A 72,089-nucleotide genomic window follows, 5' to 3' on the forward strand; every position below is an offset into this window, starting at 1 on the left:
TATTCTATTTTATCATTATACTCTATTTCTTTGATTATTATTTTAGAGTTAGATTGGCTTTTAAGACTTGGCTGAAGATCCCTCATGCATGTCATGTCATTGGAACTAGCTAAAAACAACTGTACAAAGAAAGAAAAGAAAATGACACTATCAGGAGTAATGGGAAAAAGGAATTTGCATTTCATTGAAAATAAAGGATAGAAGGGTTTGTACATCAAAACAAACGGAAAATAAAAATCTGAATTACAACCCTGGAATAATCTAGATAAACTGAAAGGAAAACAAAGCAAACCACTAAAACTCCTTCCGGGTAGGGAGATGAGTGGCATCCTAATTGTTAAGCTTCACTTTTGGCCCAATAAACTGCACATCCGATTTGCTGGAACCTTCCCTAGTTTCTACCATGTTCACCTCATCAAGTAGACTCTAGAACTTTTTAACCAATTCTTCATCAAAATCAACCACAGGCTTTGGAACTGTTATACTGGACGCTTCACGACCCCTGCCTTGATGAAAGACCTGGAGAGACGTGGGACTAGCTTAGGGAGCGACCATGCCTTCTTTTTCAGCTTTCTAGACTTCTTCACATCATCCCCTATAGGTTTGAACCCTAGACCAAATGTACCAAAATTTTCACGCAAAGACACTAGCTGCACAATGCCTTACAGAGATGCACCCAGACCCTTGCCCGACATAAAACCATTCTTCAACATTTCAATTGCTACCATAACGGTTGCAGAAGCTAGCTTTGGACCTAGAATGTATTCCCCTTCTGGAACCTTTTCAACCGACACTGTTTCGGAAACTTGATAGACCCACGACCCCGTATCTTCTTCAGCCTCAATAAACGGGACGTAGGTATCATTGAAAGCACATAAGTTCTCATCACTATGCAAGACGATTTTTTGTCTATCCCACTCAAACTTCACCATCTAGTGTAGAGAAGACGGAACCACTTTGGTAACTTGTATCCAAGGCCTACCCAACAACAAATTGTAAGAAACAGCCACATCCAGTACTTGGAACTCCATGGTATGGTCTGATTGTCAATTCGAGCATGATGTTGCCAATAGAGTCTTTTCCCCCTTCGTCAAAACCTCGGACACATATATTGTTCTTGTGGATCCTCTCATCATCAAATTTTAACTTGTTTAGAGTAGAGAGAGGGCAAATGTTTGCACTGGAACCATTTTCAACTAACACCCTTGTGACCATAGAATTTTCGCATTTCACTGGGAGATAGAGGGCTCGATTGTGGTCCGTACCTTCTAAAGGCAACTCATCCTCTGAGAATGTGATCCTGTTAGACTCAAATATTTTCTTAGCAATTTTCTCCAAATGGTTCACTATGATTATGTCGGGGACATGAGCTTCATTCAGAATCTTCATCAGGGCCTGGCGGTGCTCATCTATATGGATCAACAATGATATCAGGGAAATCTGAGAAGGAGTCTTTCTCAACTGTTCCACGATGGAGTAATCTTGCACCTTCATTTTTCTCAAAAACTCCTCCGCCTCTTCTTCAGTGACCAGTTTCATCACTAGAACTGGATTGTCTCTGAGTGTTTTAGCTTTCCTTAACTCTTCTGGGGCAAAGCATCACCCTGAACGAGTTAATCCATGAGCCTCGTTAACTTCCTCTTTCACTTCCTTCCTTATAGGTCACTATCACCTGCTCATAGTTCCATGGGACAGTCTTGGTGTTAGCTACCGGCAGCTGGGTCATAGATTTGATAATGAGAGGGTCCGTGCAGGCACACTCCACAATTATGACATTCTTACTTGCTACTCTCGGCATGATCACCTTTGGCTTTTCTTGCTTTGCTACAACATCACTTGGGGACCTCTTTTCAACTACCACAACTAACTTATCATTTGGCATGCTCAACTTGTATGCCGATCCTTCAACTATCGAAGAGGTTGCTTTTGTGACAATCAGGTCCTTGACTGACTTACTTTCACTAGACCGGATCATCATGACGGATTGTGAAGGTTTCTTGGGCACCCCATACTTGTGCACTATCTCAATAATGTGTATTTCAGCATGGGCTGGCAATGGGTTCTGATTGATATTGGGTGCTTCTGGGCTCTCGACAACAATTTGGTTCGTATCAATAAGCTCTTGGATGGCATTCTTCAAGTGACAACACTTTTCTGTGTCGTGCCCCCAAGCATCAGAGCAACACGCACATCTGAGAGAATAATTCAGGTTCTTTGGAGGGGGGTTTGGTATTTTTGATTCAATTGTCCACAGAACATCCAACTGCCTCAACCTTTGAAATAAGCTGCTATAATATTCCCCAAGCGGGGTGAAAGTTTTCTTCCGCTGCAACCTTTAATTTTTAAATTCTAGCTTGCCCCGAAAGTTTGGACCAGTGGGGTTTCGATATGTTTGTGGAGGTGGGTAAGGGTTTCGTGGAGCTGGGGCATGCCATCGCAGGTGAGGAGGGGGTTGAGCATATGACTGTGCGTGATGGACATGATATTGGGGTGGCCTGATAGAATACTGAGGCTCTGGTGGTGGGAAGTAGTGTTGGGGTGGATTATATGGAGTTGGGGTATAAGTTTGAAGCTGGAGTCGAGGTTGGGTGTAGTGGGTAGGAGAACCCCCTGGGCCATGCCACGATCCTAAGACGACCATAGCGATATCCTCTTTCTTTTTTTTCCCTAGCATGCCTCCAGTGCCATTCTGGATTGCTTGCATAGTTGCTTTGATGACAGAGTAGCTCATGATCTTTCTTAATTTGAGCCCTTCCTCTACCATTCTTCCCATTTTTACTACTTCATTGAAAGACTTACCTATGGCCGAGATCAGATGGCCAAAGTAAGTAGGCTCCAAGGCCAGAAGAAAGTATTCCACCATTTCGTCCTCCTCCATTGGAGGGTTGACCCGTGGTACCTGTTCTCTCTAGTGGAAACCATATTCCATGAAACTTTCACGAGGGTTCTTCTATATCTTAGTCAAAGACAAACGATCTTGAACAATTTCTATGTTTTATTGGAAATGTCGAGCGAATGCTTGGGCCAAATCATCCCAGGTATACCATCTGTTGTGATCCTGACGAGTGTACCACTCCAATGCCGCGCCACTCAGACTCTGGCTAAAGTGTGCCATTAACAACTCATCTTTCCCACCGGCTCCTCTCATTTTGCTGCAAAATCCCCTTAAGTGGGAACGATATCTCCGTGCCCGTCATACAAGTCAAATTTGGGCATTTTGAACCTAACAGGTAGTTGTACGTCCGGAAACAAACACAAGTCTTTGTAGGCTACACTCACTTGTCCTCCCAACCCCTGCATATTTATGAGCGACTGTTCCAGGCTTCTCACATTCCTAAACATCTCCTCCTGTTCCGGGTTTTTGGGTGGTTTCTCAGTCTTAACAGGGAGGTCGAAATTAGGAGTGTAGGAGTAATGATCTGGGACTTTGAAGGTGGGCTCTAGGGATAGTACTGATTATCTTGGGTCTGTAATAACAGCTCACTGGAAGATCGATGGACTGTAGCTGGTGGAGGTGCTACGAAAATAGGGGTAGCTGGTAGATAGGGGTATGGGGTTGTTTTGGCTGGTAGAGCTTCGATTGTTTGGGAAGTGGTTCCATGATAGTGGTGGTAAGGGGTGAAGTTTGGTGCCTGTTGTGGAGATGAATCAACAGCGGGAGGCTCTTGAGATTGAGCTAGTGGTGGGAATAAAGCAGGGTTGGTGGGGTATGATGGTGGGGGATGTCCCTTCATCCATGCCTGGTACATTTTGTCCATTTGTTGCTTCAATTTATGTAACTCCTCTTTTAGACCAGGCTCAGACTCCTCCACCTCTCTCGGTGGATCGATAATACTTGTGTCCAGTTCTTGGCCAGCCATGATCAACTTGTGTTTAGACTTGGTGTTGTACGGGTGGATTGCCAGAATGCCAAATAAACTAACCACCTTCCTGTTCTCAATGACAACAACAAATTTGTTAGTGTTTAAGATTTAACAGATAGGCAACCGCACATTTGGGATGCAATGCACCTGAACAGTTAAAATTTTCTACTGTGTATTTGAACGGTTGCATGTTTCATCCCGGCTTTTAACTAACACTCCTAATTTTGGGCTTTCTCTTCTGTCTTTTCCTTTCTTTCCACTCCAATATATCTTTGACCTTTCCCACTTGGTTCTCGTCACTTCCCGTTTATTTTGCCCTTTTTTTTGCTCTCTCATTTTGCCATTATTTTTTCTTCCACTCAATTTTTCTCTTTTTATTTTCTCTCCCTTTTCTTTTCCGTTCTTCCTTTTTTTTCTTCACTTTTATTTGTTTTAGGGCTATGATCGAATCCTATGGGGATTGCCTATGTATCATGACGCTGCATAAATTAGATCATTACATAGTTTAGGGGATAAATGCGAAATAAAAGAATGACACATTTTTTAATTTTTTCAATTTTTATAAAATAAAAACATTCCGGGTTTTTCCTACTACAACCACTCCACCCTACAGACTTAAATATTTTCAAAAACTAAAACAAGAGTCAAAATGGACTAACAGACTCTAGAAGAAACTGCAATACAGACTCGAAAAAAAATAAAATCAAGAATACATAAGTGCTTCCATTGTTGCTCCGGTTGGTCTCGCTACGGGCCTATGAGCCATATCTTCTTGGAGGCGAAACAGGTCGTCCATGATCTGCCGGACAAAAATCATAACTGAAGCGAAGAAAATGGACCTAGTTATGTCTTCGCATTCATTGCACTTCATCACAATATAGTCCCCAATCCTCCTAACCCTCTCCCTGATGATGCCCTTCTTGTTTACCGTGAAAATGGTAACAACAATTAAATTTATAAATGGGACTCTAAAAATACATGATCTATTTTTATGCTAGTTGTTAAAGCAGTTGATGTTAGGTATGAAGTTTAACGATGAGATACAAGCTAAAATGGGATAGTAATCAAACCGAGGGGCTTGTTGCTCGGGCTTCAGGCTGGTCGATGAAGGACCTCGGGGTCGATATCCGGCTCGAGTTATCGGGGGTAATTAGGAATGGGATTACAGTTAAGATATAATTAAAGAAGGCTCTTTATGGCTAATACCGAGAAATAAATAAAGAACAAGTATGAAAACAATAAATGAAAAGAGTGGCCTCGAGCTAATAAGAACGAGCAAGTTAGAGAGAAGAAAGAGAGAGAGAGAGAGATATTATTGATTTTGTGTAGAATAATTGGAGCAACAGTAGCCCCTTACAAAGTGGTGTGAACTCCCTTTATATAGGAGGGGAACCCGGTTATAGTACAACATACATTAATTGTAAAAAGCATGGAGATGGGACGGCTAGATGTGACGCCTCGACACAGGCTCTAGGTAGGCCAGCTCTGCCAGACTTACCCGCATGCCTTGGGAACTCCCCCTTTTGTTCCAGCCTCGATCTTCATCTTATTTGAGTTGGTCCTTGACGAGGCCCAAGGGAGGGGACTCGGTCGCAACTACGCATCCTCGGGGTCTCAAGATATCCTTCTGAAGTGGCTTGATAGCAAGAAATTAAGCCCTCTGATTTTGCCGCATACAGATAGTCTCCGGTTTCCCAGAATGAAGCGATGGGAAATGATTCTGACACCTGACTCTACGAGCTTCTCGCGGTGTCGTCATACCAATGATGCAACCTGTGGTGCGAGCTTTTGTGACAACCGGGATGTCCCATGGACTTTTGTATTTGACATCATTCAATGCACTGTCGATTCCTGTTTCCAAGGTGAAAGTACCACCATCGATTCGGTTCTTCAAAAATGTTGTAGTTGCGTCCGCCGGTCAGTATTCCAAAGCCTCGATGACCGTATCATTACCCCTTATAAATGGGGGTGCTCTGGCATTGTTTTTCTATCCAAGTACCTTCATCTACTCATTCGCCCATTTCTCTTTATCATCTTCCTCTATTGTTGATCACCATGTTCGGAGTCTACAGCCTCAAGGTCGTTTGGCATCATTTCGATAGGCCGTGGTGTGGCCCTTTGCCGGAGCTCGACTATGTCGTTCCATTTCCATTGTGGGTTGTTGTTGCGTATGTTGCCGCTGTCCCCATTGACCCGAAACGACGATAGACGGGGAATTGATTCTCCCCTTTTGTAGACAGTCACTCAGACTATGCACCATTGCTCACTCTCCCACCTAGGCCTGGTATGGCACTTCATTCCTTGGGTTTTTCCTTTCCCAAGGGATAAAATGGCACTACCAGTCATTGAGGCTGGGGCCCGCCGAATCTTCAACCTTTGGCTTCGGCGGGCTATATCTTTTTTCTATGCCTCCTCTACATCCCCTCCTTTTCCTCTTCTCATCTTTTCCCAGGTGGGGACCTTCTGCGGGATTGAGCTGGGAACCTCGAGGAGACGGCGGTCGAAGGAATTACCTTCGAGGATGTGGGCTCGAGGGGGCGGTGCTCGAGGATGTTGATACCGGAGATGGACCCTCGAAGACGAACTAAGCTCTTAGGTTTTAAATATGGGTGGATTCCCTTTTTGTTTCTGCGTAAGGACCCATTGTGGGCTTTTGTAATTCCATGTAAGGACCCTTTGGGGGTCGTTGTATCTGATATTTACCAAATATGAAGATGTTTTCTTTACTTTTGCTTTTGATTTTTGTCGTGTCCTTGTATACTTTTGCGCGCTCGCGGAGATTTTGAATGTATGCTTCTGTTAACGATCACTAATATTTTTTTTGGCCTTTGGTCGACAGAAATGGCTCCTTTCCGAGCTCATCGTTGTTCTCGGAATCAAGCTAGAAGTGGTCCGATAAACCTGGATCATCGGGGCCCTTGAGCCTTATGGAGATGGAGCACCAAAGCGAAAGTCGACTTCGGGTGCTCGGAGCTTTTACCTTGACCATGGCATAGATAACCTTTTAAGGTGTTGTAGGCAGGCTTCTGAGGAAGGGGCTATTCGTATTTAGGTGATTTTCTGACGTCGAGCCCTCGTGGGCGGAGCTTTAAGTGCTTATTTTTCTTTTTAGAAAGTAGAACCACGAGATCGGGTACCGCCTCGAGCTCTATGATAGCGTTGAAGGCTTTCCGAAACCTGACTTCTTTTTGGTGGAGGTCCTCGAGGTCGGACACCACCTCGGGACTGGAGATGATACAGTTGGCTCCTTGAATCCTAACTTCTTGTCAATAGAGGTCTCTATGGTCGGGTACCACCCCGGGTTCTATACCGAGGCCGTTGGCCTCCCATGGCTACCCTGGATAGGCGAATCGTTGTTGTTTCCCACATATATGTGGGGTGGCTCTTGATTATTTGGAAGATACCATCATTTTAGATAGTTATCCTTCCGCTTTGGCATCGGGTCCTTCATTATCTTAAGCGCGAAAGTGTTGGTGTAGGCCCCTACTTCAGTCTGTCGATTCTACCATAGCCATGGCAGCTACTTCAGGGCCGACATGGCAGGGAGGGGATAGTTCCACTCCTAGTGCTCAAGATCCGCGGGAGTTTACTGTTAAGACTATGTCTTTGATAGGAGAGGAACATTTGGAGATAGTGAGGAGATACTGCGGATGGGCCGAGGGGATAGCATTGTAGGCGCTTTCCTCGGATTAGAGTATTACGGAGTCCGCTGACGGATTCGTGAATGTATATTTATACCCTTTTGCACTAAGCCCCCTTGATAGGGTCGTGCTTGATTTCTGCCTGAATTATCGGGTTACTTTGGTGTAGATACATCCGTCGTTTTGGCGAGTGGTGCTGATGATGAGATTATTTGCGGAGGAGGTTGGGCTTGAATTCACTCTTAGTCACCTCGTTAGGCTGTACCAGCTCTTTCACCATCAACGCCTACTAACCCTGCGGTGTCGTTCGCCCACGCCCTTTGTTGTTGATGATGAGGGAGATGAGGATCAAGAGTGGGTCAGTCGATTCGTCCAGGTTCGAACGACTGACATTATCCCCGTGGAGCTCATGCCATTCCCTGAGGGATGGAATTACGCACGTGAGTGGAGTGTCTCGTACTTTATTAGACTCGCTTATAGTGAACACCAGTTGAGTAATTTTGTTTTCTCCTTTTCTGCAGCAACTTCATGGACGCCGGGCGAAATTCCCGATTTGCCCGGTTGGGTTTGGAGGTTGGCGACTCATTCGACTTACGACGAGCGTAGGTTGCAAGATGTGTCCTGGGGAAGATGGGAAATGAAACACCAAGGTATGCGCATATGCTTTTACCTTGGTCTTCGTATGTTTGAGATGACATTTTCCACTTTCTTTCATACTAGATTTGCCGCTACAGGTATCGGGTAGTTCCTTGGGACGAGGCTGTGTTCCTCCGGAGAGGGGGAGGAGTCATCGGCCTCCGAGCTAAGGGACGACGATGATAAACGGGATTTGCACTCGCAGTGCGATGGACCTTTTAGCGGGGCTATACGGGCCCGTGTCTTTGAGGAGAGAACATCGCCCGAGCCTGTTGTTCATGAAGTCTTTGGTTTCGGAGCGGTGGTTCCTCTGAAATATTATGCCTCGACCGAGGTTGGTTTCCAGAGGGGCTGGACCAATAGGAGTGTGCTTGGCCTTCGAGGAAGTCCGCCGGCTTCACTTCGCGGTGAGTTTCGGCATAGTCCTTCTACATTTCGTGTCTTCCTTTCCTTATCGAGTTTTTCTTATGCAGGCCTTTGATACGCTTAGGTCTGAGCTTCTCCGTCATGGGGCTAGGCTTCGGAAACCTCTGGATGAGGGTGAGTCCCTTAGGCTCTTCAGCGAGGAGAAGGAGGTTGAGTTGATGCTCTGGCGATATGAGGCGTACCGGAGCTCGAATTGCGAAAGCTATTAGCAGGTAACCTCTTGTAGTATGCATTTCGCCTTTTTGACCCTTAAGGTTAATCCTTATGCCTATCTTAGTTGCAGAAAAAGACGGAGGCTCTAGAGTACCTTAGGGGCGAAGCCGACCGAGTTAGGAATGCTTGTGGTGAACTGAGGGCTCAGGTGCAGGCTCAAGCTTTTGAGGAGAAGGGTGCCTTGGCTAAAGTTCCCGCCTTCAAGGCCCAACTACGCTTGGCTCATGATAATGCTTCAGTTCAAGCGGATATGATCGCGAAGCTTGAGTCCGATATCTCGAAGGTCAGGGCTGAGATAATCGATGCTCGGGCTGGAACAGCATTGAGTCGGACTAAGGCTGATTAGGATATGGCTATTCATTTGAAGGACGCTACTGATGCCTAAGCCGAGTTGAAGCAGGCCCTCGATCGTGAAAAGAGGATCGAGGAATATGTTTGTTGCAGATCCCGAAGAAAGATACTCGAGGAGATTGGTGCCAGGCATTTCTTTCTCTCGGAAGAGTTGGCTCGAGCGAGGGCGGGCGAGTGCGATGCTCGGTCACTTCTTGCCAACGCCACAGAGAGTGAAGATGGGGATGATAGGCCGTATCCTTCTGGAGCGGGGCGTAGATTTTGCTATTTTGCTATTTTGTATTTGATATTTGCAGAGCATGCTTATAGATAGAGAACACACCTTTTGCGTATGTAAATAAAAGAAAACTTGGAGCTTTATCTCTTTTGTATCTCTTTCTACATTGCTTTCAACCAGGTGGGCTGGTTTCAACATTTGGCGGGAGCCCTATGGATCTGGAGCTCATTAGATAGGCCCGGAGGCTCTTTCATGCTCGGTCAAGTGCGATATTTAACACAAGTATGCGTTAGAGCTTTTGTGCTTTGCTCATCTGTTTTGGGTTTAGTCTCCGAGTCAGTGTTGACTCGAGCTTACCTGACCTTCAGTCTCCTGTGTCTGACCTTCAATCTCCCGTGCCTGCATTGGTGGATGACAAATGTATTAACTACTTGTGACCAAATTTAAGTGCAATAAGTTTCAATTTATCTCTATATAAATAGTGTAAATTAGAGTGGATGAAAAAGGACCGATGTAAAATGGAAGTGTGATATGCCAAAGCCACTAAGTCCACACAGCTAACTACAAAAGAATACCTTCTCCAAGTACTCTGGCTTCAAATGTCCCCATGATTTCCATACACTGCCATAGCTAGGGAGATTCAGAGTGACAATAGGCCGAACACTTGAAGGAACATGGACTTGCTCCCACTTTGAGTTGTTGACCTTTTGAAGAAAAGTGATGAAATTAACATTTAGAAGTGATATTTTACCGTTCATTTTCTTTATTTCCAGCTCCTTTTGTTAATTTTCATCTCCGTCATGATACATGGTGAATACATTCTAGATAATATTTGAGGTTAGAGCAGGCCGATGAAGACGAAAAATGTAAAAGCCAAGTGAAAGTGTGAAAAACTCAATTGAAATGTCAAAATCTTTATTGCTGAATTTGCTATGTATACAAAGGAGCGTGCACCAAAAGGAACAAAATGACATTCGAACGAGCTACTGATCAGAACTTCGAAGCGGTGATAGAACCTCAACTTATGGAGTGACTAACGGCTGTTTTGAAGTTACTTTGGGGTTGTACTGGTCTGGTTTTTATGGGCAAAAGGGGGCTGGTTTCAAGTTTATTTGTAGTGATTATGGGACTGTTTTCTCGGCGAAGACGATAGCGATTTGAGCTTTTGTTTTCGATCATTTCGGACTATTTTGTGGGTGTTGTAGGGATGGATTTTTGTGTTTTGGTGGAAGAACGAGATTGGTTTCAATGGAGGAAAGGTGGAGGAGCAGGGAATGGCTGTGTTTGTGTGTGTTATATTTTAAGAGGAAGCCATGGAAAATGTCTACTTCACCCTCAAGAAGAAGATGAAGATCGACAGGGGGGGTTGCTCAAAGAGGCGGATTTTTTCGCTTAGGGATCTTGGGTCTCCTTTAATTTTAGGAGTTAGGGATTATTTTATAGGGGTAGGAATTAGGTTAGGTCAAATGGAGAATGGGTATGGGCTCAATGTTTTGGGCTTGGGTAAACTAGGATTTTTGGGCTTCAAGTTAAGCTGGCCCAAACGAAATTGAAAGATCAAATCTACTTCTTTTCTTTATTTTCTTTTGATTTCAAAAATCTAATTGAATTAATTAAATAAGTTAAATAAAATTCTAAATTAGGCTCTAGCTTAAATTAATTTGTAAAGTTAATCTTACTTATTTTTACTAATTTAACACTAATTAATTAAAACTAAAAGCTAAAATGTGGACATGACTATTGTAGTAATTTTTTTTGTGATTTTTGTTTAATGAATGCAATTAAATTATGGAATTAAATTCCTAAATGCAAATTGGACCTAAAATGACATGAAATTAAAACGTGACATTTTTTATCATTTTAAAAATATTAAAAATGCATGAAATGCAACTAAATAAAGAAACACTTCTAAAATTCATTAAAAATTATTTTTATTTAATTTTAGGAGTTATTTTCATGTAGGGCAAAAATTAGGTGCTCACAACTGTCCCTATTTGCTCGAAAATATGAAGAGTTTTTGGGTAAAGATAAAGTGAGCAATTACGAGCAATTTTTGCCTGTTTGAAACTCCATTTGGAAACATTTTGAAAAAGTTTGATCGAACCTTGCTTCGAAGGTTGCCTACATATCCTTGGCTATAAAGGAATCAGGTCGGTGTAGTTCTAGAAGGATGATGGAGTGATGAGTTCGAGAGTCAAGTGAGGTTCCGTCGAGGCTCCAGTCTGCGGTCCTATTATTACATCAAAATCAAAAATGAAAAAGACTAACTAAACCTGTCAGCTACGAGTTACAAGATTCCTATCTATAAATCTTCTGAAAGCTTGATCTTGAGTCTTGGCTGGTTCTTCCTGCATACTCTGATCTGAATCTTGATGCTCGTTAGCTGCGAATGCTGGTTCATTTTTCTTCAACTCTTCGGATCAAGGCGGGACATGCAAAGCTTGTGACTTCAATCATGTCTTGGACAGTCCACCTCTTTTCTCTACTTCTGCACATAGAGTTCAACTTCTCTTCTTGTTCTTCCTTTCTTTTATTAGGGAAGAGACTTCTTCTTTTGGCCATCTCAAACCCTGTGGCTCACGGTGAAAACCTGTTCAGGCACAAAAGCAACAAACGAACGAAATTTTCTGCCCTAGTTTTCACTAGGAAAATTTCATGAGTTATTTGTAATAAAAATCTAAACTATTTCTTTATTGAAAGCAATAAAATCAGGATTGTGTATCCTTGGGGAAACAAATTAGGGAGTAGAGCTTTATATTTATAATAAAATCAACTAGGGAGTGGAGAACCTATGTTGGAAACGAGACAAGGGAGTGGAGACCCTATATCTAAACTAAAATCAACTAGGGAGTGGAGACCCTATGTTGGAAAAGTGACTAAGTAGTGGAGACCCTATGTTGGAAAAGTGACTAGGGAGTGGATACCCTATGTCTAAACTAACTTCAACTAGGGAATGTTGACCCTGTGTTGGAAAAGCATACTAGGGAGTGGAGACCCTATTTCTAAAATAAAATCAACTAGGGAGTGGAGACCCTATGTTGGAAAAGCAGACTAGGGAGTGGATACCCTTATGCCTAAAATAAAATCAACTAGGGAGTGGAGACACTATGTTGGAAAAGTGACTAGGGAGTGGAGACCCTATGTCTAAAATAAAATCAACTAGGGAGTGGAGACCCTATGTTGGAAAAGTGACTGAGGAGTGGAGGCCCTATGATGGAAAAGTGACTAGGGAGTGGAGACCCTATGTTGGAAAAGTAGACTAGGGAGTGGAGACCCTATGTCTAAAATAAAATCAATTAGGTAGTGGAGACCCTATGTTGGAAAAGCAGACTAGGGAGTGGAGACCCTATGTTGGAAAATCAACTAGGGAATGGTGACCCTATGCCTAAAATAAAATCAACTAGGGAATGGAGACCCTATGTTGGAAAAGTAGACTAGGGAGTGGAGACCCTATGTTGGAAAATCAACTAGGAAATGGTGACCCTATGCCTAAAATAAAATCAATTAGGGAGTGAAGACTCTATGTTGGAAAAGCAGACTAGGGAGTGGAGACCCTATGTTGGAAAATCAACTAGGGAATGGTGACCCTATGCCTAAAATAAAATCAACTAGGGAATGGAGACCCTATGTTGGAAAAGCGACTAGGGAGTGGAGACCCTATGTCTAAAATAAAATCAACTAGGGAGTGGAGACCCTATGTTGGAAAAGTAAACTAGGGAGTGGAGACCCTATGTCTAAAATAAAATCAACTAGGGAGTGGAGATCTTATGTTGAAAAAAACGTAACTAGAGATTGGGGACTCTAGGCTACCATATTTTTGAATTTTATTCTCTTTTTTATTTTATTTTATTTTATTTTATTTTATTTATAAAATGAGTAAAAATGCAGGAAAGAATTTGGAGGAGACTTCCCTTTTGGATTGATTGTTGTTGCAAAGCTATTTCTAGCCCTTGTGCAGTTTCTCTTTGGTTGCACCTGCTTCTTGCAAGGTTACTTTGGACTGAACATGTTTTATGTTTTCAAACAAAGAACAATTGTTAGTTTGAAACGATGGTTGGTTTTGTGTCCTTGATTGTTTCAATCACTTGATCTCGTCCCGGCTTCTTTGATGAAGATCTCAATTGCAACTACTCGTTTTCTGGGGACCGATTTCATTTAAGGCCCTGAGAACCTCTGGTTTTCCAGATTTTGCCATGACGGTTGTCAGTGGAACTCAACCTTTTCGACTTTATTTTGCCTTCATAGGTCTTTCACTTTTGACTTGAGGTTTTTCTTTTTCTTTTTCTTTTTTTTTCTCTCTTTTTTTCTTCTTCTTTTTTTTTCTTTTTTTTTAGAAAAAAAACTTTGGAGCATAGGGGGACTTTTGGCTCCTCAAACTTTGTCGTAACATCTAGTTGTGTGGGACTTAACCTTTTCCAACTTTATTTCTCCATCGTAGGCCTTTCATTTCTGGTTTCTCTCTTCGAACTTTAATTTCAGATCATTTGGGTACCTTGGCTTTTCAAACTTTTGTCGAGATGGTTGGCCATGTGGGACTCAACCTTTTCAACTTTATTTGCCTTTATAGGCACTTCAATTTGATTTTCTCCTTCTAAGAGTTTTGATTTCGAAGTATCGGCCGCCATGGCCATGCTGGGTGCCTTTTTGCATATTAGCTTGTATCAAATGAGAACCCTGTAAATCAGTCTTGCTATCTCTTCTTTGCATAAATTTTGGAATAGATTTAGACCGAAAGGGATTCAAAGAAAGCAAACAAGGGAATGGAGAATTAGTTTAAACAAGATGTGTCCCTTTCGGGGAAAGGAAAGAAGGACTTATTTAGAGTACATACGGACTTCAATGAATATTACATGCCTTTTGGACAGGATGCTTGATCTGTATAAACCGTCCGACTCTCATAAATTCATCACAACTTCTGCCTCAAAATTGAGAAACCTTTCCAAGACTCTGTTGATGCTGATGGCTGTGAGGATTTTCTTTTCGATCATGGGAGCCCTTTGCGGGTTTTCATGAGCTAACCTTTCTTAATTCTCTTCTCACCATCGCCTAATAGTGCTCTTTGTGAGTTTTCACTAACATGACTCTCTCATTTCTAGTTTCTCTGCATACTGTCGCCTTACGGTGCCCGTGTGAGTTTTCACCAATAAGACTCTCTCATTTTGTTGTATCAGATCCAAGTAACTGTATCCTCCAATTTTGAACATCTTTTACCAATTGATCGAAAGGACTTGAACAGTATTTGGGGTAAAAGGAATTTGGATTGAATTACAAATTTGGAACCTTTCAGGCGAAACCATCGCCGAACAATTATAACATCTGTCCCAGTTTCACTTTTGGGGGAATTTGGAGTTTTATTTTGGTGTGACTGAACCCCAGAGAGAGGCTGCCTACGTATCCTTTCGGAATCAAGTCGAACATAGTTCAGGGAACTTTGTATTTGATTTTCTTTTGTTTTTCTATTTTGTTTTTGTTCTCTTTCTTTTTCCTTTCCTTTTTCCTCTCTTTTTTTCATTTTTTTTCATTTCATTTTCTTTGTCTTTTCTTCCTCTTTTTTTTTGTTTTTTTTTCATTTCATTTTTCAATAACACTTTCAGGTTCCAAAGAGGGTAATCAAAGAATGGGAGCCGGCTCAAAGGGTTTTCAAAAGGTTGATAGTGTTTGGGTAACAAGAATAAAAGTCTTCTTCATCCCAACCGGAGAACATTAATGCTATATAAAGGATCCAACATAATACGTTTTGACTGCATTTGCATTGGCAATTGTTTCAGGGACATTTCCTTCGATGTGTCCCAAGTACAATGCACTCTTTTGGCAGTACTCTTGTTGTAATGTATGGACCTTTCCAATTTTAGTTCCACCTCATAAGTTCTTGCACATTCTCACTCAGCGGTTAATAGATTTATTTTTTAATTTGTACTATTTCATAACTGTCGATATCTTTGTATTTTATCTTCAGCATGCTGCATTTCTGGCCCTGCTTCCTCTTGTGAGGCAACGAATAATTGATGGGTTCAATGAAAAGGCTCGTGATATGTTTCAAAGGGAGTTCGATTTCTTTGACAAGGTTACATCTATATCTGGCGCACTCTATCCACTTCCCAAGGAGGAGAGAAGAGCTGGCATTCGGAGGTAAAGTAGAATGTGCACCAAGATTTAATATTGTTGATTTGTGTACAATATGTTGTATATATAGGTGCTGTGTGCCTTCTGATATTTGTCTATCTTGAACAAACCTCATATTTTCATTTACTAGGGAGCTGGAGAAAATTGAGATGCAAGGAGATGATCTCTATCTACCTACAGCTCCTAATAAAATCGTGAAAGGGATTCAGTTTGATAGGGGAATTCCCTTGCAATCAGCTGCCAAGGTTCCTATTATGATCACATTTAACGTTGCAGATCGAGATGGCGATCAAAATGACATAAAACCCCAAGCTTGTATATTCAAGGTAAGATTAGGGGATACAAGTGTATTTTATTGATCTAGATCTTAGATATTTTATTTCAGATGAAAGAAAATCTGCCTAAGGTCTTGCCTTCCTGCCACAACTTTTTCCCACCACATCGTTATGCTTAGCAGCTAATATATATAAATTTAAAGGGATTTCTTCTCCGTAAAAGTCTTCTTTCAGTTAATTCCAGTGGATGGTTGACTGGCTTGCTTCAGAAGTATTGAAAGAAGTGAATGAAAATCATTAAAATTTATGAGTCTCTTTTTCATACTTAACGATTAGTAGGTAATTACTCTATTTTGAGTTTAATGGTTAAGTTTGACATTTTACTGTTGTTGCATAGAACTCGGACTGGTCTGTCACACCCCAACCTTGTGAGGTGTGGCTGGCACCCGATGCCCGAAGGCCCGAGCGAACCAACCATGAGATATGATCCGAAATATAATAACCTGCAGGTAGAAGAGCCCAACACGACATATATATATATATATATATAAACTAGGCCAACAAGGCTGTAACAACAGTATAACAGCTATCCAGAAGGCCGATAGGGTGATACGAAAAATATATATATACAATGACCGCTAGTCTGCAAGCCTCTAAGAGTGTAAGACAATCTCAACAGGGCGGGACAAAACCCCCGACATGCCCAAAACCACACATATACATCTGTAATAGTACCTATGGACTCAAAGTCAGCAACTCCGAAGAAGTGGAGTGCGAAACCCAACGCTGATCCTGGGGGTCCTACTGAGGAGGCACACCACTCTGTCTATTCGAACCTGTGGGCATGAACACAGCGCATAAAAATGCGTCAGTACGAAATATGTACTGAATATGTAGGGCGACAAGTGTAACATGAAAAATGTAATTAACAAGAGAAGAGACATAGAGATAATTTAAATTCTGAAACTAGCCTCGGTAGGAAACTAAAATTCAACATGGATATAAATGTATGCTCGTGACACCGTCGTTCACTATCGCTACTTATAATATATCACATTATATAATAATAAATCCCTCTGTGGGGCTATAATATCCATAACATACCCGGCCATAATAAAGGCTCGGTAGAATCGTACCCGGCCACGTGAAGCTCGGTAATCCCAACTGATCAGTGGTTACACAATATGTGTCATACCCGGCCGTCTATAATGCGGCTCGGTAATGAAAGTAAATACATACATATACTAGATCATAAATTATATAGGTGCAATGTGAAACCAACCTTAAAAGACGTATTCTAAGAAGAGTCGAAGTGGCCTATCATCATTCTTCCCCGACTATCATGGTTGTGGCTAAAAATATTTAATTTTCAACTACGAGCCAACAAGTACTAAGAACATGAGAGTTGTGTATTATGAGTACCTTTGAAGTAAATGTTACTTATTCATGATTTATATGAACGTCGAAAGGAGAACGAGTAAAAGGCTCTAGTTCTTTTTAAGCAAGGAACAAGGAAATCCGAGAATTCATAGATATCCTCTAGAGTAAGCAATCTATGAGAAAAGATCAGGTCTAAGCATCTTTATAAGTTGAAGGTGAAATAACTCGAATCCGACGAGACAATTCGATAAACGTTTATTCGAATTCTAGTCATGCCGAAAAGTATAGCGAAAGCCCTACATACCTTGTCGATGGAGTTATATACTGTTTCCAAGACCTCAAAAGCCTTAGGAATGATTTCCTACATAATACAAACCATTCAAAATCAAATTCAAGCTCATAGCTTAAATAATTCTTCATTTAGACATTTACGCGAACAACTTGTGGCCATGAATTTGTAGACTCTTTTGTAGATTAATTTCCCCCCAACACACCACCAAATTTTACTTTACTACATCTCCTCATCAACAGAATTCCATCCATGTCTTCACAGATCCAAACAACACAATAAAATCATATAGAACAGCCCCAACAATCAAGCCATATTAAGAGAGGTTTCTAAAAAAAATCAAGAATATTTCTATAGAGGTTTCAACTATTTCTTAAGAATTCTTACGGTAGAAGTTTACAAAGATCAAAGAGGAAGTTAAATCATACCTTATGTGACCAGAATTACTCAAAATTCGAAATTACAAGACGGAGTCTTGCTATGAAAAGTGAAACACCGAAGAATTCACGATTCCGAAGCTACCATGGTGTTCTCCATCTTGAGGATGACTAAATTGTTGTTATGCTTGGCTAGATGGATGGGAGAAGTTTGAGAGGAAATCCCTAGGTTTTTGGTTCTGTTTTGGAGAGGATAAAACGCAGGGGTTCTGTTTTAAAAATTGACTTAAATAAAGAAATTTTGACTAAACCCGACTAGGCACACTGTTCCCGTAACAGTGTGCACCCCTGTACGGAAATGTTAATATCTCTCTACTCTAAAGTCGTATGAACGAACGGTTTGTTGAGTTGGAAACTAGACTCATAGACCTTCGATTAGGTAGGTAGAACACACCATAACTCCCAGTATATTGAGAGAAAAGGTCATCAACATTTTATCCAAATTCCAGTGAAATTTAAACCCGTAACTTGCGCGCGATCTTTGTCGAATTTTTAATCACAACTCAAATGACTTCCAATCTTAACGTATAACTATCGCATCATTTAAATATCTCATCGAAATTATCTTCCTACTGAATTATCCCATTTACAGCATGATAACGCCGAATACACAAGGTGTAACATTCTCCCCTCCTTAAGAACATTCGTCCTCGAATGTTAACGGTTAACCTAACTTCTGAATTTTTTTTTAAAAAAAATTCGCCAGAGTTTCCCCTATAAATATGAATATCCAAAACCTGCCATCAGCCCAAACATACATATCTAAGGCCACACAGGGCTACACATCATAATAATAACATCAACTTGGCCTCACCCGACCATTTGCTTATACAATAATGATAATAAGAAGGTTAGCCATAACTTAATTACCTTAACTGTCACTGGTTGATATATGTGCAACACCTGCCATGTTTGTCTCAGGCATATCACCTGAAGACTCAAATAAATGAGGGTATCTGGACTTCATGTCCTCCTCGGCCTCCCATGTCATTTCCTCTACATTATTGCTCCTCCAAAGTACTTTTACTGAGGCTACCTCTTTAGTCCGTAGCTTACGGATTTGACGGTCAAGAATGGCAATAGGTATTTCTTCATATGACAAGTTCTCGGAAACTTCAATATCCTCGATAGGGCTGATGCAAGAAGGATCACCTAAGAATTTCCGAAGCATGGAAATGTGAAATACCGGATGGATTGCTTCTAATTCTGGTGGCAGGTCAAGTTTGTAGGCTACTCGCCCAATTCTCTGAACAATCTGATATGGCCCAACATATCTAGGGCTGAGTTTTCCTTTCTTACCAAATCTCATTACACCCTTTATAGGCGACACTTTCAAGAATACCCAGTCTCCCACAGCAAATTCCAAGGCTCGGTGTCGGTTATCTGAATATGATTTCTGTCGACTTTGAGCTGTACGCAACCTTTCCTGGATCAACTTTACCTTTTCTACAGCTTGTTGTACCAATTCAGGTCCTAGCAACTTTGTCTCACCAACATCAAACCAGCCAATAGGAGATCTGCATTTCCTCCCATATAGTGCCTCATAAGGTGCCATCTGAATACCGGCATGATAACTGTTATTGTAGGCAAACTCAATAAGCGGTAAATGATATTCCCAACTTCCCTTGAAGTCTAAGACACAAGCTCGCAACATATCTTCAAGTGTCTGAATAGTGCGTTCGGCTTGTCCGTCGGTCTGCGGATGAAATGCTGTACTAAGGTTAACAAGAGTACCCAAACCTTCTTGAAAAGACCTCCAGAAATTAGCTGTAAATTGGGCACCTCTGTCAGATATAATAGAAAACGGAACTCCATGTAGCCGAACTATTTCCTTGATATACAGGCTCGCATAGTCTTCAGCTGAATAGGTGGTCCTAACTGGGAGAAAGTGAGCTGATTTCGTCAGCCTATCCACAATGACCCAAATAGAATTGAACTTACGGCGAGAATTGGGCAATCCTGTAATGAAATCCATATTAATCGATTCCCATTTCCAAGCTGGAATCTCAATATTTTGAAGTAGCCCTCCAGGTTTCTGGTGTTCAGCTTTAACCTGCTGGCAGTTGGGACACTGAGCCACAAATGTGGCTATATCTTTCTTCATGCCGTTCCACCAGTATAGCTGACGAAGATCATGATACATTTTGGTTGAACCAGGATGAACTGAGTACCGAGACTGGTGCATCTCTGTCATAATTTGCTTACGAAGCTCCCCAACATTAGGTACACACCATCGGCCTTTATATTTTAGAATTCCATCATCAGATTGCTCGAACAACTGCTTCTTCTGAAAAGGGATACTCTCTTTAATTTTGACTAACTCCGGATCCTCAAATTGACGCATTTCTACCTCAGCTACCAGTGATGACCCCGCAATATTTTGGACTACTACACCCTGGTCACCTGTATCATGTAGCCGTACACTCAGGTTAGACAATTGATATATCTCTTTAGTCATTTCTAATTTCCCAGCTTCTACATACTTCAAGCTGCCCATGGATTTACGACTCAATGCATCAGCTACCACATTCGCTTTGCCCGGATGGTACAAAATATCCACATCATAGTCCTTCAGCAATTCAAGCCATCTTCTTTGTCTCAAGTTCAAGTCTTTCTGCTTAAATATATATTGTAAACTTTTGTGATCTGTATAGATATCCACATGAACACCATAAAGATAATGACGCCATATTTTTAAGGAAAATATAACGGCTGCTAACTCAATATCGTGAGTCGGATAATTGTATTCGTGCTTCCGCAACTGCCTCGAAGCATATGCAATAACTTTTCCATGCTGCATTAGAACACATCCCAATCCAACCCTGGATGCATCACAATATACCACATAACCTTCAGATCCTTCCGGAAGTGCTAGAACAGGTGCTGATGTTAAGCGTTTCTTCAACTCATGAAAGCTCCTTTCACATGCATCAGACCATTGGAACTTAACGGCTTTGTGTGTCAATTTTGTCATGGGAGCAGCAATAGAAGAGAAGTTCTCAACAAATCTCCGATAATAACCAGCTAAGCCCAAGAAACTACGAACTTCCGTAGGAGTTGTAGGTCTAGGCCAGTTTTGTACTGCTTCAATTTTCTGACCATCTACCTTAATACCTTTATCGGAAACGATATGCCCAAGGAAAGCCACTGAATTCAACCAAAATTCACATTTGGAGAATTTAGCATATAATTTCTGATTTTTCAAAGTCTGCAACACCACACGCAAATGATCCTCATGTTCTGCTTCTGATTGAGAATATACCAGAATATCATCAATGAAAACAATTACAAATATATCTAGAAATGGCTTGAAAACCCGATTCATTAAATCCATAAAAGCTGCTGGCGCATTAGTAAGACCGAAAGACATCACAAGAAATTCATAATGGCCATATCTAGTCCGGAAAGCCGTTTTCGGAATATCTCTCTCCTTAACTCGCAATTGGTGATAGCCGGATCGAAGGTCAATCTTTGAGAAATATTTGGCACCTTGCAACTGATCAAACAAATCATCAATTCTGGGTAAAGGGTACTTGTTCTTGATAGTCACTTTGTTGAGCTGGCGATAGTCAATACACATTCTTAACGAACCATCCTTCTTACGAACAAACAACACTGGTGCACCCCAGGGAGATGTGCTGGGCCTGATAAAGCCCTTATTCAAAAGATCCTTCAACTGGGCTTTCAATTCTTTTAACTCAGCAGGAGCCATTCTGTATGGAGGAATAGATATTGGTTGAGTATCTGGAAGCATATCAATAGCAAAGTCGATTTCTCTTTCTGGAGGAAGACCAGGAAGTTCATCAGGAAATACATCAGGAAATCGATTGAAGGGTTGGAGATTTCACCTCCATATCATGCACTCGTACCAAATGATAGATGTACCCTTTCAAAATCATCCTTCGAGCTTTAAGGTAAGAAATAAACTTTCCCTTAGGCGCTGCAGCATCACCTTTCCATTCAATAATAGGCTCACTTGGAAAATTAAAACGAACAATCTTTATCCAGCAATCTACATTGGCATAACAAGAAGCCAACCAATCCATACCCATAATGATATCAAAATCGACCATTTCTAGCTCATGCAAATCTGCTAACGTATGGCGGTCATGAATCTTCACGTCACAACTTCGATATACCCGTCTAACTACAACAGACTCACCCATTGGCGTAGATACCTCAAAGGACTGTTGCAACAATTCAGGCTCTCTATCCCATTTACTAGCAACGAAGGGGGAGATATACGACAATGTAGAACCAGGATCTATCAAGGCATACATATCGATAGAAAAGACGGATAGTATACCTGTAACCACGTCCGGAGATGACTCTAAATCCTGACGACTCGATAAAGCATATATGCGATTTTGCTGACCTCCTGAACCAGAAGCTCCAAATCTTCCCCTACCCCTGCCAGCTGATGTCTGCATACTCTGTCTAAGGACGTACCGAAGAAGAAGAAGCCCCTGCAGATGCCGTCGGTTGAGCCATACCCCCTCCACCTGTCATCGGATAATGTCTCATAATATGACCTGGCTGTCCACATGTATAACATGCATCAGAACCCTGGCGACATGGTCCAAAATGATTTCGGCCACATCGATCACATCTAGGAAACTGAGGCCTCATCTGACTGAACTCGCCTCTAAACTGTGGATCTGGGGTCCATGAACTCTGACGTGGACCAGAATAAGTGGTCCGATCCTGGCGCTGTCCCTGAAACTGTGGCGGTGCACTGGCTGCCGGATAAGACTGACGCCGGGGAAACTGTGGCCTAAATCCACCTCGAAACTCCCCTATGTTACCTGCGAACCGCGCCCTCTTCTGCTTCCCTCTATCATGCTCTCGATTGGCTCGTTGTTGCCTCTTGCGATCCTCTAGACCCTGTGCATATGCTTGAATACGGGAAATATCCATTCCTTGGTTTAGAGAAGCTGTAGTGCACTCATTTATCAAGTGTGCCCCCAAACCACAAACAAACTAGTGTACCCGATCACTCATATCAGCAACAATCGTAGGAGCATACCTAGCCAAAGAGTTGAACTGCATGCTATATTCCCGAACGCTCATATTACCCTGTTCTAAGTGTAAGAACCTATCTCGTCGGGCTCTTCGAAGCTCGATTGGCAAATATTGCTGTAAAAATGCCTCAGAGAACTCCTTCCATGTCACTGGTGGCACATTAGGCCCCCGAGTTTGCTTCCAAGTCTCATACCATGTCACAGCAACATCACGTAGTCTATAAGAAGTAAACTCCACTGACTCAACATCCGTGGCATGTATAATTTGTAAGGTCCGTTGCATAAGATCCAGAAAATCCTGTGGGTCAGCATTAGGATCAACCCCTGTAAATACTGGAGGATCCAAGTTGATAAAGTCTCGAACTCTCGCACTCACGGACCTATCAGCAATACCGAAGGTCTGGTGTTGGGCCTGGGAGGCCACTATTCGAGTCAGCAATTGTACAGCACTTCGCATGTCTAGGTCCTGATCAGGAACAACTGGGAGAGGGACTGGAGGTATGTTAGCTCCTCTACGCCCTTCCGGGGGTGGTGGGGGGTACTGCCCTGGAAGCCTGAGAATCAGCCTCATTCTGTGGCTCATGTTGATCTACATTAGCAGGTGGCACCTGACTTGTGCCCTCTCCCGCCTCCTCGTCCAACCTCTGAATAAATTTCATAGCCACTTGTCTTCTCCTAGTGTTAGGCATCACTGAGAAGGTAAACAAAAAAGAGAATTAGGAATGAACACTTATGATTAGGCTCTATTGCACGATCTAGATCAAGAAGAAAGTAATAATCCTAAATGCCCAATAGCCTCATGTTTATAAGTGTGGTGCACAACACACCATAAACAAGACTCTACTAGACACGGCTTGTAGACTCCCTAGGACTGACCTGCTCTGATACCAAGTTTGTCACACCCCAACCTTGTGAGGTGTGGCTGGCACCCGATGCCCGAAGGCCCGAGCGAACCAACCATGAGATATGATCCGAAATATAATAACCTGCAGGTAGAAGAGCCCAACACGACATATATATATATATAAACTAGGCCAACAAGGCTGTAACAATAGTATAACAGCTATCCACAAGGCCGATAGGGTGATACGAAAAATATATATATACAATGACCGCTAGTCTGCAAGCCTCTAAGAGTGTAAGACAATCTCAACAGGGCGGGACAAAGCCCCCGACATGCCCAAAACCACACATATACATCTGTAATAGTACCTATGGACTCAAAGTCAGCAACTCCGAAGAAGTGGAGTGCGAAACCCAACGCTGATCCTGGGGGTCCTACTGAGGAGGCACACCACTCTGTCTATTCGAACCTGTGGGCATGAACACAGCGCATAAAAATGCGTCAGTACGAAATATGTACTGAATATGTAGGGCGACAAGTGTAACATGAAAAATGTAATTAACAAGAGAAGAGACATAGAGATAATTTAAATTCTGAAACTAGCCTCGGTAGGAAACTAAAATTCAACATGGATATAAATGTATGCTCGTGACACCGTCGTTCACTATCGCTACTTATAATATATCACATTATATAATAATAAATCCCTCTGTGGGGCTATAATATCCATAACATACCCGGCCATAATAAAGGCTCGGTAGAATCGTACCCGGCCACGTGAAGCTCGGTAATCCCAACTGATCAGTGGTTACACAATATGTGTCATACCCGGCCGTCTATAATGCGGCTCGGTAATGAAAGTAAATACATACATATACTAGATCATAAATTATATAGGTGCAATGCGAAACCAACCTTAAAAGACGTATTCTAAGAAGAGTCGAAGTGGCCTATCATCATTCTTCCCCGACTATCATGGTTGTGGCTAAAAATATTTAATTTTCAACTACGAGCCAACAAGTACTAAGAACATGAGAGTTGTGTATTATGAGTACCTTTGAAGTAAATGTTACTTATTCATGATTTATATGAACGTCGAAAGGAGAACGAGTAAAAGGCTCTAGTTCTTTTTAAGCAAGGAACAAGGAAATCCGAGAATTCATAGATATCCTCTAGAGTAAGCAATCTATGAGAAAAGATCAGGTCTAAGCATCTTTATAAGTTGAAGGTGAAATAACTCGAATCCGACGAGACAATTCGATAAACGTTTATTCGAATTCTAGTCATGCCGAAAAGTATAGCGAAAGCCCTACATACCTTGTCGATGGAGTTATATACTGTTTCCAAGACCTCAAAAGCCTTAGGAATGATTTCCTACATAATACAAACCATTCAAAATCAAATTCAAGCTCATAGCTTAAATAATTCTTCATTTAGACATTTACGCGAACAACTTGTGGCCATGAATTTGTAGACTCTTTTGTAGATTAATTTCCCCCCAACACACCACCAAATTTTACTTTACTACATCTCCTCATCAACAGAATTCCATCCATGTCTTCACAGATCCAAACAACACAATAAAATCATATAGAACATCCCCAACAATCAAGCCATATTAAGAGTGTTTCTAAAAAAAATCAAGAATATTTCTATAGAGGTTTCAACTATTTCTTAAGAATTCTTACGGTAGAAGTTTACAAAGATCAAAGAGGAAGTTAAATCATACCTTATGTGACCAGAATTACTCAAAATTCGAAATTACAAGACGGAGTCTTGCTATGAAAAGTGAAACACCGAAGAATTCACGATTCCGAAGCTACCATGGTGTTCTCCATCTTGAGGATGACTAAATTGTTGTTATGCTTGGCTAGATGGATGGGAGAAGTTTGAGAGGAAATCCCTAGGTTTTTGGTTCTGTTTTGGAGAGGATAAAACGCAGGGGTTCTGTTTTAAAAATTGACTTAAATAAAGAAATTTTGACTAAACCCGACTAGGCACACTGTTCCCGTAACAGTGTGCACGCCTGTACAAAAATGTTAATATCTCTCTACTCCGAAGTCGTATTAACGAACGGTTTGTTGAGTTGGAAACTAGACTCATAGACCTTCGATTCGGTAGGTAGAACACACCATAACTCCCAGTATATTGAGAGAAAAGGTCATCAACATTTTATCCAAATTCCAGTAAAATTTAAACCCGTAACTTGCGCGCGATCTTTGTCGAATTTTTAATCACAACTCAAATGACTTCCAATCTTAACGTATTACTATCGCATCATTTAAATATCTCATAGAAATTATCTTCCTACCGAATTACCCCATTTACAGCATGATAACGCCGAATACACAATGTGTAACATGGTCAATGCTTATAATATCAGAGGGTGAAATATATATTGTCTTCATCTCATTTGCAATGCCATGCTGAGGTAACGTTGAAGCTTTGCCGATGATATGTTGAGTTGTAAATCTTTACATCTCTGTTCTTGCATCACGACCGTTTGAAACTTGACTTCCTACAACAACAATAATATACCCATTATAATTCCACAAGCGGGGTCTGGGGAGGGTAGTGTGTACGCAGACCTTATCCCTACCTGGCGAGGTAGAGAGGCTGTTTCTGATAGACCCTCGACTCAATTGATTTAATGAGAGTCCCACTTGATTTTAAATTCTCGTTAATTATATTCCAAGCCTTAAATTTGACTTCTTAAATTTAAAAAAAAAATACCAATTGGGGTTAAAGGGGTAGAAAGTTGTTAGGTTAATTGGTATTAGAATGGGTGATGGCTTAGGCACGTTGGAGGATTAGAAAGATGAAATGGAGGCTATTTTCAGGCTTGGAATATAATTAACGAGAATTTAAAATCAAGCGGGACTCTCATTAAATCAATGAAAATATCAAGTTTTGACAGATTTGAAAGGTGTCTTTTGGGCCTTGATTTTGTGGTGTTTTTAAATGAGAATTTGGAAATATCATTGGTTCAAAAAAAAAAAAATTGGAAAAGGATAAGGATGTGTGGTTGTCTTTAGGACACAAAGCTAAGACAAGAATAACCAGAATTTAAAACGGTAAGTTTAGGAAGGAAGGGGAAAAAGAAAGAGAAATAGGTAACTACTAGGAGCACTCCTAGATTTATATGCGTCCGCGCATTATTAGGAACTCCACAGAGAATTCTATCGAAGCACAATCAGATGAATTGAAGCATATATGATACTTGTAAACTCCAAAAAGCCGGTCTTATCAAGAAGGATCCTATAATGCAATCAAAAATTTAATTCTACTAGTTGTTCTAACGTACTCAGACAAACTATAAAATATCTTCTTCTAGAAAATTTTAAGGTGCTGCGTACTACACTGCCAACATCAACAAAATCTGCTGTAACAGAATCCAGAAATAAAACTGCAAATATGAAAGATGAAAAAGTAAGCATGGAAATAGTAAATTAGGTCAAACCGTCAAAGTCACACAGTTGGAAGTAACTAGAGAGAAGCATTCTCCGTTTTTTTGGAGATATTCAGCATCATCTAGGGGATCTTTTTTACACCAAAAATAAAATAAAAACAGGCAGTTCATCTTGACTTCCTGTACGGAGTTGCGGGTTCCTTCATCTGTGTTTCTCTCCTTCCACGCAATCCACCATACACAAGCAGGTATCATTTGCCACCATTGTTTTATGTCCAGCAGTACCTCCAGTATTAATCCAGCATGCCAACAGCTCTGTTGTATTCTTTGGCGTAGCCCACTTTATTCCTTTCATGTTGAAAAAAGCTGCCAAATCTCGCCAGTAACTTCACAGGCTAGGAAGAGATGATTTATGCTCTTAGAATCTTTTTCACACAAAAAACATTTAGAATACAGCTGCAACCCTTTTCACATTAATTTTTCTTGGGTCAAGCATGCTTCCTTAGCTAGATTCCAAGAAAAACATGCCGCCTTATAAGGTATCTTCACTTTCCATATTTCCTTCCAAGGCCATTTGAATCTCTGTTGCCCACTGTGATCGAGTGTTATATATGCTATTTTACAGTGTACACAGCTTTGCAATGCCTCCGCCATATTCAACTGTCTTCAGCTGCTGTAGTTCCTGGAAAATATCCCAAACTTCTAAGAAGTTCAGCTACTCTATCCACTTCCCAGGCGTTCAAAAACCTTCTAAAATTATATTTCACCCCGATTTATCCCTAACTTCAGCAACAGATGCCTCTCTACCCCGGGTAGGGGTAAGGTCCGCGTACACTCTACCCTCCCCTGACCCCATTTGTGAGATTTTTTACTGGGTTGTTGTTGTTGTTGTTCAGCAACAGATGCATCAGGTTGTTGGCTCAAACAGAAAGATCAATCTTTTAATGGTCCATGTTGGCTTCAATTGTCATTCCAGAAAGAAGTTTTCATCCCATTACCAAGTTTTATATATATTGACATAATTGGCAAAAGCAGGCCAATAGTTTCTGATGGACTTCCATACACTAACATCATAAGGGGAAGTCACTTTAAGACCCACTTACCTTCTTGTCCGTGTTTTTCACTGATAACCTTTCTCCACAAAGCTTGCTCTTCCAAACTAAACCTGCGTATCATTCATAAGTAAACTTTTATTCTGCATTCTCAAATTTTTATACCTAACCCCCCTTCCATCTTGCTAACAGTGAGAGTTCTTCATTTTACTAAGTAGAAACATTTCTTGCCTTGTTACCTTCCCAAATGAAGTTTCTCCTCAAAGAAGCAATCTCTTTTCAATTTTTGCAGGCAAAGGAAATAAAGACATCATATATAGGTAGGTAGTGAGTAAAGAGCAATGTTTACCAAAATCACCCTGCGTCCAAGGATAAGTGTTGTCTCTTCCATCTAGAGAATCTTTTTTCACACCTTTCAAGAACTCCATCCCCGATATCTTGTGACTTATTTCTTGACCCCAAATCCATCCCTAAGTAACTTGTAAGAAGAGATCAATTTCACATCCTCGAGTTGCTGCTAATACTTGAATCTCTGACACTTCATTTACCGGGAACAATAGACTCTTCCTCCAATTAATTTCTAGCCCAGACACAACTTAAGCATTTTACAAACTTTTAACATTCTTAAATTTGTATTCCATTAGAGGGTTTTGTGGATTGCATGAATTTTCTATTGGATATGTGTATAAAGCTAAAGGCAAACGTCTGATTTATTTAAACCTATCTAAAGAGAAGTTTCTACTTTCAAATCATATAATAGTTGGTTCAATTATTCCGGTGTTATGAATTCAAAAGAGTTCGGTAGCTTGAGAAAAAATCTCTATTTGAGAAAAGTGGATAAATTTTGAACGACTAAAGGCAAAGTAGAATTAGAATAGTGGTATTTGTAATTTACGATCATCAAATTCCAGATGTTTGATTTTGAAAGTCTTATCAAATTCAGAAGTATTGTGGTAAGTAATTGAACTTTTGCATAAATTGTAATCAAAGGTAAAATGAGTAAGATATTCCATTTTAGGGGCACTAAATCTTTTTAAACCAATTTCATATAGGAACAATGTCATTTCATTTATTATAGAGGAGTTGGAAAATTAGTTACTTTTCTTATCTTACTGATACATCAGTTTTAGGAATATGATCTAGAAGTTATGGATTTTGAGCAGTAAGTAGATGAACTTGACATGGGCTCAACGATCCTGAATACTTTGTGCAATTAAAAAGCTTTCCCAAGCTTATTCAGATCCTACAGAAATAGTATTGTGATCAATGCCTAACTTTAGTTCTAAAAAGGATAAGCGGTCACTGCAAATATATCCGGCTAAAGAGCCTGAGTCGAATCTCACTGAGAACTAACGCATAGCTATAATTATCAATATCACTAAAAAAATAGGTTCAAACAATTTTCGAGTTATAAAAATTGTGATTTTGTTTTAAACTAATTAAATAACAAATACTAAAGTAATTAAAAAAAAGTAACTAAAGAGATAAGTTGTGTTCGATGAGTAAAAAGCTAGGATAGTGATTTCTGGAATTATCAGGATGAGTGTCTAACATGTTTCCTATAATTTTGCCGAATTATTCTCCGATGATCGTGAGTTCTCTTGTTAGTTTTCAGTATGCTAACCAACTCAATCTTGTTTATGCTATTTTACAATTGGCCAAATTTTGTTTTTCTTTGGCATAGGTTGGAGATGATTGTCGACAAGATGTTCTTGCTTTACAAGTTATTTCACTTTTAAAAGATATCTTTGAAGCTGTTGGGCTTAATCTTTATTTATTTCCATATGGAGTTCTCCCAACGGGCCCAGAAAGAGGAATAATTGAGGTGAATCTTTACATGACATCTGCCTATGGTTTCATGGATGCGTATGCTTTCATAATGAAATTTTCATATGTGAAATGTCTGGAAACTGCTGATTTATCTGAAAAAAGAAGAAAGTGGAAATAGATATGAATATAGAGGAGAAAAAAGACATATGAAGATGAAACTAGCCATAACTGACCTATTAAGTTTTACCCAAATCAGTTCTGTTAGCTATATGCCCTTATTTTCGTAGGATTTGCTATTTTAGCGGAATCAGATTGTGAAATAGTCCCTTGAGGGATTCATCATGGAATGTCCTGATGACAGAGTTTGCAGAAAATGTAGGGACAAACTCGGAGACTCTAGGAAAACTAAGAATAGATTGAAATAGGAGAACAAGACAATTAATCAAGCTCTTCCATTCTGTTTGTTGCTGTTGCGACCAAAAACACCCACGCAAGTGTACGTGATCGTCAAGTAATAGAGTAGTGAATAGAGTATCGTTCCCACGAAGACTTATGATTAACTGTTGACTGATTCAAACCCAATTTCTTTATCTACCCAAGAGATTGTTCACAAAAGAGAGATGTAATTATTTTACTACTTAACTATAAATAATTAATCTAACTAAAACAAGTAACCAAACAAATAGCAATTACGAGTAACAAACAATAGGAGAAGATATTCCAGGGTCACGGGCATAGTTACAATCGTGTTGTGTTCTTGGCTCAAAATGACTAATCAATTTGTCTGGGTTATTGATTGACATGGTTGATATTACTCATAAGAATCTGTCGAGTTCTTACTCGCCTATTCAAGTCAACTCAATGCCTATATGTCTATGGAATTAAGATTAACAAGAACGCATTTACAATTCTTGTATTTCAACCAAACAAGGCAATTGGGTATATGTCTATCCCAATTGCAAATCCGTTCCCCGAGGCCCGGGATCAAGAACTTGCTCTATTTAATTCTATATGCAATCTAAAGTTCCCACTTTCGAGTTCAACTAAAGATTCGTAGATAGTATTTCACTGTTAGCTACTCAGTAGAATAATTAAGAACATAATTAAATAAATAACCCAATATGATAAACCAATTTTGTCAAATTAAAATTCAAACAACAACATTCATGTTTTACCCACGACCCTAGAACAATGAGTCTTACCTGCTCATACTAGTGTTCATCATAAATAAGTTCAATTTCATGACAAAACAACAAAAACAAGAGAAGAAAAGAAGAACTTGATGGTCAAAAACTCCTCCTTGCCTCTTGTCTCTCTATCTCTTCCACTAAACTATGAAAAACTTCCTCTTTTAACCTTGGACGAGCTTGACTTTATATAGGTTAAGTGGGTTTCTCCCCAAATTTCCAATTTTACCCCTAAATAACTTTTTTCGGATCGGACAGGCGCGAGCTCGCGCACAACTTCGCGCATGATTCTGCCTCAGCTCTTCTTACGCGCGACTTCGTGCGTTTCTTCGCACGTCTGACACTTGATTTCGTCCATTTTTCGTCTCGTCCTTGCGCACACTCGACTCCGAGGGGTTGTTCTTGCTCATAAATCATTCCAATATCCTCTTGAAAGCAGCATATAGGCTCCTCATCCTGCAATGTATACATATCACAATTAGAGCCTATTTTTCATTAATTAACCATAATATGTCATTGGAATATAATCAAGCGGAAGCATAAACAATAGCTAAATCACCTAGATTTCTCCTATTATCAACACCCCACACTTAATTCATTGCTAGTCCTCGAGCAATCAACTATACTTTCTAGAGAATCCTTCACTCAACCATTTTCCTTAACGCATTACACCTAGAACAATGTACATGTATTACGCCTAGCAGTAAACAATCCTAGCCCCAAAATCGACTCTCAAGTGCCACGCAATATTCACACTTCCTCAAAGTACTCTACATAGAAGTCAAGACTTGCTTTTCCGTCACGAATCATATGCCCTCACAATTACATCAACAGAAACTGAGTTCAATCCACCACATTCAATTCATATATTCACATATATCAAGGAAATCACTCACTCTCACAAAAGAGGTCACATGCATGCAATTGGTACCATAAGCTTGCCCTTAATGTAAATCTCTACTAATGCAGGTTAGCTCGATCCCAAATCAATTAGGACTTTTTCATGGTTGTAATGTGGGCTAAGGGACGGGTAGGATGTATTTAGGAATAGTAACTCAACCTCTAAGCACTTTAACACATCACATAAACAATTTTGTTTGCGCAAATTCTTCAACCCACTTCTCATTCACACACAATATCATCCCACAAATACTCCCTTCTTCTTTAAGCATTCTATTAATTCATTCCCACTAGCTGGAACAAGACACAATGTAATCATCTTCCCCTTTTTTTTAATTAGTTTATTCTTCTTGTCACTCAATTTCTGCTAGTGGTGTATTCGTTTACAACATAATTGCACCTTTTATCCTTTTATTGGTTCCACTCAAAAGCCACCCCACACTTATTTCCTTCTTACTTCTTTTAGCGCTCCTCTCACAATCAAAGTGCTTTAAGAGGTAAAAGGATCAAAACAATGTCAATTAAGAACAAAAGGGTATAGGCTTGTAATGCGGGTGCCAAACAAAAGTCTAAAGGCTCAAAAAGGGTTAACTAGGGACAAATTTTATTTGTGATAAGCAATTAAGCTCAAAAAAGTCAAAGAAAGCCTAACATCATTTTTCAAACCAAGCGTTACCTCAAATTTCGCTTCAACTCATATATCAGGCAAGTTCTAGACACAAGTATCATACATGGACTACACAAATACTCACCACACATGGCATATGACTCATTCAGATCAGCTAATCAAGATGCTCCATTACGAGCATTCAATTCAGTACAAATATACAAATTAAGGTGCTTTCAGTGAGATTCAACAATTAGGACTAAGCGTTACACTCTAGGGTCTATTGTGTTCAGGTGTGTCAACGCTATGGGTTCTCTTTTAATTTTTATAGCTCGTAGCCCATTTTCCTAATCTACAAATCAAAAAGAAAACAAAATAAAAACTACTTATGCCCGGTTCAAGCTAAACCCTTGGAAAAGAACCGCGGCTTAAAGAAAAACCAAGGGGGAATTGCTACACTACCTAAGAAAAAATAAATTTTTTTTTGTTATTTTCTTTAGACTCACTTCCCTCAAGAAAATCGTCTAAAAGATCCATCATCAGGAAGAGCTTACAGATTTTTTTTTCTCGACTCAGTCCCTCAAAAACCCCGTCGAAAGGGATCCGTCTTCGGGCCGAGCCATTTCTCTAAATAAAAAAAACTACTCCTGCTTAACAAAAACTATCAAGTCAACATGAAACACACAAGACAACCCGGAAATTAGTACAACTATATACAACATACAATGAAGGAATCCCTATTAAAAAGAAGACATGTCCCCATGGCTTAAAATTTAAAAGAACAGTGAGGTGAAGAGACTTCCCTGAAGCTTCACTCTTGATCGGAAACAGTTTCGGGGTTCACGTTACACGCACGCCCCAAAGCTCGCAGCCAACCCATGAACTTCTTTTCCGACTTGACCTGTCGGTCAGCTATCGCATCCACACGAGTGCCCAAATCATTTAAGGAGGTGCGTAGACCAGCCACCTCCTGCTCCAATGTGGTGTGCCGGGACACTCAGGCAGTTCCTGAAGAGGACGCCGCTCGTGACAGTGCTGCAGTTGTTGCGCGGGGCGCTTGGGCCTGTGCTTCGCCCTCCATATCCATTGGCTCTTCCTCCTCCGATGCATCAGAACCACTTTCATCCTTACCAGCCCATCCACACGAATATTTTCAGGCACCTGCACATTCCTGCAAAGCTTAGTCACCAAAGTTGGGAAAAAAAGCCATACTGGCGTTGGGGGCATCGGATAAACATCTCGTCGTGGATCACTTTGGCCATGTCAAAGGGAAGACCCTTAATCAAACACCAAATCAACGCAGCCCGGGGTCCATTCACCTCCGTAGTATTTGTGGAGGGAATAAGGCGACTGTTGATCACATACAGCCAGCTCTTCGCCTCTGGAGTTAAGACGGATGAATGGAACTTCTCTCCATGTTCTAGCCACTCTACCATTTGTCCTGGTGCGCAACTTTCATCAAAGAAGCGCTCTCACTTGGCATTGGTTGGATTTCGCCCATATTTATAAAAGTCAGTGTTCTCAGGTAGAGGGTCAGGCAGTTGATAAGATGTGCGTATCGCCTCAATGGAGGCATCCACCGCCTTACGGCGCACTATGACCACATGGTTGACATGCTCTGGTAGATTAGCATAGAATTCGCGTACAACCATTACATTAGCCTCCCCTGGCTCGTCAATGAAGGCTTGGAAACCCCGCTCCATCAACTCATTGTACATGTGGGGGCATCGTTCCTTGACTTTTTTTATGTTGATGCCCTTCTCTGGAATTGCCTTCCCTGTAAAACGGGTCTGAGCCTCAATGGAGACAAATTTGTTGCTGTCATAGGAATGTGCCGGAGCTTCTCTTTGGCAGCTTGAGGATAGACCCGTGGCTTGGCGCTTTTTCGATGGTGCCATAATACCTGCAAAACATGGACACATTAGCTCAGCCCAACAAAAATAGTGTCACTTGATGCGGTTACTCAGACTTCACACGCAAAATTGGTCACAACTACAGAATCATGCTCATTGAGGCCTTTCCACAAACACCTTGTGGGCATTAGGCTCTCACAGCTTTTTTCTAAGGGTCTTGCACAAGGGCTTCCCACAAGAGCTCATCCATAACCCAAATCAAGTACTACCCACCCCACACTTACAACAAACTAACCCCATAATATATTTCACCAAGTTTGAACACCAAATCACAAAACACATCTACATTAAAGGCATAAGATACAACATGAAACTAAAATCTGAAAATAGAAAGAGAAAAAGAAAGAAAACTAAAACTAGGGTTCATACCTTGTTAACAATCGTGAGAGAGGGAGATGCTGCTAATCTCGTGAGATAGGGGGATGGGTGTTGGAAGTTGGGATAGTTTGGGAGAGGGGGTTTTGGGTTTTGTTTAATAGAAGGGGGAGGGGGAGTTGTTCTAAAACAAATAGTCAATTTAAACTACAAGAATAAAAAGAAAAACTAAAACTAAAGAGAAAAACAAAATGCCTGAAAAGTTCCAGGCTGAAAGGGTCGCCCAGGCGCGCGAACATACGCGCGAAGTTTGTAGCGCGCGCGTTTGTTCGCGCGTTTCCATTAAGTTCAGGCAGAAAGGTTCGCGAACTTGTGCGTAAAGTTTGGAGCTCGCGCGGTTCCGTTAAGTTCCAGGCAGAAAGGATCTCCCAGGCGCGCGGACATACGCGCAAAGTGGGCGCGAAGTCGCGCTCCTGGGGATTTATTTTTACATTTATTGTCACCTGTTTTGCTCCTGGTTGATGGTCCTTTTACCTGCCCTTCGTCGCCTGCATTTGTTAGTAAGTTAAAGCTCAAAATCAAACAGTACTACTATCGTTGGGTTGCCTCCCAACCAGCGCCTTATTTAACATCGTGGCACGACGGTTACAACATTTTCTCAAGCATCCTTCAAGTCCAATGAGGTCTTGTGACGTGCAAAGTCACCACCCCAGTAATGTTTTATCCGTTGACCGTTCACCAAGAAAGTGCCAGTGGAACTCATATCTCTTAACTCCACGGCTCCATGAGGCTTCACGCTTACCACAACAAAAGGGCCTGACCAAAGAGATTTAAGCTTTCTGGGAAAAAGCTTCAACCTCGAATTGAACAACAGAACTTCTTGCCCTGGCTCGAACTCTCGATGTTGAATGTGCTTGTCATGCCACCTCTTAGTCTTTTCTTTATACAATTTGGCATTCTCATATGCATGTAATCGAAACTCCTCGAGCTCATCGAGTTGCAGTAGCCTCTTCTCTCCAGCTAAGTCCCCATTCATGTTTAGCTTATTTATTGCCCAATAGGCCTTGTGCTCAAGTTCGACGGGCAAGTGACATGCCTTCCCATACACCAATCTATAAGGAGAAGCCCATATGGGAGTTTTGTATGCTGTTCGATACGCCCACAATGTGTCGTCTAACTTTCCGGCCCAATCTTTTCTATTTGCACTCACTGTTTTCTCGAGAATTTGCTTGACCTCTCTGTTTGAAACCTTCACTTGACCACTCGTCTGTGGATGATAAGCAGTGGAGACCTTATGCTTGACCCCGTACTTTGCAAGGACATTGTTTAACAGTTTGTTGCAGAAATGCGTACCTCCATCGCCGATCAACACTCTGGGAGTTCCAAAGCATGTGAAGATATGCTTTTTGACAAAGCTTACCACTACCTTTGCATCATTAGAGGGCAGAGCAATGACCTCCACCCACTTAGACACATAATCAACTGCTACCAAGATGTATCTATGGCCGTTTGAGTATGGAAAAGGTCCCATGAAGTGAATTCCCCAAACATCGAAAAGCTCCACTACCAGGATGTTTTGCAGCGGCATCTCGTGCTTCTTAGTGATCGTCCCGATTCTTTGGCACCTGTCACACATTTTAACAAAGGTGTGTGCATCCCTAAAAAAATTTGGCCAATAGAAACCTGATTGTAGCACTTTTTGGGCGGTCCTGTCTCCACCGTGATGACCTCCGTATGACGAGGCGTGACAACTATGAAGTATGACACTCATCTCCTCCTTAGGAACACATCTCCACACCAACTGGTCTGCACATAGCCTGTATAAGAATGGCTCATCCCATATGTAAAGCCTCACATCATGCAAGAACCTTCGTCTATTGTCTAATGTCAATTCAGGTGGTGTCACCCCACTTGCAATAAAGTTCACATAATCTGCATACCACGGGACTGTACTTGAGGTGATTGCCAATAACTGCTCATCAGGGAATGTTTCCTTGATTGCATCCCCTTCAGCCACATGGTTCCGATTTTCTAATTTGGACAAGTGATCAACCACTTGATTCTCTGTTCCTTTGCGATCTCGGATCTCTAAATCAAAATCTTGCAGCAATAGGATCCACCGAATCAGTCTCGGCTTGGCATCCTTTTTCTCAAATAAGTACCTGATGGCTGAATGATCTGTGTAGACGATGACTTTAATCCCCACAAGATATGACCTAAACTTGTCAAATGCCCACACCACTGCAAGCAACTCTTTTTCAGTGACGGTGTAGTTCATCTGAGCTGGATTCAGAGTTTTGATCGCATAGTAGATGGAGTGGAATATCTTATTTCTCCTTTGCCCCAAGACAGCACCAACAGCCAAGTCGCTAGCATCGCACATCAACTCGAATGGCTGCTCCCAATCCGGAGCAATTATGATTGGTGCAATAACCAACCTTCCTTTCAGCTCCTCGAATGCCTTCAGACAGGCATCATCAAATTTGAAGGCCACATCTTTCTCAAGCAACCTGCACAAGGGAGAGGAAATTTTCGAGAAATCTTTAATGAAACGACGATAAAAACCTGCATGGCCCAAGAAACTGCGAATGCCTTTGACAGATATCGGTGGAGGCAATTTTTCAATAGCTTCCACATCTGCCTTGTCCACCTGCAAACCATCTTTGGACACCTTGTGTCCCAGGACTATACCTTCACGTACCATGAAATGGCACTTTTCCCAGTTTAGCACCAAGTTAGTCTCTTCACACCTAGCTAGTACTTTATCAAGGTTCATCAAACAGTTATCAAAAGAGCACCCAAACACAGAAAAATCGTCCATGAACACTTTCACAAACCTCTCAACCATGTTAGTAAAAATGGCCATCATACACCTTTGAAAAGTCGCAGGTGCATTACAAAGACCAAAAGGCATTCGCTTGAACGCATACGTACCATAAGGACACGTACAAGTGGTCTTCTCTTGGTCTTATGGGGCTATAGCAATCTGATTATACCCCGAGTAGCCATCTAAGAAGCAATAGTACTCCTGGCCAGCTAATCTATCAAGCATTTGGTCAATAAAGGGGAGGGGAAAGTGGTCCTTCCGGGTGGCATTGTTCAATTTTCTGTAATCAATGCAAATTCTCCACCCAGTGACAGTTCTTGTAGGTATCAAATCATTATTCTCATTAACTACTACAGTCATCCCCCCTTTCTTGGGTACACATTGAACGGGGCTTACCCATTTGCTGTCTGAGATAGGGAATACAATACCTGCATTGAGCCACTTAATCACTTCTTTTCTTACCACCTCTTTCATAATTGTATTGAGTCGGCGTTGTTGCTCTACAATGGGCTTGTGTCCATCCTCCATGAGGATCTTGTGCATGCAGAAAGCTGGACTAATGCCCTTAATGTCGTACATAGTCCACCCAAGTGCTCGCTTGTGCTCACGTAGCACTCTCAATAGCTTTTCTTCCTGCAATTTAGACAAGTCATATGAAACAATAACAGGTAAAGTGTCAGAGTCACCCAAATAAGCGTATTGCAGGTGAGGTGGAAGGGGTTTAAGTTCCAATTTTGGGGCTTCCTCAATTGATGTCCTTGTAAGAGGCCCCTCTGGTCTATTCAAAGGCTCGAAGGGGTGCGTCCCTTGCAGGTACGCACAAGATGTTTCAAGGATGTGCATCATCTCCTCAACCTCCTCATCAGCCCCTAAGCTATTAAGTAACATAAGTGTTTTCTCTAGGGAATCGTCTAGATATACACTCGGATAATGAATTTTCACAACGGCCTCAACAACAGATATCATTGAGAGCTCCTCATAGTGGCGGGGAAGTTGGATTGCTCTGTAGACATTGAAAACTGCCTCCTCGTCATCTACCCGTAAAATCATCTTTCCCTCTCTCACTTTGATAATTGCATCACCAGTAGCTAAGAGAGGTCGCCCCAATATGATTGGAACCAGTTCATCAGCCTCATAATCGAGGATAATGAAATCAGCTGGGAAGATAAATTTCCCAATCTGCTGCAACACATCTTCAATCACCCCTTCAGGGTGTGCTATCAATCTGTCGGCCAGCTGCAACATCACAGTAGTTGGCCTTGGAGCTCCCAGACCCAATTGTTTGAACAAAGACAGGGGCATCAGATTTATGCTTGCCCCCAAATCACAAAGAGCATGACCCACATCAACATTACCAATACGTACAGGAATCGTAAAGCTGCCAGGATCCTTAAGCTTTTGAGGGAGCTTATTTTGGACCCTAGAAGTGCTCTCCTCAGTAAGTGCAACTGTCGCAAAGTCAGTTAATCTTCTCTTGTGAGCCACTATATCTTTTATGTATTTAGCATACTTTGGAATTTCCTGAAGCACATCAACGAGTGGGATATTCAATTGAACCTGGCTCAACATAGAGAGGAATTTTGTGAACATGCGATCATCATTCTTTTTCTGCAATCTTTGGGGAAAAGGTGGTGGTGGTTTAGGGGCCTCCACGGGCTCTGAAACTTCAGCAACATTTTTTTGCTCCTGAGTCACTTTAGGGATCAACTTTCCCTCAGGTATGGGCTTGTCTTTATTTTTCTTTGGCACTTCCTCTAGCTCCCTCCCGTTTCTAAGTGTAACTGCATTCACTTGAGGGTTCTTTTCTGTATCACTAGGGAGGGCGCCTGCAGGTCTAGTGTTTTGAGTTGTTGCTAACTGCCCCATTTGCCTTTCAAGATTTCTGAAATCGGTCCTGAGTTGCTGGTTGTCAATCAACAACTTCTTTAGCAGATCATTGGTACTTTCTTCCATTTGTTGGGGTGGTCTCTGAGGCTGATTGAAACTCCCTTGGGGTCTATGCTAATTCTGATTCTGCTGATTTCCACCCCATGAGAAGTTGGGATGATTCCTCCAATTAGGATTGTAAGAATTCCCGTATTGTGCATGCTGTTTCGGTGGACCTCTGTTCTGTTTCCCCACATAATAGATGGATTCTGGATTCGTTGGGCACATATCACTCATATGACTGTCACCACAGAGTTCGCAACAAATAATCATCTGTTGTACGTGTTGCATTGTCTGTGGTTGCTGCATTGTCATCCGAGTCATCTAATTGGCCAGCTTTGCAATATCGGCTCTCATGGCTGACACTTCGTCTAACTCAAGTAACCCGGCTGATTTTTGCTTAACTGTCTTTCGTGAATCACCCTCACCTTGCCAGTTATTATCAGTAGCAGTGAAGTTATTCAGCAAGATTTGGATTTCACTGTACGGTCTAGCCATGCAACTACCCCCACAAGCGGAATCAAGATTCATCTTTGAAGCATAATCTAACCCATCTACAAAAGTGTGACCTAATACCTCGTCCGTCTAGCAATGATGAGGACAGTCTCTGAGCAACTTCTTGTACCTTTCCCATGCTTGATGCAGTGTCTCGCCCGCTCGTTGTTCAAACCCAAGAATTTGACTCCTCAATACCTTTGTTTTCTTAGTGAGGAAAAACTTGATTAAGAATTTCCTTGCCAAATCATCCCAGGTGCGGATTGAATTCGCTGGCTCTTTATTCAACCACTCCTTAGCTTCCCCAATCAGTGAAAAGGGGAAAAGTGTCAGCCTGATATAGTCATTGGAAACGTTCGGATAGTTGTAGGTATCCGTAATTTCCAAGAAATTCTGAATGTGCCTCTGGAGGTCTTCATGAGATAAACACACAAACAGCACTGTGGATTGGATCAACTGCACCATGTATTGTTTCAGCTCAAAGTGCCCAGTGATGTCAGGCTTCACAATAGCCTGAGTCATATTAGCCAGACTGGGCCTTGCGGCTTCAATCACCGCGCGTTCTTCATTACTTGCCATCTCAATTGGCTGTGGTTGAACTTCGATGTCCAACTCTCTTTCAATTCTGGTTCTCGCGTCCACCTCCCTCCTCAACCTATGAAGTGTTCGTTCAATTTCGGGATCAAAAGGAAGGAGGTTGTTTGCGCTTCTACTTCTTCGCATTCAATAGAAACTCCTGTATTAGCACAAACAAAGTGAACTGAAAGTTAAAACTCGAATAAATAAGTAATAAAAGCTCAATTCAGTCAAGTAGCTAATTTCTAAGTCCCCGGCAACGGCGCCAAAAACTTGTTGCGACCAAAAACACCCACGCAAGTGCACGTGATCGTTAAGTAATAGAGTAGTGAATAGAGTATCGTTCCCACGAAGACTTATGATTAACTGTTGACTGATTCAAACCCAATTTCTTTATCTACCCAAGAGATTGTTCACAAAAGAGAGATGTAATTGTTTTACTACTTAACTATAAAGAATTAATCTAACTAAAACAAGTAACCAAACAAATAACAATTACGAGTAACAAATAATAGGAGAAGATATTCCAGGGTCACGAGCATAGTTACAATCGTGTTGTGTTCTTGGCTCAAAATGACTAATCAATTTATCTGGGTTATTGATTAACAGGGTTGATATTACTCATAAGAATCTGTCGAGTTCTTACTCACCTATTCAAGTCAACTCAATGCCTATATGTCTATGGAATTAAGATTAACAAGAACGCATTTACAATTCCTGTATTTCAACCAAACAAGGCAATTGGGTATATGTCTATCCCAATTGCAAATCCGTTCCCCGAGGCCCGGGTTCAAGAACTTGCTCTATTTAATTCTATATGCAATCTAAAGTTCCCACTTTCGAGTTCAACTAAAGATTCGTAGATAGTATTTCACTGTTAGCTACTCAGCAGAATAATTAAGAACAGAATTAAATAAATAACCCAATATGATAAACCAATTTTGTCAAATTAAACTTCAAACAACAACATTCATGTTTTACCCACGACCCTAGAACAATGGGTCTTAGCTGCTCATACTAGTGTTCATCATAAATAAGTTCAATTTCATCACAAAACAGCAAAAACAAGAGAAGAAAAGAAGAACTTGATGGTCAAAAACTCCTCCTTGCTTCTTGCCTCTCTATCTCTTCCACTAAACTATGAAAAACTTCCTCCTTTAACCTTGGGCGAGCTTGACTTTATATAGGTTAAGTGGGTTTCTCTCCAGATTTCCAATTTTACCCCTAAATAACTTTTTTTCCGGATCAAACACGCGCGAGCTCGCGCACAACTTCGCGCATGATTCTGCCTCAGCTCTTCTTATGCGCGAACTACTGCGCGACTTCGCGCGTTTCTTCGCGCGTCTGACGCTTGATTTCGTCCATTTTTCGTCTCGTCCTTGCGTACACTCGACTCAGAGGGGTTGTTCTTGCTCATAAATCATTCCAATATCCGTTTGAAAGCAGCATATAGGCTCCTCATCCAGCAATGTATACATATCAGAATTAGAGCCTATTTTTCATCAATTAACCATAATATGTCATTGGAATATAATTAAGCGGAAGCATAAACAATAGCTAAATCACCTAGATTTCGCCTATTATCAGTTGCCTATGTTTCCTTCAGTCCCACTGTAATTTATGGGCCAACAAGCTGTCCCGTGATCATTTATTCACTTTTCAAAATTATCTTCCAACATTTCTTTTTAAAAGAACTTCTGACGAAAGATTGAGAAATGAAAATATATGTAGGATGCTGATATTTTGTAGCCTTCCGGCTCTAAAGGAGCATGTAGATCCAATTGTGCTACCATTTTGTGTAACTTTTAATTTGCATAGTGAAGGGTACAACTTCTGTACATTCCTCTACTCGTGTTAGAGAGGTGGTTGAAAAGTTAATGTTGTATCTAGTCTCTCCAAGTTATAAAAGTAGCTTGTAGAGAGTATTTATGATGAGACAACAAAAAAACATTACTGATAATTAGATGTGTCAGATCTGTCGTGTTTGAGTATGAAGCTTTTGTCGTCTCACTTCAATGAAAATTTGAAATACCGGCATTTCAGTCTCTTTCATGGATAAGCCAGTCAATCACTCCTCACTCGCGAAATAATTGGGGCTGGCTTTATGAATCCTATGTATTCATTCTGGTCTATTTGGATCCATTTCCTTTTACTACTAAATAAGTTGTCATTTATGATTTAAGGAAAATTAGGGGTTCTCTAGATCTCACTTTTATCCCTGTTCTGCCATACAAATGTCATCAGACTAAAAAAACACGCATCAAATGCTGGACCTGCGTAAGAGTATAAACAATAACTAAACTTTAATCTCAACTAGTAGGTATTGCATTTATGAATCATTCGCCTCCATCGTGTGCTGCTCTCAGCTAAGTTCACATTGATTCTAGACATTGTAGGTCTTTCGTCTTACTTTCACTTGATTTTTGGTCGCCATGTCCCTTTTTATGTTTTTAGTGTCTTCAATTGTCATATCACACATGTAACCGATGCGTATGGAGGTTTACATAGGACATGGGCAAACCATCTAAAGCAAAATTCTCTTAGTTTATACTCTACATGTGCTACCGACACTCCCTTTTGAATTTGATCATTCTAATTTGTCCAATATTATATGAGCAAACATCTATCTTAACATATGTATTTTTATGGCATTCATCTTTCGGATATATTGGCCCTTGAATTCCCAGCATTTGCTGCTATTTAATGTTGCTAGTTCCGTTCTATAGAAGCTTGCCTATTACTTGGTTAGGCATCTTCATATTGCATAACACTCCTCCATTTCATCAATATTAATTACTTTTATGTGTTACATCTTCATTTCTCATGTCATCCGCTAAAAATACTGAGCCTAGATATTTGAATATGACTAAGCCAGTAGTTCCAGCTAATATTTATTCAGATTTATCCAAGCAATCCCCCCTTTTTGTTTTTAAAATTTAAATCTGGTAAGTGCAATTTTCAATTCTCTGACCGGAAAGCATGGTAAATATGCCAATTACACACACACACACACACACATTTTATGTAAGAATTTAAAGAGCGTCTCAGTGAGTAGCAACTGATAAATTTTATCACTCACTGTCGACACCTTAGAGAGCAATTAGGAAAGTTAAACTGTCTGTTGAATCGTATAGGTAATTGAAGGTCTGAATGCAAATTGTTGTCCGAAGGATGTAATGCTCACCTGCAGGATAGGTGGCTAAATATTGGTTACTGAACTGTGTTGCTGTGAAAAATGCTTTACTTAATTTTTTCCTTTTATCTTCTCCTTGTTCCCTCATATCTTTGGTTTATTTTTATAGCATATAGAGTATTTTCAGCAAACAGTTCGTGGTTTATATGCATGGTTTTGTTTTGTATTGGAGATTAGTTAAAGAGTTAATCTTTGTACACGTGAAAAAACCTAGAATGCGATACATGGGGGTATCTTCTACTTTACAATACAGAAGAAAGATGATATTTCGTGTAGCCAATGGTTATGAGGTCATTTAGCTTTATGCGGTCATGATAGCTCTTTTTGCCTCCAAAATCTTTTCACATCTGTCCCTTTGCAGGTTGTACCCAACACACGGAGCAGAAGTCAGATGGGTGAGACGACTGATGGTGGTCTATATGAAATTTTCCAACAGGACTATGGGCCTGTCGGCTCTCCTGGCTTTGAAGCTGCTCGTGAGAATTTCATCGTAAGCAGTGCAGGTTATGCAGTTGCCAGCTTGTTGCTTCAGCCTAAGGATAGACATAATGGGAACCTTCTGATTGACAGGTAAGACCTTTGTCTTCTGTTGTTAAGTTTCATAATGCCAATGGTTGTGAAATTACACTTTATGTAAGTCAGGTTTTGTGTTACTTAAGATGCAGAAAGCTTCTAAAATATCGTCATGTCATGGTGGAAATGTTTCAAATTGTTTTAACAGTTGAAGTGCATGAGCTAAAGGGGAGATAGAAACATGCACAATATAGGATAACTGCTGTTAAATGTGTTCGGAAGTGTCTGAAAGTTTTTTAAAATAAGTTTTTATATGTTCCCTCACCACCATGATTTCCAGCTTAGATTGACGATGTGTCATAAAGTAGGCTCCTTTTTCAGATTTGATTTGAAGACCTTGTATGAAGGGTTAGATTAGTCTATGGTAAGATGGCTGACACACATCAATGATGCTGAATGATAATGCGCAATATGCACACCAATAGACGACTATTCTGCTTATAAATTATATACTACTAAAGATTGGCCATATACTTGCCGTTGCTGTGTGATATTTGCATTTAGCAATGTCAACTAAGAGACTCAAGGAAACAGTATTGTTCATGAGGCAAGTTCAACTAGTCTTCTATTATATATAGATGGCTAGTGAGTTCATTGTTCGAGCTCATGGTGGACTCAATTGGTTAGTTAACAGGAAAGGTGGTGTTTCTAGGTTGCTTTGATTGTTGAATAAAACCTGTTTTAATTGAGTCTTTTAATATGCCAAGAACCTAAGGATGAGAATTAACTTCACTTCAAAGCTGTGCATTCCTTTTCCTAATGCTGTTTCCACGAAGAACCTTATATTGACTCATCATCTGATGAATTCCTTTTTATATTTGTTCTGCAGTGCTGGTCGGCTTGTCCATATTGATTTTGGTTTTATCCTGGAAATTTCTCCTGGTGGAAATATGCGATTTGAAAGTGCTCACTTCAAGCTGAGTCATGAGATGACTCAGTTAATTGACCCATCTGGAGCAATGAAAAGTGAGACATGGTACCAGTTTGTAAGGTCAGTGGTCTTCGTTGGGCTAATTGCACTGTCTTATTTTGTATGGATTACTTTTTTCTTATGCTAAGGCTCGATTGATTGTTTTCCAGCTTGTGTGTCAAGGATTACCTTGCTGCACGTCGCCACATGGATGGGATAATAAATACAGTTTCGATGATGCTAGATTGCGGATTGCATTGCTTTAGCAGGGGTGACCCGATAGGAAATCTTAGAAAGAGATTTCACCCTGAGATGAGTGAGCGTGAAGCAGCCAATTACATGATTCGTGCATGTAGTGATGCGTACAACAAGTGGACTACGGCCGGATATGATTTGATACAATATATGCAGCAGGGCATCGAAAAGTGAGGGAGTTGCTGCAGAGTTTCACATAAACTGTATATTTTGTTCTTGTAATCTATGAAAATGTAAATGTCTATATCACATAGGTGTAATTCTTTTTAGGGTGGGGTAGAAGCGTGAATCTGCAAGTGATCCTTTAGTTAAATTGAACGAAGAATTGCAGAGATGTGTTGCTTGTAAAAAATTTGGGTTTAATATTTATGCACTAATCAGCGTGTAAAACAGCAAACTTAACCTATTATAGTCAGTTAAATTACACTGACAGAGTGAAAAATCTACAGTTGACATCCAACGGGTTTTACTGTTTTTTGGCGCGATAACAGAAAATTTCTGCGGTATGTTTCAATCCCAGCATGCCTTCAGCTTAAGGCAGCATGTACAAGGTTCTAGGCTAGAGCTTCTTGCCCTGATCATTAATCAAAGTTCAGATTTATGAATCATCAAATAGGTGACAATTTTCAGGTTTACCGTCGAGACGGAGAGAACAGCAAAGTCATTTTGTATGGAAAATGTTTTGTGTTTGGTTTGCTAGTGAACAACATTTTCTCAAAAAACGTATATTGAAGACTAATAGTTACGTTAGTAATATAAAGTATTAAAGACTAATGGTAATAATAGTAAATTGCAGTGTATTGAATAATTTTTTTCAAGTATTAAAGATTGATAACCTCAGTATTAGTTAGTATTGGGGAAGCTAACGTGTACAAGGAGTTAGTTATTGTACAAGCTTTTTGTTAGCTATAGGTTAGTAGTCAGTTACCGTAGGTTATTTTGTAATTAATAGGCCGATGTATTAGTGTATATATGAGCGAAAGTATGATCAAGGTCAAACCCTCGGGCATGGATCTCTTCAAGAATCTCTCTTCGGGCTTGGTACTTAGCCAATTCATTACTCCGTCTCCCTCGGTTGGAGGCCTCCCTCAACTCAGCTTGAACGGTCGCGGCTTCCCTCTTGTATATAGCAATGGATTTATCAGCCGCAACCTTCGTCTTCTCGTATTCGGCCTTAGCCTATACTGCTTCGGCCTTAGCCTGCGTAACTTCAGCCCGGGCTTTAGCCAGCTCGGCCTCCAACCCCTCGATTTTCCTGGCCTGAGCCAGATTCTTCGCTTCAACACCTCGGAGCTGAGCTTCGGCCGAGGTCAGTTGGGCCGCAATAGCTTCTTTATCGACAACAAGTTGATCCATGTTCTTCCACTGATGACAATCAGCCCGAACTTGATCTACCTCACCCCGGAGCTGCCCAATCATATTCAGCTTTTGCTACAGCTGAGGTGTCAAAGTATTAGCCTCCGAAGCAGGGCCGAGAAGGCTGTACTCTGTTAAAATCATAGTTACCTGCTCATCAATCTCGGACTCGCTTTTTTGAGCTTTAGCCAACGCCGCTCGGAGATCCTTAAGTTCCTCTTCTTTCTGGCTGCAGAGGAGCCTCAAGGCCTTCTCTTCGCCTAAAACCTTCTTGAGCTTGGCCTCACATTGGCTTAGGTCAGCTCTAAACTTTGCGACGGCCTATGCAAGAAATGGAGATACATCAGTCGAAAGAAAAGAATGAAAAAATTGCAAAAGCTAAAGGTAAATACTTACCCGAGAAAGGAGATGTTGAGCCTCCTCAAAGATAGTGATGCATCATTCACGTCATCAGCATCCTCAATCCCGACGTAGCAACTCTGGAAAAGATCGTCCCCAATGACCTTACTCGGATCGGGCATGTGTAGAGCGTTGGCTTCATCGATAGCTCCCTCGAAAAAGGTTGGCAATGAAAGGAAGTGACCTGCTATCGCGACCCCAAGTTCTTCACTCGGGGCATTCTCATTACCATTGGAGGCCTCAGCATCTAACCCCTTTGGAATGGTTGTTGAAGACGGAGAGACAATTTCAACCTCCGGGGACATAGGGGCCTTGCTCGTTTCTTCCCTCTGGGCATCCTCACCGTGGGATAGGTCTTTTAGTTCAGAAGGCTCGGTGGCCTCCACCGGCTTCCTGGTCCGAGTCACCAGCACCAAATCTTCATCATCATTTTCCTCGCCATCCGGGGAGTCATGGGCCTAGTTTGTGCCCGTTTGAGCAAACCTTTTCCGCAGCCTTCGAGTGGAGGTCTTCTTGTCTTGGGGGTCCTCAGGTTTCGAGACCCTTTTTCTTTTATTGTCCTTCTCAGGCTTTTGATTTGAAGGCTTGGTTGTTTCCCAGGGCGGGTCCGGTCTCATCTCGGACGCATCTCCAAGGCTTGCGTAGGCAAGCGTGAGTAAGTAAAAATACCGCCAAGTGTATGGAAAGTGATGAAACTATAGAAAGGCACTTACCGTGGTTCTTGGCCTCCCATCGGCCCCTCGCTAAATCGCGCCACTTGCGTTCATCGTAGGAAGAAGTGGCAGCTAACTTTTTGACCCAATCCTCAAGGTCGAGTACCGCTAGGGGCACCCAAGCTTCGACTGCCAGAAGAAAGATAAGGGCATTATGGAAAATGAAAAAATATGAATGTATACAAGAAATACGAACTCCACTTACGGTTAAAGTTCTACCTCTTCGGGAACGACATTTTTTCCTCGGGGATGATGTCCGAAGTTCTTACTCTAACGAACCGGCTCATCCAACCCCGGTCTTTGGGTTTGTCGGTGCTGGCGAAAAAGGACTTCGTTGTTCGGCATTGCAGCTTAATGAGCCCTCGAAATAACTAAGGCCAGTACAACTAGACCAAGTGGCTAAGGGTGAACTCCAAACCCTTGAACTTTTCAAAAAGGTATCACAACATGATCACGATACGCCAAAAGGAAGGGTAGATTTGACCGAGGGTGACTTCGCACGTCTTGTAAAAGTCGATGACCACTGGATCGAGGGGACCCAGTGTGAAGGGGTAATTGTAAACACTCAAAAAACCCTCCTTGTGGGTATTTATGCTTTCATCAGGCCCCGGGATTTGGACTCGACCTCGTCTCCCCACCGACAATCCTTCTTTACTTCATCGGTGAGCTGCTCCATTATCAGGCTGATGTTTTGGGATACGCGCTCACATCAGCCTTCGACATTGGGAGGATTCTCGATACCAAAGTCCTTGTTAATGATGCAATCACCATGGGTGATTTCCTCAAGTGTTGGCGGCACCACCGTTGTGGCCAGGTGAGAGGCAGAGGAAGATGATGCTTTGTCCTTTTTGGGAACCGTCTTGGAAGTTTTGGCCGTGGTTGTAACTAAAGAATATAGGTGTACAGGGACGTGGTGTTTCCGGCAAGAGCTTGGTGTTCCGACACTTAAAGAGGTGGAGGAAGCGAGTGATTAAAGAAAGAGATGAAGATGGGAAAGGATTGAAGAAAGGGTAAAGTTCTTTACTTAGAGAAAACACCTCATATTTATAGAGGGGCAGCGACGGTTCAGTGGCATTAGTGACCGACCGACGCTGGCGTGCATTCAATATTTTTGGGGAAATGAGCCGATGGGACGTTTCGGTCACTTCGAACACTGGCATCACAAAGATGACATCATCACTAAGGGCTTCGGGAATTCAGATCGTTTCATATCATTATATTCTAAGAAACGAGGGACTATCTGTATACGGTCAAAATCAAGGAGACCAATTTCGAAATCTTGGATTGGGCTATGAGGTCGAGTTCAGGCGACTCGAAGTAGAGGTCGGACCCAGCTGAAAGACACACACCTCGAGGAAGCAGATCGAAGGCTTGGAAAGACCTACATCGAGGGCAGTACATTCTCGAGGGTACTTAAGAAAGAGTAGGAATTTCTCAAGGACACGTGGATCAGGGCATAAATTAAGGGATAAGATTTGTACGAAATGGAATAGGTCTGTACTAGGTTGTAATACACTTGTACCAATAGAATTCTTTAGCACAATTAGGAATGTACTATATTGGGGTTTTCTCCTCGTATATAAAAGGGACCTCAATCATTTGTATCACACATTATTCACTGCAATAGAATATTCTACTTTGCTTTTCTTATTTAACGTGCTCAACAAGTGTTCTTCAGCTTTATTGCTTTTACTTTATTATTCATACCCCACTTGTTCTTAGCTGACATTGAGGCCCCCAAGAAAGTTAAAGCTTGAGGTTCACATTGTTATAGCAACACTGTTTTGGTCCATCAATTCTTCTTATTTAAACTTAATATTACTTATATATCCACTAGTATTAGAATAAATCGCATATCTTTAAAACCACAGATTACATTTAATTGTTAACCCCATTTTTTGAGGTAAACAAGAAATCAACCTCAATGGACTTCATTTCAGGTTTCTTGGCGTTCTCTTTCGGGACCGTAACAGTCAAAACACCATTCTCCATATTAGCCTTTACCTGATCCACCTTAGCATTCTCTGGGAGTCTGAAACGCCTCACAAACCTACCACTGCTCCACTCCACGTGATGCCAGGTGTTACCTATTTGACTCAAAAGATGTTAAAACCTATTTGAACAAATCAATCAAAGATGAAGGGGTAAATCCTAGTTAAAGATAATTAACTCTAGATCCGAGATGAGTAATATGAATAGAAAAACATAGTCGAGTATAAATATTGACCGGGATTACGGCCAGATTTAATAGCGTAAAGAAAAATGCATTAAGTAACATTAAGTGGAAATAAAATGTAAATAGAGCAAAAGATTTACCCAATTTGAGTGAGACGGATCTTCTTTCATTTGATAAAGAAGAATGATAGACAAATGCAAGAACCTTTGGATCCGATGAAGGTATGGGATTACAGATCCTCCAGAGAGATCTTTTTACATATTTTTTAGAGAGAGGCAGAGGGAGAGAGAGACCCCCCTTTTTGGGAAGTCCTCCCTTCCTATTTATAAGGGGGTATCCATAGAAAATTGTAAAAAAATGTACAATTTAGAGGGAATATTCGGTAGAATATTCCTTTTGAGTATTCCAAAGCAAACTAGTTGTTTCATCACTGCCTGACCTCGGCCTTATTGATGAGTGTCCGACCTCGGCCAATTGACGACTGTCCGACCACGGTCTGTCTGACCTTGGCCTTATGTTTCCGCGTGCCAAATTTTTCTGATCTAATTTTGACATATACAGTTAGTCCCTCCGCTTATCGAGGTCATCTCTTGGTCGAGCTCGGTGAGCAGATTTCATTAATCATAGTTCGAGAAATTCGGATAGAGAGGTTGACTAGTGTCACACCTGCTTTTTTACCTACACCCCCGGAAAAAGGGCGTAAGGGAGTTTTTCCAATTAAAGTGACAATCGAAACGAGATTGTTTATATTAAAAAATTCAGAGTCGCCACTTGGGAGATTTATGGTGTCCCAAGTCACTAGTTAAAATCCCGAATCGAGGAAAAGATTGACTCTGTTATACAGTTCGTGAACCAGAAATCCGGGTAAGGAATTCTGTTAACTCGGAAGAAGGTGTTAGGCATTCCCGGGTTCCGTGGTTCTAGCACAGTCGCTCAACTGCTATAATTGGCATAATTATCTGATTTTAAGACGTTTTGAACCTATGTGCATTTTAACCTTAAAACCGCTTTTATTCATTTTAACGAAGATTTAACGTCGTCTAAAACATGTCTTCGCCAAATGAAATGCACCCACAATCCGAAACATATTTTATTCAACGTTGTTGAGATTTGGATTTGGGTCACATGAAATGCACACCCGAGTTTAGGAAGGTAATGTTATTAAAATAATGCGCCTAAAATAATTACGCGTTTTTAACTTTGTGAGGGCCATGGAAATTTGCTAAATGGAGCGCCTCGAATTCTAAGGACTAAACAAGATTAATTAAATGAGGGCCACACATTTTGAGATTTTGTTGGGCGTGGCACACCTCAATTTATTTTTAAAAGGGAATTCAAACTAAATTTCGGAGGGCCATAAACTATTTTTGTTATTTAACATGGCTCACCTCCACTAATTAAATAAGGAAGTTTGAAGGATTCTAATTATTTTTTAACCAAAAGGTTCTACCCGGCTAATTTACTAAAGCACATCGTATTAGTGAATCAAATGCTAAAAGGGAAACTACTTCGAACATGCAACTGAACAAACCCCTTTGAAAAGTGCCTTTCAGCTTTGGGCTCAAGGTAAGCCCAATTCATAACTTGGATTTGTGGGATTGAGTTGCCTGACTCAAACTTTGGAATTAAAAATATTCAGCACACATTAAAAGGAATCTAGATCTCCTACAACTCTTTTTATATCATGCATTTCGGATCCAATTCGCTTTCACGATGATCCCATAATCAACGGAGGAGTTGCTAGGCCCTAAATACCAGCCCAGCCAAACAAATTGTCTTTGCAAATGATTTCAAGCTTCAAAGCTCGATGGGCCCAAAATCTGGAAGGACAAGGCTAAGGCCCCGGACTCGACATCGAGTCCTTACTACAACAGACGACCCTTTTGCATTTAATCATAATCAACAGCCCTTTCTAATACTAACATTAATCAATCCGAAATAATAATTAAATCCATGCCTCAATGTCACTATTCTAATTTGGTAACTAACAGACGTTTTGTGTAATCTAAAATTACCAACACATTGTCGAATACAGAATCAACTACTCTTCTAACAATAATAAAAAAACTGAAGAATTAAAACAAATGGGAATCATGAGGCGTTAAATACCATTCCATTTACATTTTGACATGAGTCTCATTACTCATAGCATAGCTTTATTCTAAACATGCTAAAATAAGAGAGTGAATCAATGAGTCAAATTGGAAAGTGAACAAAAGAGACATATAATGAAACAGAAATCTTCATTTTCTTCCTCAAAACATCACATGAGTCAGCCTTTACATTTTTAGATCAAAGGTAGGTACCTGAATATGGCAAAACAGAATCAGAAATCGAATTAGAGATCTAGAAGAAACAGTAACAGCAGTAAACAGCAGGAGCAACAACTCAGCAAGAATCAGCTCGAACCAACAATAAAATAGTGTTTTCCAAACAATAAACCCAAACCAGCTTTTACAATATCTAGAATTCAACTCATTTTTAGCCCAAAACCAGCTTTCAAAACCAGATTAAACTATCCTCAAACCCATGTGAATCAGAGATGCTTTAGAATTTTGAAACCTCAGGAATTATAGAAAGCAATTCAATGGAACAGTAGTTTTTTATCCAAAATCTTAGCTGTTTTTGATTTTCAGACTTTTATGCTCTATTTTCTCTTCCAAAGTCCCCCTTAAATGCCAAGTAGATATGCCTTTATAGGCAAGGCATTAGGACAGCCTTTAGGAACTAGTTTTGTATTTTGCCCTTTTTTTAATTTTTATATTAGCTCAAATACCCCTAAGTAGTTTTCAGAATTTAAAAACAATCCCCAATCCCACTTCCCAGAAGCTTCCCAAGCAGTTACAAAAAAGATTCCTTACCTACACTTCCCAAATTAACCCCCGCAACCCCTAAAATTACCCCTGAACCCAAACGGGTCATGAGTCAATTTTGACCCTACGGTTTCAATTCTAAATCTGGGCTAACCCCTTTCCTTTGGACCCAAGTCCATTTCAATAAATAAATAGAGAAGTCTAGAGGGTAGGCAAACAGACTAGTATTGAAATCAGATGGACTTTTGTACTAATGCTCCCACTACGGCCCAAAATTTAGAAATAAGAAAATTAAGCAACAACTAAACTAACGAATCCAATCAACCTAAAAGGTAAAACAACAATTAACTTCAAAACTGAACAAAGAAAAAAACATGCAAAGATGATTTTTGAGAAAACAGAATGAAAGAAAAAAAATAAAAGAAGATAACAATACAAACAATGGAAAAGAAAAAGCCGGGAATACCTACCAAATTGAACAGACAACCGACTTGGACTGATCTTTGAGGACTCTTCAAATTTTGGCCGGCATAGACCCTAATTGGGTGTTCTCGACTAAAAACATGCGATTAAAGTCAAATTCGACCATAAATTCCCAACCGTCTTGCCAGTTTGATTTCTGGGGTTTTAGGGTTCACTCTCGATCTAATATTCGAGGAGTTCTGGGGGAATTTGAAGACAACAGAGTGGGGATTTGAGATGAGAGGAGGGAGGTGGTTCTAGGGTGTAGTTTTGGGGCCGATTGGTGGCCGCCCGCCGCCGTAGGCGATTTCCGGCGGGTGGCTGGCGGTGGCAATTTAGAGAGACAAAGGGGTATCTGGGAGTGCAAGGTGAGAGATGAAATGGGGGGGGGGTAGGCGTTTGGACATATAAATATTAAAAGGACCTTACTTTCGGACGGTCCGATTAAATAAAATCAACGGTCCAGATCAAGGGGCCTTCAAACGGGGTCGTTTGGTCGATGGGGGGACTGGACCGGGTATGGAGTGGGTTTTGGGCTGGGTTTGGGCGGGTATTTGGGAATTTTAATTGGGTTGGGGGAAAATGAATTGATTTTGGCCCAAAACAGATTTTTACTCTTTTATTTCCTTTTCCTTTTCAATTTTTTTTCCTTAATTTCTTTGTAAATTAAAATTAAAAAAATAAACCTAAATTAATTCCTAATACAAATTATCTAATCAAATTAATTATTACAAACAATACTTAGTACTATTAATTAAAACCAAATTAAAGTAAAAATACCAAAATTCAAGAATTAAAAAGCAAAAATAAACTATTTTTTGTGATTTTTTCAATTCTTATAAAACAACTAATTTACTACTTAATTCGAAAATCCAAAGTTAAATCCTAAATGCAAATGCAACATATTTTGTATTTTTCATTAATTAAATAAAATAACATGCACAGACAAATGCAGAAAATACCACAAAAATCTACAAAATTGCAAACAATGGAAAAAATTATTTTGTTTTGAATTTTGGGAGTAATTCGTATATGGCAAAAATCACGTGCTCACAACTACCCCTCTTTGCTCGAAAACACGAAGAGTTTTTGTGCAAAGATATAGTGAGCATATACGAGCGATTTTTTCCTGTTTGAATACTCCGTGAGAAGCATTTTTGAAAGGTTTGACCGCACCCTGCCTCCGAGGTTGCCTACATATCCTTGGCTATAAAGGAATCAGGTCAGTGTAGTTCGGGAAGTTTCGGTAGTTGGGACTACCATGAAGCTGTGATTCCAGTGTTGCAGCTACTGCTGCTACTTCTTACTGAACTCCTCATTACACCATGTCAAAAAAAAAAAGCTAAACTAGACTATGATCTATGCATTTTAAAAATCCTATCAATATCTTCAAACTTGCTCTTGTGGTTCTTGTTGCCTTGTTGACTTGTATTCTCCCAGCAAAATCCCTTTGTTGCCGACTTGAATTGTAATCTGAGATGTTTTTCCTTTTCTCCAGTTGGACGCCTGATCGCTGAACTCGAATTATACTCTGAGATGCTTTCCTTTTCTCCGAGTGGATGCCTGACTGCTGAACTTGAATTGTATTCCCGTGCTCTCCAGGTGGGCGCCTGACTGCTGAACTTGAATTGTATTCTCGTGCTCTCCAGGTGGGCGCCTGATTGCTGAACTTGAATTGTATTCCCGTGCTCTCCAGGTGGGCGCCTAACTGCTGAACTTGAATTGTATTCCCGTGCTCTCTAAGTGGGCACCTAATTACTGAACTTGAAATGTATTCCTGTGCTCTCCAGGTGGGCGCCTGATTGCTGAACTTGAAATGTATTCCTGTGCTCTCCAGGTGGGCGCCTTACTGCTGAACTTGAATTGTATTCCCGTGCTTTCCAGGTGGGCGCCTGATTGCTGAACTTGAATTGTATTCCCATTCTCTCCAGGTGGGCGCCTGGTTGCTGAACTTGAATTGTATTCCCGTGCTCTCCAGGTGGGCACTTGACTGGTGAACTTGAATTGTATTCTCCCTGTTCTCCAAGTGGCTACCTAATTTCAACAAAAATAGACAAAACATGTAAGTGTTAAACTGAATCACGTTACCGAATATTACTAAGAATTTGAGAGCTAGGTCCCATTATCAAGGAGGGTCCTCACAACTTCTATTTAAATGACACTTTTAAAACTAAATTATGTCTTCTAAAGGTGTGACTTCCGCTAAATCTGGTTGTCTAAGAAGGTCTTAAAACTACATCACATTATCCAGGAGGGTCCTAAAAATCAAAATCAAGTCTTATCTTAAGAGTGATAATTTTACGGCTAAATTATATTACCCTACACCAGAACTTACGCTAAATTTTGTTATCCAATGGAAATTTTAAAGTTAGGTCCCATTATTCAGGAGGGTCCTGACAACTCTTAATTAAATGACAATTTTAAATCTAAGTTATATCTTCTAAAGGTATTATTTCAACTATATCTTGTTATCTAACAACAATCTTAAAGCTAGGTCTCATTATTCAGGAGGGTCCCGAAAACTCCTAATTGAATCTTATCTTAAACATGCAAACTTTGAAACCAACTTATATTCCTTGGGGTACATTTATACTAGATTTTGCTACTTATGATTGTTTCAATTTTTAAACTAGGTCCCATTTTCCAGGAGGGTCCTGAAAATTTACAGTCAAACCTGTCTGGCGCTTGCCTTTCCTTACAGTGGGTTTCTCCGAAACAAACGACATTTTCTGCCCCTATTTCAATCAAAGAAAAATCTTGTTAGTTTAAAATGTGGTGGTTGGTTTGTGGCCTTGACTTTGAGGGTGATTGCTCCTTCACTTCCCATGATAACTGATTTCCACTTGAGGACCTTGCTTGTTTATGGGTTAACCACTTTCTCTATCGTCCTTATTACAGAAAATACCCCTTCTCCATTCAAACCCGATTCCCTCTATTTGTTGCATTGCTCATGAACTGACATTTACCAACCTTCGTATTTCACCGAAAATACCTTTGATCCGTCCACCTAACACTCTACATCTGTTGCATCGTGCTCTTGTGTTGACATGTACTGCGCCTTTGTATTTCTCATGAATTTCAAAGCACGTTAATTGCTATCCACTTAGTGCGTATGCTGTTATTTCCTGACTTAAATCACTGGCCTTGGCCTTGAAGTCTATTGTTCCCTCACTTGTCACGATAAGTTTGATTTCTTCTTGGAAGACCTCGCTTGTCACTGGTTAACCACTTTCTTTGTTGATCTCATCACAGAGAATACCTTTGACCTATTCACCCAACATCCTCTATCTATTGCATTATTCACGAATTGAAATATACCAGACCTTTGTATTTCTCATGGACCCCAAAGCATGTTGATCATTACCAACTCAATGCGCTTGTTGTTCTTTCCTGACTTATGACACTGTGACGTGCTAGCCAGATCTCGTTTTGTACAATTGGAAAGCTAGTGGCAGATTTTGAAGTCATTTCTTACTTGTTCCGACCAAACAGACTCATGACGAGGAAGTAAACAAGACAAAAGGGACAGAGTAAAGGATAATGGAAAGAGATGATTCCTAACAAGAAAACTACAAAATAGAAACCTATCAGATGTGGATACCACCTCTAATGACCATGACATGCACCTGAGGCCTATTCTGTTAAGCAAGTCTGATGTTCAACTCTTGTTGTATCCTTAAACCGTGAAACTGGGGTTCAATGCTTCGATTATCCAATATGACTCACAATCCTTATTCGACTTGTAGTGCCCGAAGGGTTTTCACCATCAAGCCTCTCTCATTTTGTTCTTTATCTCAACTTACAGTCACCTCAAGGTGCCCGTGAAGGTTTTCACCCATAAAACTCTCTCATTTAGATTTTTCTCAGCTTTTATTGCCTTGCAGTACCCGTGAGGGTTTTCATCAATAAGACTCTCTCGTTTTTCATTTCCCTTATTTGGATCGGAGTGTTGCCCCTAATATGATTCACCTTTACTTGCTCGCCTTGGCATCTCTCGAAGACTGATCAGAAGGTCTTTCTTTGGACCATAACGTGGGCTTTTGGATGTGGTTAAAAAGAAAGGGTATCAAAAGGCTCAAAACAACTCATTTGGGTTCAAGATTACAACTTTCGGAATCAGATTTCTTACAAGAACCACAACTTCTGCCCTAGTTTCTTGCTTGACGACTTTTGGATTTTTATTTTTTGATGGGACCGAACCGTGAGGCTGCCTACGTATCCTTAAAAGGAATCAAGTCGAACGTAGTTCATGTCATAGGAATTACTTTGTTGTTGTGATTTTTCTTTCCTTTTTCTTCCTCTTTCTCCTCTTTTCTTTTCTTTCTTCTTTTTCTCTTTTTGTTATTTTGTTGTTTTGTTGTTTTTTTCTTTCTTTTTCTTTTTCTTCTTTTTCTTTTCTCCTTTTCCTTTACTTATCTTTCATGTTTGTGTTTCTGATCTTTGCTACTAATTCCGAAAGAGGGGTATGAAAGAAAATAAATAAGGCTCAAAGGGGTAACAAAGGATAAAGTGTTAAGATAGCTGAACAAAATGCCTTCGTTATTCCAATCTCCAAAACATGCCAAGTGCAAACTACACAATTAAACAACCCAAGGAAAACATTTGTAACATCTTTTGATTGTACCAGATTTGATAACCATATCCACACATTCGCCTTCTGCATCCGTTAACTACAAAGCACCTTTGGACAACACCCTCACTCTCATTACCACGAACGGCCTCTATCAATTTGGGCAAACTTGCCTTTAACTTCTGATACGGCATGATGCATTTTAATAAGGTTTCTTTATGTTCTATCTGCCCCAGTTTTACACAATTTGGGCTTGAAATGATCTCATAATGCCATTACTTATTTCCCTCAAATGTCCCCATCATCTTCAAAATTATTTCATTGCTTCCTGACTAAGCTGACTTTTAAAGATCAGACTGAGAATTATGCTGTGCATGTCATGTCACTAGAACCATCGTGAAAAGAACTATAAAAGGAGAAGAGAACTAAAAAAATGACTAGAAATAGCAGAAAACAGAGAATTGCATTAGATAGACGGTGAAAGGGTTTAAACAACAAAACGATCAAAATAAACTGGGGTACAACCCTAAAACAAACCTAGATAACACTAAATGAGATACCACGACTAAAGGAACTAGACAAAATAAAAGGATAGAAGGGTTTGAGTCAAAAGACAAAATCCGAATTACAACCCTGAAATAACCCGGACAACAGAAATGACAACAAAATAAACTACCAAAACTCTTCTCTGACCGACCAAGAAATGGAGCGTCTTTCCAATTACCAAGCACGGTATCTTAGCCACTGAATTCTGCATCAACAATACTAGGACTTTCGCAAGTCTTCATCACATTGTTTTTAACAAATTGCTTTTGGGTTCCTTTTGCCGGCTCGTTCTTAAGATCAAACTCTGATAGCGCTGAAAGCTTAGTAGCACATGGACCTTCGAGGCTCCTATAAGAATTCTCACATTCTCTTTCCAAATAAATCATACCTACCATGTGCGTCCCATTGTGCACAGGCGATGGACTTTGGCCAGTGTCTGCTGTATTTGGATTTTGCACGACAATGTCGCCTGCATCAATAAGCTTCTGAATCGCATTCTTCAGATTCCAACACTTCTCTATGTCATGACCCGGGGTATCTGAGCAATATGCGCACCTTTGAGAAAAATCAAACTTCTTTGGAAGAGGGTTTGACATTTTTATCTGGGCCGGCTTCAACATGTCCAATTTCCTTAGCCTCTGGAACAGACTGGCATATGACTCTCCCAATGGAGTGAAAGTTTTCTTCTTCCGTAACCTCTCATTCTTAAATGCTTGATTGGGCCGAAAACTTGATCCAAGGGGTTTTCGGTAGGCTCGTGGGGGTAGATAGGCATTTTGTGGAGCTGGGTATTGGGAAAGTGATCTACGACTTTGGGGGTCCGGTGGAGAGAAGTAACATTGGGGAGGGTCATCTGGTGCACAAGGATATCCATGGGGCTGATGTCGAGCCTGAGAGTGATGAGCAGGAATGCCCAGCGGATCATTTTTTCTGTTTCTCTTTCTCCCTGGGATGTTCTGAATGTCTTCCGTGGTTTCTTTCAATGCCGAATAACTCATAATTTTGCCTGACTTGATTCCCTTTTCTACAATATCCCCCATTTTTAACACATCATTGAAAGGCTTACCCAAGGCCGGGATCAAATGACTGAAGTAGGTGGGCCCCTAGGCTTGTAGGAAAATCTCAACCATTTCTTCTTCACCAATCGGGGGACTGACTCGAGCAGCTTGCTCTCTCTATCTGAGCCCAAACTCCCTAAAACTTTCCTTGGGTTTCTTTTCCAACTGAGATAGTGAGGAGCGGTCTGGGGTAATGTCTAATTTGTATTGAAAGTGTCGAACAAAATCTTGAGCCATGTCGCCCAATGTATGCCACTTACCGACATCTTGACGATTATGTCATTCCAAAGCTGCCCCAGTCAAACTCTCACTGAAATATGCCATCAAAAAATCATCTTTCTCGCCAACACTTCTCATTTCACTGCAATAATCCCTCAAATGGGCTATCGGATCTCCACACCCATCATACAAGTTAAACTTTGACACTTTAAACCCCGCAGGCAGGCGAATGTCAGGGAACATACACAACTCTTTGTAAGACATGTTAACCTGGTCTCTCATCCTTTGCATGTTCTTTAAGGACTGTTCTATGCTTTTCAGCTTCCTGGATATCTCATCTCGACCTTTTTTTATTGTGACTTTTTCATTTTCAGCATGAAGCTCCTCCCGAGGTCTCTTCTTGTATGAGTCAGGAACCTTGTGGGCAACCTCTGCGGGGTAGTATTAGGCGTCATGAGCTTTGAGTGGATATTCATTGTTGGGAATGACGGATATGACAGGAGGACAATTTTGGGGAGAGGTAATTGGAGGATGAGTGACGGAGCTACTAGGGTAGTTGGGAAAGCTGTGATAAATGGGTGGATCTGGAGAGTATGGAGGATCATCTGGCACTATGACCGGAATTTGGGTAAGGGTAGCATCTAAGAAGCTAGGTGGTGCCTTCCCAATCATCCAGGCCTGATACATGTCCATCATGTGTTGTCTTAACATCCTTACCTCATCAGCCAAACCAGTGTCCTGTTCAACCAACTGCTTTCGGGCACCGGTATCAACCAACCCGATTCTATTGTCGTCTGCCATTGCCTTTCGACCTTATGTTGTAGAGAAGAATTACCACTTTAAGAACCACAAACCAACCACCTTTCTCCTATGAAGATATCAAAAGGAACAAAATGGGGTCATCCCGTTAGCGTTAGGGCATTTAATAGATAGGCAACCGCACATTGGGGATGCAATGCACCTAAGCAACAATTAACGGTTCTAGAATGACTTCAAGGGTCACAAGGTCACTTGGCATCATCCCGATTTTGTTCATTTCAATCTTCCCTTTTCTATATTTTTTAGCATTTCTTGGCTTGCTCATTTTCCTTCCTCTTTTTTTTTTCTAATTATCACTCTTTTCTTTCCTCTCATTTCTCATGTCCCATAATTTCACCATTTTTTTTCTTCTCCCTTTTTTTCTCTTTTTCTTTTTAAAAAAAATGATTCGATCGAACGCTATGTAGGTTGCCTACGTATCATGACCCCGCATGAATCAGATCTTTTGCGTAGTTCTGGAAGATCGAGAATAAAGTAAACAAACTGACGTTCTATTTTTTTCTTCTTTTTTACCTTAATGACTACTCTGATGAGAAAAGAGAAATGAAACAAGCAAATCTTTTTTCTAGACTGAATATTCTATAACCTACTCTAAACTCAAGCTTAATGAGCATGTCTTTGTTTTATTTTTTTTCTTTTTGAAACAAATAATCTATGAGAAATTATTAAGGAAAAAAACTCTACAAGAGAAAAATATTTTTGATTCTTTTTTTAGGAAGAAAATCTAAAGAATAAACCAAAGAAAAATATTTTGAATTTTCACTTGATATCCTGAAGAAAAGATTTCGAAACAAGAAATGAAAAAGATAAAAACTATTTTTGGATTTGAATTTTTGATTACCTAAGGAAGAAACTCTGAAAATAACCAAAGAAAAAGTATTTTTTTCTATATACAATATCCTAAAGTTCTAATGAAAATAAGAAAAGGTTTTTTTTTAATTTTTCATCAATTTCCCAAAGAAGCACCTCCAAAGAAAATCATTTTTGGATTTTTGGAACTAAAATCTTAAAGAAAACTTTTAAAGAGGTATTAAAAGAAAAATCTCTTTTTTTTTTGAATTTTTAGTCCTAATATACGAAAGGAAATATAAAGGCAATTTTTATTTTGAGTTCTAGACATTAATTTCCTAAATGAAAAACCACAAAAGATTTTTGAACTTCTAGAGTTAGTATTCTAAAGAAACATCTAATAAAAATATAAAAACGCAAAATTTCTTTTTTTTTGGGTTTTTGATTTATTACCCTTTTTTTCAAATACAAAATAAGAAATACAATAACAAAAAACTAGATATTACTGTACAAAACTAGAAGGTAAAAGATGACATAAAATAAAAACAGACTCAACAAAAAAAAATCTCCTTAAGCAACTCCTGGATGAGCGATCCTGACTAGATGGTCCCGGGGTGTCTGTCATACTCAAACTCCAGTAAATAGACCCACACCTGTATGAGAAAACTTTAACCAACACTATGTGACATAATAACACTCCTTGTTAGACACATGCAAGACATGATTGAGGTTATTTTTGCAAAATGACTTATTCGGCCAAAAGATGGCTAGAAGTGCAAAATTTTGGCTAAGACCCCGCAAGGCCAAGAACCTAAGATTTACCAGGAAGACCGGACCCTATGTAGGTTGTCTACGTATCACGCCCTGAAAGACAAGAATCAGGTATGCGTAGTTCGGGCAGATTGGATACGGGCGAGAATTAAAACAAAAACAACTAATTTAGAGAAAATATATTTTTTACCTTTTCCTTGAAAATGATGAAACATGCAACATATTTTTTTTTGGATTTTCTTTTTCATTTTTTTTATTTTTGATTTTTCGGAAAATGATGAAAAAGTGCAAAATCTTTTTTTTTTTTGAATTTTCAAGCTCTTTTTTTTTCTTAACAAAAATGTGACAGAAAACATAATTAGGCCCCACTCTCTTTATCTTCACACTTCACCCTCTCTTTTTCCTTTTTTTTCTTTTTTTTTTAATTTGCCCTCAACTATCATTGGTCTGCCAAATGACCCTTTTACCCTTGAAGAAATGCAACATGTAGCACATAGGATGCATCAAGATGGTCTGTTATTTTGGGTACACCTGTCCTAGACGGACCCAACCACTGTGTTGAGTCCCCAAAGTCAGATGCACGTGATGCAAAACAAGCGTTCCTACTAGGGATTCGGCATGAAGCTATGTTATTCTAGGTTTAAAAACCTGGGTTTATTTGTTCTAGAACTGGTTTACCCGAGCGGACAACTCGAGCCGAGGGGGGCAACGTACCGGGAATACAGAAGCTTCACTGGCTTTGCAACTTGTCCGAGCCTCGTAACAATTTATATACAGTCCAAACAATATTAAAGCGGTAAAAAGCAACATTTAGAAGAAAGATTTTTGAGAAAACGGAATGAAAGAAAAAAAATAAAAGAAGATAACAATACAAACAATGGAAAAGAAAAAGTCGGGAATACCTACGAAATTGAACGGACAACCGACTTGGACCGATCTTTGAGGACTCTTCAAATTATGGCCGACATAGACCCTAATTGCGTGTTCTTGACTGAAAATATGCGATTAAGGTCAAATTCGACCTTAAATTCCCAACCATCTTGCCGGTTTGATTTTCTGGGGTTTTAGGGTTCACTCTAGATCTAATATTCGAGGAGTTCTGGGGGAATTTGAAGACAACGGAGTGGGGATTTGAGATGAGGGGAGTGAGGTGGTTCTAGGGTGTAATTTTGGGGCGGATTGGTGGCCGGGCGCCGCTGTAGGCGATTTCCGGCGGGTGGCTGGCGGTGGCGATTTAGAGAGACGAAGGGGTCTCTGGGAGTGCAAGGTGAGAGATGAAACGGGGAGGGGGGGGGTAGGCATTTGGGCATATAAATATTAAAAGGACCCTTACTTTCGGACAGTCCGATTAAATAAAATCAACGGTCCAGATCGAGGGGCCTTCAAACGGGGTCGTTTGGTCGATGTGGGGACTAGACCAGGTATGGAGTGGGTTTTGGGCTGGGTCGGGTGGGTATTTGGGAATTTTAATTGGACTGGGGGAAAATGAATTGATTTTGGCCCAAAACAGATTTTTCCTCTTCTATTTCCTTTTCCTTTTCAATTTTTTTTCTTTAATTTCTTTGTAAATTAAAATTAAAAAAATAAAGCTAAATTAATTCCTAATCCAAATTATCTAATCAAATTAATTATTACAAACAATACTTACTACGATTAATTAAAGCCAAATTAAAGGAAAACTACCAAAATTCAAGAATTAAAAAGCAAAAATAAACTATTTTTTGTGATTTTTCCAATTCTTATAAAACAACTAATTTACTACTTAATTCGAAAATACAAAGTTAAATACTAAATGAAAATGCAACATATTTTGTATTTTTCATTAATTAAATAAAATAACATGCACAGACAAATGCAGAAAATACCACAAAAATCCACAAAATTGCAAACAATGGGAAAAATTGTTTTGTTTTGAATTTGTGGTAGTAATTCGTATAGGGCAAAAATCACGTGCTCACAACTAGTATGGATTGCGGCTGAGGGTGCCGACGCCGAGGGAATTTTTTTTAGAGATGGTGGTGAAGAGGGTGGCGATAGTGACACTGAGTGAAAAGATAGCTGTCTGTTTTGACTATTGATCCAGGCCATATGTAATCTGCACCTATTTGCGCAGTGACTTTGTATAAAGAAGAATTTTTCGTTGTTATTCGCCTTGTACTTTCCTATGTTTTTTCTTTTCGCGACTTTGGTGCAAGGTAGATTCCCACGTGGCGAGTCCCGGTCTTTCTTTCCCTTTATATTTTCTGACGGCACTTGGCCTTAGAAAAATTTCGAATTTTCTTCGGTGATGGCTTGTAGCCTCGAGGATGCGGTTTCGAACTTTTATTGAAATATCAACCCGTTATTGTCTGATCAAGGTCGGACACTTCTTTTTGGCGAAGGATCATGGCCTTAGAGGGTATTATTTCGATCTCGTCGAAATATTGACCCGTCTTCGTTCGATTGAGGTCGAACCCTTCTTTTTAGCGAAGGGCTTTGGCCTAAAAGGGTGTTATTTCGAACGTATCGAAATAGTAACTCGTCGTCGCTCGATTGAGATCGAACTCTTCTTCTTGGCGGAGGCCCTTGGCCTTAAAGGGTGTTATTTCAAACTTGTCGAAATGTTAACCCGTCGTCATTTGATCAAGGTCGAACTCTTCTTCTTTGGCGGAGTCCCTTGGCCTTAAAGTGTATTATTTCGAACTTGTCGAAATTTTAACCCATCGTCGTTCGATCAAGGTCGAACTCTTCTTCTTTGGCGGAGGCCCTTGGCCTTAAAGGGTGTTATTTCGAACTTGTCGAAATATTAACCCGTCGTCGTTCGGTCGATGTCGAAATCTTCTTTTGGCGAAGGCCCTTGGCCTTAAAGAGTGTTATTTCGACTTATCGAAATGTTAACCCGTCGTCGTTTGATCGAGGTAGAACTCTTCTTTTGGCGAAGTCCCTTGGCCTTAAAGGGTTTTATTTCGAACATATCGAAATGGTAACCCGTTGTCGTTTGGTCGATGTCAAAATCTTCTTTTAGCAAAGGCCCTTGGACTTAAAGGGAGTTATTTCGACTTATCGAAATTTTAACCTGTTGTCATTCGATCGAGGTCAAACTCTTCTTCTTTTTTATTGAAGGCCCCTGGCCTTAAAGGGTGTTATTTCAAACTTGTTGAAATGTTAACCCGTCGTCGTTCGGTCGATGTTGAAATCTTCTTTTGGCGAAGGCCCTTGGCCTTAAAGGGTGTTATTTAGACTTATCGAAATGTTAACTCGTCGTTGTTCGATCGAGGTAGAACTCTTCTTTTGGCGAAGGCCCTTGGCCTTAAAGGGTGTTATTTCGAACTTGTCGAAATGTTAACCTGTCGTCGTTAGGTCGATGTCAAAATCTTCTTTTGACGAAGGCCCTTGGCCTTAAAGAGTGTTATTTCGACTTATTGAAATGTTAACCCGTCGTCATTCGATCTAGGTCCAACTCTTCTTTTTTTTGGCGAAGGCCCTTGGCCTTAAAGGGTGTTATTTCGAACTTGTCGAAATGTTAACCCATCGTCGTTCGGTTGATGTCGAAATATTCTTTTGGCAAAGGACCTTGCCTTAAAGGGTGTTATTTTGACTTATCGAAATGTTAACCCATCGTCGTTCGATTGAGGTCGAACTCTTCTTTTGGCGAAGGCCCTTGGCCTTAAAGGGTTTTATTTCAAGCGTATCGAAATAGTAACCTGTTGTCGCTCGATCGAGATCAAACTCTTCTTCTTGGCGGAGGCCCTTGGCCTTATAGGGTGTTATTTCAAACTTGTCAAAATGTTAACCCGTCGTTGTTCGGTTGATGTCGAAATCTTCTTTTGGTAAAGGCCCCTGGCCTTAAAGGGTGTTCCCTGGGGGAGTCCCAATTTGCTTAATTTTGCTTGTGCTGGGGAATATGATGCATTTCCTGAGGGAGTCCCAGTTCGATTAATTTTGCTTGCATTGGAGAATATGATTCCTTTCCTGTGGGAGTCCCAGTTCGATTAATTTTGCTTGCATTGGAGAATATGATGCCTTTCCTGGAGGAGTCCCAGTTCGCTTAATTTTGCTTGTATTGGAGAATATGATGTCTTTCCTAGGGGACTGCCCCTACTTTTATTCCACTTGGAGAAATAGTCAGTTAAAACAAAAATAAAAGCATTCGTTACCTTGGTTTGATCACGTTCCCTTCGTTGGTTGTGCTTTCCGTGGCCGCTACCAATTTGGCTTGATTGTCTGCTTTATTAAAGTTTTATGTCTACAATTGGGTTTGTTGTTGTAGAGGCTATGGAAATATGTTGATAGTTCCGAAAATTATTGGTCCTAAAAACTGAACCAAGAACCTTGATCGAGGTGGGATCTTCATGTAGTGGTTGAGTTTGAAATTGCTGAGGGAAGAGACAGCCTGTGACATACTCATGTACCCATAGACTTTGAGGCACATATTTTCTATTGGTGTTCCTAGCAGCAGGAGTGGGATAGAATGTGATGACATAATCAGCAAAAGCACAAGTGAAGGTGCTGGTTCCATCATCATACGCATAGCTGTAAGTGCGTGGGCATAAACTCTTGAAAGACTCCGAGTAATCCGTCGGCATGCATGTATCAGGCGTAGCATTGGGCCCACTACAACAATATCTCGGATCCCCAAACGCTTCACACGCGCTCTTGCGTGCAACGCACTCGCCGCCACCTTCGTCGTTGCCGGTACTCATCTTCTTCAGCTCGACCGGTGATGGCCCATTAAGGTCCACAACGCACCTAGTTGCGGTACAGTTCCCAGCGCCGACTCCATCTTGTGGGATCACTAGCATAGGCAAGTTATAACCATCCACAAGGCTAACGTCATAGAAATCAAGGCCACCGGCGTCGTCGAGAGTGAACTCTGCTAGTGTCGCCGATGGTACTACTCCGCCGGTGCACTCAAGTTTTCTGAAACCGCAATCACCTGTGATGCAAGTGAATTTACCTGTAGTTGAACCTTGGGAGCGAAAAATCCGACCCCATAATTAATCTGACCCACCCGCTGGAATTGAAACGGGCATGGCCTGTCCTCGATTTAGCTTAAGTCCAGTTGGAGAAAGCTGGGTAGTACCTGCGCCTTATAATATCCCCGGTGATAAGAAGTTGTTAACCCTTTTTTTGGATCAATGTGTTGTACTATTTCGTTTTCAATTGAAAATTACTTAACCAATCATCGCTTTTCAAAGTGACAATCTTGTGAGAATTTGTGTTTACAGAGCCACTAAACACGTCAACTTACAGAGGTCTTGAAAGAAGAAGTCATACAAAGGTAGTAGTATTCTAAATAAAGCTTATTCAAGTTGGCGCGAACAAGAGTAAAGAAACGGGAAGTAAGTGTTGTTTCAATTGTCTAGCATTTAGCATTTTCATTAGTCCTTGAAGCACAATATAAAATGTGAAACTATGCTGTTAATGATTTCTGACAATAAGCAGCGAGCAATTAAAAAGATTTACTTATATCATTAATAATACGCAATAATTATTTAAACTATATATACTACTCCATGTGACTTCTGGTCTATTTTTTGTTATTTATTTTTCTTGCTTTGATTACATGATTTTAGCCTCATCTATTTACTGTTATCGAACGTATTTTTCTTTCTTCATTGATTGAGCCGCTATGAACGCCATTTCCACTGTAAGAACTAATACCTTCCACCGCAAATATCTCTCTTTATATTTAAATAATTTTTTCCCCTTTTATGTTTTCGTTTTATATTTTTTAGCTTCTAAAAATCTCCGATCTGCTTCATCCAAGCTCAGATCTATCTCTGTGGTAAGTTTCTAGCTCCAATTTGCTAAATCTTTTTCAACAGAGTTTTTCACTAGATTTCTTTTTCAGAATTAATTAATATTTTGAAAATATAAGCTCCGAACAACAGTTGACTTGTGTCGTCTTCTTCTGTTGCAACTAATAAAAAAAATGATTTTTTCTATTTAACTAGTATAATTTCGATTTGTTTTAATTTATAGAATAATACTCATTATTTCTTAATTTATAGTAGTTATCAAGTGTTCTGGCAATATATTTCATTAGATATTTGTGTAGTTCTCTGCTTTTTCCCTACATTTCCTCTACTACTATCAGGGCTACACCAGTGGTAGCAGTGACAACCCTTTTTGGTTTTTGGGTCGTGGTATTTCTATGTTTTCAGGGAAATTCTCGAAGTTGTGGAGACAAGTTGGGCGCACGAGCACTAGCAAAGGAGAGCAACCAGGACGAGCATCCGCAACGGGCGGTGATAAGCGGTGCGTGAGTGTGAAACTACATCAAGTACAACAAACCAAGACAGGTTTGGTTTTCGGGAGTTGGTACCTCCCGTTCTACTATTTCCCTTTTGGTGTTAGCTAAATTGATGCTACTTTGGTTCACAATAGTTCAATTATTCAACTAGTGTACTTGTAGTCACTTGTTTCCTTCTAGTTTGATTCGTTGTTCATTGTGACTAGTAAGTCTTCTTGATATTTGTCGTAGGTGTAGTGGCTGCAATCTGGGATGATAGATTAAGGGCATGTCCTCGGGTGGGGCAGAGTGTGGGGACGGGGTCAGGGTGTGGGATGAGAGGTAAGGGAGGTAGACGGGGCAAGGGAGCCTATAGGTTGAGAATCGGGTCATGGAACATAGGTTCGCTAAAAAGTAAGTCTATAGAGTTGCCGAAGATACTTCAGAAGAAGAAGATTAATATAGCGTGTGTCCAGGAGACTAGGTGGGTTGGATCGAGGGCGAAAAACATGGATGGGTATAAATTATGGTACTCTGGAGTCCTGAAGGGTAAGAATGGAGTGGGTATCCTGGTAGATAACCATCTTAGAGAGTCGGTGGTAGAGGTCAGGCGGGTGAATGATAGACTAATGACTATTAAATTAGTGGTGGGTGAGTGCACTTTAAATATTGTTAGCGCGTACACGCCACAAGTAGGCTTGGATGAGGATATTAAAAGGCATTTTTGGGAGGGGTTGGATGACATCGTTCGTAGTATTCCGCCTTTGGAGAGGTTATTCATAGGAGGAGATTTCAATGGTTGTATTGGGTCGTCTGTAGTTGGTTATACTGAGGTGCATGGCGGCTTTGGTGTCGGGGAGCGGAACGGAGGGGGCACTTCACTATTGGACTTTGCCAAGGCATTCGATCTAGTGATTGTGAACTCAAGTTTTCCGAAGCGGGATGAGCATTTGGTTAATTACAAAAGTTCGGTGGCGAAGACTCAGATTGACTATCTCCTCCTCAGGAGATGCGACAGAAGGTTGTGCGAAGATTGCAAAGTTATCCCAGGTGAGACTCTAGCAACACAACATAGGTTTTTGGTGATGGACATTGGTATTAGGATAAGGAGGAAAAAGAGGTCAGTACGAGGCTGTCCGAGGATTCGGTGGGGCGCCTTGACTAAGGATAAAACTCAGGAGTTGGAAGGAAGGTTATCGGCAATGGGAGCTTGGAGAAGTAGTGGGGACGCAAACACTATGTGGTCGACGACAGCTGATTGTATAAGGAAGACGGCGAGAGAGGTGTTAGGGATATCTTCGGGCCACACCGGTGGCCACAAAGGAGACCGGTGGTGGAATGCAGTTGTCCAAGATAAAGTGGAAGCGAAGAAGGCAGCGTACCTGCGGTTTGTAGGGAGCTCTGGAGAGGAGTAGAAGAGAGTGAACAGTGAGAGATAAGGTATCTAGGAAGGAGGCGAAGATGGCAGTAATGGAGGCTAAGACGACAATGTTTGCTCGTCTGTATGAGGAACTAGGGAACAAAGGAGGGGAGAAGAAGTTATTCCGACTCGCTAAGGTGAGAGAGAGGACAGCTCGGGATCTGGACCAAGTGAGGTGCATAAAAGATGATGATGGCAAAGTTTTGATGGGGGATGACCAGATTAAGAGGAGATAGCAGACCTACTTTCATAAACTTCTAAATGAAGAAGGGGATCAGGATATTGTGCTAGGTGAATTGAGGAATGCCAACAGCCCCCATGAATTAAGTTATTGTAGGGACATTGAGGTCGATGAGGTCATGGAGGCAATGCGTAAGATGAGGAGGGGCAGAGCTACCGGGCCAGACGAAATTCCGGTTGAACTTTGGAGGTGTGTGGGTAGAGCAGGCTTGAAATGGCTTATTGGGTTGTTTTATGTTATATTCAAGACTAATAAGATTCCTGAAGAGTGGAGGTGGAGTACAATGGTTCCGCTGTATAAGAACAAAGGCGATGTTCAGAGCTGTAACAACTATATGAGTATCGAATTACTGAGTCATACCATGAAAGTCTGAGAGAGTGTGGTAGAAATGAGAGTGCGAAGGACGATGTCTGTTTCAGATAACCAGCTCGGGTTCATGCCAGGGCGATCTACCACAGAAGCTATCCACCTTATTAGGAGGATGATGGAACAATACAGGGATAAGAAGAAGGATCTCCACATGGTGTTTATCGATCTAGAGAAAGCGTACGACAAGTTTCCTAGGGAGGTCCTATGGAGATGCCTAGAGGTTAAAGGGGTCCCGGTTGACTACATTAGGGTGATTAAAGACATGTATAATGGAGCTAAGACTAGGGTTAGGACAGTAGGAGGCGACTCCGACCATTTTCCGGTTGTTACAGGGTTGCACCAAGGGTCTGCGTTCAGCCCTTTCCTATTTGCCCTGGTGATGGATGCCATAACGCATCATATTCAAGGGGAGGTGCCATGGTGAATGCTATTTGTTGATGACATAGTCCTAATTGACGAGACACGACACGGCGTCAACGAGAGGCTAGAGGTTTGGAGATATGCCTTTGAGTCTAAAGGTTTCAGGCTGAGCAGGACGAAGACGGAATACCTCGAGTGCAAATTTGGGGCCGAGCCGTTGGAAGCAGGAGTGGAAGTGAGGCTCGAATCTCAAGTCATCCCTAAGAAGGGTAGTTTCAAGTACCTTGGGTCAGTTATTCAGGGGACCGGGGTGATCGACGAGGATGTCACACATCGTATAGGGGTGGGGTGGATGAAGTGGAGGTTAGAAACGGGAGTCTTGTGTGACAAGAAAGTGCCACCGTTACTAAAAGGTAAGTTTTATAGAGCAGTGGTTAGGCCTGCTATATTGTATGGGGCCGAGTGTTGGCCGGTTAAATATTCACACATCCAGAAGATGAAAGTAGCAAAGATGAGGATGCTGAGGTGGATGTGCAGCATACAAGGATGGACAAGATTAGGAATAAAGATATTCGAGAGAAGGTGGGTGTGGCCCCCATGGAGGACAAGATGCGGGAAGCAAGACTCAGATGGTTCGGGCACATTCAGAGGAGGAGCACTGATGCACCAGTGAGGAGGTGTAAGCGATTGGCTGTGGTGGGCACGAGGAGAGGTAGAGGGAGACCTAAGAAGTATTGAGGGGAGGTGATCAGGCAGGACATGGCACGACTTAGGATTTCTGAGGACATGGCCCTTGACAGGGAATTATGGAGGTCGAGCATTAAGGTTGTAGGTTAGAGGGTAGTTTGTGAATATTACTACAACGCACTAGAGTGAGACTATCAATTTAGGAGTTAGTCTTAGGATGCTACTGATCAGCTACTGATGCAAGCCTGTATCTGTTGGATATTAGTATACCTTACATCCTTTTCTCCATCCTTTTCGTATTTCCTATATTTCTTATATTGTTGTTATTTTTTATTTTATGTTATGTATTTTATGTTATTTATTATGAGTCTATTGATAGTACTAATATATTGTCTCTTGTTGCTCTCTTGAGCCGAGGGTCTCCTGGAAACAGCCTCTCTGCCCCTCGGGGTAGGGGTAAGGTCTGCGTACATATTACCCTCC

At 40.8% G+C, this 72,089-nt stretch overlaps 1 protein-coding gene and 1 pseudogene across 1 annotated transcript; one reads left to right on the top strand and one right to left on the bottom strand.

The window, feature by feature from the left end:
* The first annotated feature begins 15,108 nt into the window (after nucleotides 1–15,108).
* On the top strand, nucleotides 15,109–46,084 carry LOC104241802 (phosphatidylinositol 4-kinase alpha 2). The gene is made up of 7 exons (XM_070168552.1): nucleotides 15,109–15,177; nucleotides 15,304–15,476; nucleotides 15,601–15,796; nucleotides 29,862–30,002; nucleotides 44,248–44,456; nucleotides 45,289–45,450; nucleotides 45,540–46,084. Exons 1-7 carry the CDS (start codon nucleotides 15,130–15,132, stop codon nucleotides 45,796–45,798), a joined length of 1,188 nt encoding a protein of 395 aa, XP_070024653.1. The 5' UTR covers nucleotides 15,109–15,129; the 3' UTR covers nucleotides 45,799–46,084.
* A 20,442-nt stretch (nucleotides 46,085–66,526) lies between these two features.
* LOC104241803 (thaumatin-like protein 1b) lies at nucleotides 66,527–67,937 on the bottom strand (annotated as a pseudogene).
* Nucleotides 67,938–72,089: the final 4,152 nt, after the last annotated feature.

Source organism: Nicotiana sylvestris, chromosome 3, assembly GCF_000393655.2.
Source record: "Nicotiana sylvestris chromosome 3, ASM39365v2, whole genome shotgun sequence".
Lineage (NCBI taxonomy): Eukaryota > Viridiplantae > Streptophyta > Magnoliopsida > Solanales > Solanaceae > Nicotiana > Nicotiana sylvestris.

Bases quoted from the DNA above. Each gene is read 5' to 3' on its own strand.
- LOC104241802 (XM_070168552.1), top strand. From the start codon at position 15,130: ATGTGTCCCAAGTACAATGCACTCTTTTGGCAGTACTCTTGTTGTAAT. The intron at 15,477-15,600 runs GTAAAGTAGAAT...TTCATTTACTAG, and splicing joins AGAAGAGCTGGCATTCGGAG to GGAGCTGGAGAAAATTGAGA. The intron at 30,003-44,247 runs GTGAATCTTTAC...GTCCCTTTGCAG, and splicing joins CAGAAAGAGGAATAATTGAG to GTTGTACCCAACACACGGAG.